Here is a 65,000-nt window from a genome sequence, read left to right on the forward strand (position 1 = left end):
CACATTTTATTTTTCAAAATAAGTGTAAATGTTACAGTTCATCATCTAGGAAACATATTTACAGGGTTTGCAACAGTGAAATAAATAAGCTTGTATAGAATAAAGCAGATAGAAATGGTAAAAGGTTTACAATATCTAAAATGTACAGCAGCTTTGGCTACCAAAGTTCATTTTTCAAAAAAACCCATCTCAAACTATAGTTTAGTATTAATAAATAAAGCTATGTGAAAAAATAAATAAGATACTCTTCTGTCCTACTAATTTGAACTACTTTTTTTTTTTTTTTTTTACACATAGAAGAACAAAGAACTGCGTAAGCTTTTACAGTTGCCTCTTCATTTTAAAGCACATGGTCATGATTCAAACAGACACAAATCTACTGAGTTACTAAAAAAAAAACTTCAATATAAATTGGTCTCCAACCAATTTTGGCATCAGAATGGTCTTTGTATTGAGAAACTGGCAGTGGAATTGAGAAATCTGAGAAATCTTTCCTATGAAACCCCAGTTTGTTTCGTAATGCGTTTCAGATCCTATCTTTCCCTAGGTTGATCAGATTGGTATAAAGCCTAGACTTTGCCGCAACAGCATGTTCACTTGAGTGGTTTAACATCTCCATGTGCTTAATATGCCTATCAAATCCCCGATTAGGGCCTTTATCCCTCCAAGAATCCTGCAGTGGGCTTTCTAAAAAACACTGGCTCCAAAGAAAAGTGCTACGTCTCTTTAACATGCTCTGATGTTGTAATGTGTACCATTATTTACACTTCCTAGCAAGCTCCCCTTGAACTTCATGCCCCCATATCACATAATTTACCAGTATATGAAAAGCTGATGAGAACCATCAATGATAACTGTATGCTGTACAATACATACAATCTGTTCATCTGAATAATGGGTGAATATATTATTATTTTTCTTAGATTTCTTGATATGGGCAAGCATACAAGGCATTAAATGAAAAACAAGATCTCGACAAAGAAAATACATTAAGGCTATGGAATTACGGCTTAAAAAAAGGATGATTACTAACCATTGCTAACATTCTGTGGGAACAATGGCTCCGCACACAGCTGTAAATAAAGTTATGAAGTGAGGCTTGGTATCAAAGACATTCCTCATAGGTCCAGATGAACTGTCTGGCACCATTTTGTCTTTTGTCTCCGCAGGCTATAAAATAACATTCTCACTGGATGAAAATCACTCCACTTCAACTTCAAGTCTGCCATTCTGAGATGATGAAGTATGACCAACAGGCTGATTCCATCAGGAAGAGCCAAGGTCGGATGAGGTGGAGTGGAAGGATGAAGGCGTTTGGCTACTGTATTACAGACAAGTTTACAGAGGCAGAGTACAATTCACATATTTCATCACTTAGAACTGTGGTTTGTTGTTGGAGTTTTGTGAATGGAATGACTCGGGTCATGTGAAGGTAGAAACCAGTCTAGTATTTGGGAAGCGTGTTCTTCCTGGACTTGATGGGGGGAATGTTTAGACTGGCATTTTCAAAATGTTTCAATCTGGCCACCATGGAGACACCCATAATAAAAACGAGAGGTGGCCAAGAATAACACTACAACTAGTACAAATACTGTAGAAATATACAAAAAAAAGCTAAGATGGAAACCACACGTTCTAAAGCAGGGGTTTGGGCCTGTGGGTCTGTAAAGCATGCTGACTTCTTATGATAACTGCTAATTTGGCTGTAATGCCTCCCGTCCAATCCAATATGATCCAACTGGAATATCGGTTCCTTTGGCCTCCCTCCTTAATGATTATATCCATGAAGTACTGCTGCGCTCGGAGGACCAGCAGCTTCTATGCCCCTTTAAGCTACAACCCAAACCCCTGTCCTAAAGCTTTTTATATTCCTCTTAATCAGCTCAAAGTTCCAATTTCTGAGGAGGCAATAATAAGCGATGATATAACAATGTTCACAGTCAAAGGCTGACAGAGTAGCTGCTCTGGCTGCTTCTTTCTCTGTGGTAAAGCAGAGCCCAGAGTGGCTGCGTCCTTTCTCCATCCATCCATCCGCCGCCACCTTCCTCATCTCCCAGCTTCTCGCTCCACCCAGTGGCCGCGGTAAAGGTCCAAACAATAGAATAATATGGACACATGGTAAAAGGAATAGAGGTCACTTGTTTTGTCTCTCGTAGAGGCTCCTCAGTTTTACTGTCACACAGAGAGAAGGATGGGAAAGAGGCGGGGCCCCAAGGTGTGTGTAGCTAGCTACAGTGCATTGTTAAATAAATCACCTCGGATACAGCAGTAAGAGGGAGTGGGAGGTGCTGGGCGGCTCTGGTCCACAGAGTTCGGGGGTCTTTAGCGCGGCGTCCTGTCATTGCCCATGCTCAGCTTGGCCCTGGGGATGGTCATCCGCTCCCCGCAGGGAGAGCTCATTTCCGGAGAGAAGTTGATGATGCCGCAGTCGTTCTTCACGTTCTGAAACTTGTTCTCCTTGGACGGCTCCATGTAGACCACTGAGTTCTTGTTAACGTGCTTCTTCAGAATCACCGTCTAAGGAAGAAAAGGAAAGACAAAATCCCTTGGTTTTAGAATGAAATCCGTTCTTAGCACAGGTCTTGACAGCTAGTGCTGGATGAAAGCTTACTGTTTCATGTTAGCTTGCACTGAGCCTTGTTAGGGCTAATGGAGATGACTGTTGATAATATGTGACGAATTACAATTTTCTGTGCCACTCCAGTCTCATTTCATGGGGGAGTTGTAAAACTATGTGATTTTACGATGGACCTGACAGGTCGGTTTCCAGTTGAAAGTGCTCGGCAAGAATTAAGCGTGGGGAAACCACATTAATCCTAACTTTATGACAGTTTGAGCACGGATTGTAGCAAGAGCTGGAAGATCAAGGAAAACTCCTCCTGACCCATCGGCAGATTAGCAGTGTCCACACGGCAAAGTGATGTGTGTGTGTGTGTGTGTGTGTGAGCCGGTATGATTTAGCTCTGTGGGTCACCAGAGAGGCAAGTCATCTAATCATGGGCTGATTCAGATTATGTACAAATAACTTCTCACCTTCTTGGGGGCACTGTAGCAGGACATCTGCACCCACTTCTTCTTCTTGTTGACGAGTAGCGCAACGATGAGGAAGATGATGATGGCCAGGAGGAGACCTGCCAGTATCCAGGCTGCTGATTGGTAGATGACGGCCATCTCCGTTTGGCTGGGGTAGTTCTCGCCCAAGCCTGGCGCATCTGTAGCAGACAGAAAGCATCAATATCAGGTGTCCCTCCCTAAACACAGACTCCACAAAAAGCTGTTCCCCCATCCAGCATTTCCATTACTGTATCCCCCATCTACCCAGTCTAAATGAAAAGCAGCTTATGTCCTTGCGTTAGTCTTTGGCAGATATCCCAGCCCCAGTACGTAACACACAGAAAAATTAACGCGGGGAGTCCCAAGGCTGGTCTTGTTTAGGCCACGTCCATTTATCATCATCATTTTGGTTCAGCATGTGTCAGTATACATTTCACTCATTTATGGAGCTGTCCCTGCAGCCCCCCACCAGTATAAACATTCAGAGGGGCTGGCGGGGATAGTGGGGACAGTGATGCCAAATAACGCGGTCGGGGCTATTACGACACAATGTAATGAAGGGAGTGAGGAGGGAAGGGATGAAAAATGTGAGTGTTTGGGGTCATGTGCGTGTGTGGGTAGATGAGGATTGAATAAGCAAGTAGGGAGGGATGGTGGTCACCTGTAGCAGGGACGACGGGCGGCACAGTGACAGTAGTGATCCACACTACACTCTCCACTGTGGTAGTGGCGCTGGTCTTGGGAGCTTTGGTGGATACCATCATTGGCACTGACGTCGTCGTCATTTCTGCTCAACACACACAAATATCACACTCATTACTCATATGAATTATGTAATGCAAACCACCACAGACGTAAACAATTACAACAGTGAGTTACTGTATAGACTCTCCAGGGCCTCCGTTGATAAGGTTGTGTTTATAGGAACTGTCCTCTTAACTTCCACTGTACCCCTTTGTATAGGCATTACGTAAAAGCTCTGTTTTCCACTGGGCAAATAACCAAAACAAAGGCCTGGTGAAACGGCTACAAATCAGGGTGAACAATGGCGGCCTATGCTGAGGTTTTCCTCTATAGGAAAAGCTGACATGGAGCTTTGCCTTCCTGTGCCGCCACAGAGAGAGAGTGTCGCGGGGCGATTCAGCCGGAGACAGGAAACACGTGTGAATGTGCGGATGCTCGAGGAATGTTTTCACTCTGAGCGGACTGTGTGTATGTCACATGGAATGTTGCTGCGAATGATCGTGTTTGCCCATGTAGCGCCAGAGTGGCTAGGTCTAATGAATACACAAACACACACACACATACGCACGCACACACATTCAGTCTGGAAACCAACATATCCTCAGTTGCTCCCCCTTTTTGACATGTAGCATTTTGAATTATAATTTTCCCATCAACAAGCTGTGCCTTGTTCCAGTGGTACCACTAGTTTTATGTAATAATAAAAGGGAATGGCAGCTTTGGACAACTTTCACAGTTTTTCTCATTAGCATACGCAGGTGTTATATAAAACCGCACAGCTAGAATAAAATAACTTAATGCATATTTTAGTATGAATAGATTGCTAAAATATCACGAATAAATAGACAGAGCTAACTCGCGTGGCAAATGGCATTTTGGCAAAGATGCTTGTGAAGGCAGCGTTCCTCTTATCAAGACACACCAAACCGGACTGAATTAATTTACCTAGACACACAGACACACGTACTCACCGAGACAGTGTGGGCAGCACTGGCCCTTGCGTAGGACGGGCACCCGACAGTTGGCAGCCGGGCAGCGCTGGGAGAAACACTGAATGGTGCCGTTGTTGCAGGTGCAGCTGGTGCAGGCGTTGGCCTTCCAGGAGTCTCCAGCCAGCAGCACGTCTCCATCGCTGGTTATACAGTACTCCTGCTGGCTGTTGTTCACTGGCAGCAAGGGGCTCAGCTTGTCCTCTGTGGTTGTAGACAGGTACACATGGGGTTAATGATATTAAAACTACTTTAAGGTCAGGTTAGAGGGCTGTGTGGTAGGTCATATTCCAGGCTTTTTCCTCACTTAATGGGACTTGGCAATGGAAGGCTAGATCCAAAGCTCAAAGCTCTCACAACTCGTAGAGCTTCCCCATTTCTAAAGGCAAAACCCTGATTGTGTCTGAGTTGCATCGAAGGTTAACAGCAAAGAGAGGCCCCTTCCTCATGGCTCCTTTGCTTCTTCTCACAGTATAACATCTTAATCCATATAAGTTATTGGGCCTTTAGGGTTGCATTCAAGACAAGATGCGTTACTGTATGTTAAACACAAACAGAAGTCCCAATGACTGAGGAACATATGGCGGATGTCGGTTCAGTCTCAGGCCTTATCTCTCTCTCTCATCAGACCCCTGGAGGCCTAAAGATCAATGGCCTTCCCATGACCACAGCCTTAGTTAGAGTGTACACACTGCACTACACTACTGTACACATACATCATAGGGCCTGTCACTGAGATGTGTGTTATTCCCACATTCCTGGTGACCAGGCCCATACATATATCAAAGGCTGGCCTCTGACAATCTGCTTTTGTGGGGGGAGATGCAGTGATAAGGCGGGCAGACATTCTCAAGGAGCAGCTCTCAGGCGCAGTCATGCATTTCTGATTTGTGGGCCTCATGCTTGGGAGTGCTTGGGATATGTTGTTTGCAAGTGTGTGTGCAAGAGTGAGTGAGTGTTTGGGTGCAATTGTAAATAAAATATGTGTGTGGTGTTGCGTTGGTCTATACATCAGTGTCAGAATATATTCCTATGGCCAGAAGAACAGCGTGGATTCAGTGAGACTCCATTAGAGTTAGACTCTTGCCCTCCCAGCAGTAAGAGAGTTAGCAGGGACTCTGGTGTGGACCGCTGGGTGAGAGCAGTCCACATGTGCTGTTGCCTGGAGGATCCCCATGTAAACCAACCGGTCTCGGCTGGTTTCTTTATGAGCCTGTGCGCCCGACATAAAACTGTCCAACACAGTGCAACATGCAAAGACCATCCGCACCACATGCTGATAACACATCCAAAACAGCTTTATACCCCTCTACCCCGGCTACTGCCAGCCCAGCCTCTGGCCGCCCCTCCTGGACTTATTTTGGGACGAAAATGTTTTGATATTACTCCAGTCAAAGCTAATAGGAAAAAGAGAAATGCCTTTCCTGTATCTTTTTCAATACTGAAAGGGGGGGTTTACCTGGGCAGACGTGGCAACAGGTGTCCTTGTTCCTGGTTGGTGTCTGGCAGAGGGCTGGGGGACACACTTCAGTGTCGCACAGGACACGTCCCTTCCTGCAGGTGCAGCGCGTGCACTCGTCCAGGTTCCAGGTCTCCCCCTCCACGTAGAGTTCCCCCCCAGGTGCTCGGCACACCACCATGTCCATCCCCTCTGGCTGGCCACTACCCGACTCATCTACAGTAGAATAAAACGAAATAGAAGAGAATAGAAGGGTCATCCGTCTATTCTGCTATTAAATTCACATTGTGGTCTGCTTTCAACCACAATAAATACTCATTCAATCCATAATAACCATAATAGTTACAAGGTGCAGTGGGATAGTGGTGAAAAGCAGCCCAGGGAACAATGATCTCGTGAGAGAAAACAGGGACCTAGGTTACTGGTGTAAGGATGCATGAGAGACCTCTATCCATTAAAAAGAAGCCTTGGGCAGTCTAGGGTGGTGTCCAAGCTGTGTTTTGACACTAACTCAGTTGAAAACATTGTTCTGTCCAACAGAGTAGCAGACATCTGCAAAGAGTTAGCCTGTTGTCCCCTGACTGCAAACTCTGTGTAGCTTCTGAAAGTTGTAGACATTCTTTCACTCCTAAATATTTGAACAGCCAACTGAGTCACTCCTCCATAAATATCCCGCATGAGTCGGAGGGGTGTGGATGAAAAGGTGTGGGTGTGGATCAGTTTGCGTTCCATTTTTAGAGAAACAGACAGAGAGTGTGTGTTTTGAGTTTAAGTGGCCAGCGGGTCTAAGGCCTCAAGACTAGCTAATGGACCAAAGCCCTTGTGTGAATGAGCTGTTATGGGACTGTGTACTGTGTATTGCCAGATGTGTGTGTGTGTGTGTGTGTGTGTGTGTGTGTGTGTGTGTGTGTGTGTGTGTGTGTGTGTGTGTGTGCGTGCGTGCGTGCAAGTATATGACGAACAGCTACACTGTAACAAACCTCCATGTTAACAAGTCATTTAATCTTGGAGTGTGTCTTAAAACCTTATTTGTGAGGTGAGATAATTTCACTTGTTTCCAATACAAATCAGCTTGTATTAAGAATCGACTTCAATTAAGTGACATTTATCAGATGACATATCTTGATACTTGTGGAGTTTCATTCAGTGTATTGTCAAAAAATTCTCGATAGGTGAAACTGCATTGGAAACAAATGAAATTGTCCCACACTGATTTTTTCATTTATTTGAATAAAAACAAGATTTTAAGACTGAATATGAGATAAAATAAGTTGAAGTGGACGTACCCTCACACGTAGGGCAGCACTGGTCAACCCTGACAACTGGGTGAGAACAGCTGGGCACGGGGCAGGATATGAGCACACACATCTCCCGTCCCGAGTGGCAGTAGCAGTCCCGACAGCCGTCATGCCAGCTCTCGCCCTCCTCGTAACGGAAGCCGTTGGAGGTGAGGCAGTAGCTGGGCATTGGAGCCAAGGCAGTGGTGCTGGGGACATGGTCGCTCTCTAGAAACACAAACATGACGGGCGCACACGTTACTAGGGCGGTTACGGACTTGTGAGATTACCTGTGTGAAAACGCAAAAAGCAACGTTTTGTGGCGAGGCAACTCAGGAACCCTGTAAATTCAACATGGAAATTTCATTAAGAGCATTTATGATTTACAGTAAAATGGGTCTGTGTTATTGTCTTGGGTCCAATTTCATGCTAAGTAGTTATGGTTCCATACAGTGGAACGTTCACCAGATCTTCCCTTTACAGCACCTTTATTCCCCAATAATCAATTTATAGCCCAGCCACAAACAAATAAACCTAAATAATTTCCCTCTGATTTTCGTCACCTGACCCAAAAACCCATAGGTCCTGTGTTTTTTTGCTGAGGGACACGTAGAGCTTATAAAGGGCCCAAGCTGCCTGTTAAATTCAGCATGGCTCTTAAAGCTTGGAGGGATGCACAATGATTTGGAACAAAGCGGAGCATGCCAATGAATTGCTCCATGTTCCACGGTCCAGGCAGATGTTTATATGTCTCTTCTCTTTCATTTCAATTTTAAAATACACACGAAAAAAGGCATGCTTCCAGAAAAAAAAAAGAAGTTTCCTACCCATAAATACTTTAACAGTCCACAGGGAAACCGATCCAAGAGTTTCAAAATCAGGTAAACACAGGCTCTTTGGAGTAGGTATTAGTCTGTGTGTGTGTGTGTGTGTGTGTGTGGGTGTGTGTGTGTCTGTCCCCATCTGCTTGTGGAGGTGAGGAGCCAGTTGCACCGAGCACCTCACCATGCAAGAAAACCAAAAGTATATTTCAGGCTGAAATATTTATAATACAGCCAAAACAGCAAAATAAACACATCGTATAAAATGTGGCAGAGCGTAAATATGCCGTCTGCATGCTTGCTTTAAACTTCGGGGGTTAGGGAATCTAATTAGAGTTGTGCACACAGACCCGGGATGGAGCTAAATAAAAAAACAAGAATCAAAACAAGCACACATAAAAGTCTCCACAGCAGAGCAGCAAAAGGTCACAGGAAATCAAATCTGCAGCTAAGTGGCAGAAAGTCAGCACCACTAACACATTACAGGCATTTATCTCCTATCCTCTACCCTTTACACTGCTCACACTGAAGCACCACAGGTCTGTAACAGGAGGATTAATAATGCTGAGTGGGTCGACTTCTCACCTTTACACATGCAGATGGAGCAGCCCTTCCTGTTCTGGCGGTAGCCGTCGCTGCAGTGCTTGTCACAGGTGAAGGGGGGACACTTGACGCAGCGGCACATCTCACAGCCGTGCTTGTTCCTCCTGTGGGCCACAAAATATACACATGGTGAAGCACACGTATATAAACGTATCACCTGGAATTACCTGACTAGTCCTTCGCAGCTCAAACAGCGCATGAAGCATTTTAGATTTGTACACTGGGGATATCTCCGAGAGGCAGAGAGCAACATGGCGTTGTGGTACAGTGAAAGCCAGATGGTCAAGCCTGGTATAATCAACATCTGGACCTGCTTTCCCCTCACTATATTAGCTGCCTTTGAAGAGGGCCAGATAAAAGGCCAACACGTGAGATCCCTGTGGTGTGCACATCATACCAGCCCGAAGACTCTGGAGGGAGCAATCTAAAGCCAATTCAGATGCTTTCAATTCACCCTATTCCCCATCCTTATTGCTCTGAAAGCCTTTGGCTGACATGAGAGCAGGGGCCAGATAAGCCTGAATGTAGGCAAGTTGATTGGGGAGTACAGAGACAGAGAGAGAGAGAGAGAGACAGAGACAGGGAGAGAGCGAGAGAGACAGAGAGAGAGAGACAGAGACAAGCCCTTCTGCTGATTAAGAATGAGCTCATGGTTGATTTGTAAATAAAGTGACATTTGACCACAACATCTGCTACAAGGGTGAGGAGGGTTTGTTCAAATAGGGAGCAGACAAAGGGTTGAGGGCATCAATTGCCTAAGCAGTGACTAGAAACGAAACTTGAGTCCATGTGTGAGGGCAACTCAAAGTTAAAGGGATACACACACACACACACACGCACAGGAAAAAAAGCAGGATGAATTGATTGCAGGAGCTAGAAATAGACCCTGGCACCCAGTTGGATGTGCCTAATAAAACATGGATGAGCAGCAGGTTGATAAATTGTGCTAATCCAGATGAAGGAATGTCCTGTATCTATACTGCATAACCTTCTCTCTCTTCTCTCTCTCTCCCTGTGACATTCAGCCTCTCTCTCCCTGCAGGTAAATGATGATACCTATTTTATTAAACAGTGGTCTAGTTAGGCTGGAGTAATTACCTTATTAATCTCTGTCTGCCGAAGCTGCATAAAAAAGAGGCCCTCAAGCCCATGCATGGTGCTATGTCCCACAAAGAGGAGAGAGCATGTCAGGCCCGGTAAACAGTCCAGGACCTTATCTTTGCTGAAACAGCAATAACAGCTATTGAGAGAGCATTGCGAGGGTGCAGGGGTTGGCCAGCACCTCACTGTACAAATACAGAGACAGAGAGGGCTGCGACCTTAGAGCATGGCTTTGTTTAAAGGTGCCGTGTGGAATGCCAAGAAGCGCTCTGGGCTCCGGGGGGATAAGGGGGCCCGGCTCAGCACTGGGGGCCCGGCCCTGGGACCGCTGGCTCGGCACTAATTCAAGTGTGCTGAGATGGGATGGCTGGGAGAATGCCGTGCGGGTCCTGCTTTGTGTCCCACTTCAGGTGCTCAATTGTGCTAAATATCAGTATAATCACACCCTCAGGCACGTGAACTATTCTGACAGATCCCTGCTCACATGTTTGTGGCCCACCTCTCTTCATTTACACTGTTAACACAAGAGAGGAGTGTTCAACACAAGGTCAAGGGTAGTTTACGAGGTTTACATTCATTCTGCTTTGGAGGCCTGCGCCATCAGTTTTGGATATGCACATTACAGTACTCAGCGGATGTCATAAATACATCCAGTGTAAACAGAGAGATCCTTTGTGTGTCCTTTGTTTCTTTGTGGTGCCTGCATGCAGCGGTCCTGTGCAAGAAGATAGATCTGCATTGTATGGCTGGCTGGCTCTCTGAGGATTTCAGACTTCTGAGGCCAGCCCTAAACAGCTGCTTATGAAGGATGAAGCCGGGACTTCCTGCGCCTCTTTTCCCCGCAGGGTGCCTCTCCTCCTCTCTCCCCTCCTCTGCTCTCCTCTGGCATCCTGTGCAGACATATCAGGCCCATCTTGAGCCGTGGCTCCGGAGAGCATGGTTGAGATACCAGAAGAATCCCGACTGTATACGTTTCATAAAGGATGCTTTTGTCCCGATGTGTTTTTGATCGTTGTTTTGAGACGGAAAGATGATTTATGAAATGAGAGAGTGGTGCCGGGGGAGCGAGCGTCCCGGTGCAGAGCACTTCCAGATGTTTGATTGAGTTACAAGGGATTAGGATGAGAGGAGGTGCAGGGGGCCGAGAGGCTGGACCGCACAGCGAATTGCTCACACACACACACACACACACACACACACGCACATACACAGATTAGGGGCCTTGATTGGCCACCAAGGCAGGCCCTTTGATCTACACTGCCAAGCCACTGTTGCAATGGCCTGGTCTATTTCCTCTTGATCAGGACCTAACAGGCACCTCCCTCTGTGCATCACCTGATAACATTAGTATTTAGCTCCTCTACCTCATATAGTTAATCTGTTCGCCATAATCATCTATATACATACATAGTCAATTTGTTTTTCCCTTCTTATGAGTAAGAGCAAAGTGTTTGGTTTCCCCATACATCAGTAAGATACGTCATTGACAGCCACACAGGCCTTTGATCAGGCTGAAAACACGGATGACTGATGAGTGGTGCTGGACTGGGGGGGGTGAGAAACCCATTAGGTCACTGGGTGCACTTACACGTATCCATAGGGGCAGGTCTTAGTACAGGTCAGAGGTCGGCACTTGGGCATGGGGATGCTGCACTCGCACACCTCGCAGCCAAAATCGTCCTTCTCATATCCCATCGGGCATTGCAGGGAGCAGTATTTTCCCAGGTCGGGGCAGGAGTCGTCTGAAAGAGTTGAGCGAGAGGTCATATGAACATGGGCACAGCCATCCATCAAAGGCATGAGTCGCCAAGGGGCTGCTCATAGGAACATTCCTATGACAAGAAAAGCTTGCAAAGACTGTAGCCATGGACACAAATGAGCTGTGATGTATATGAATGATGTATATGACGCTGATGTCAGAAGCAAGTAGCCACAATCTCCCAATTCCTTCCTCATCAGTAAGCAAATAGGCAAATACAATATCGTGTGACCACCACCGTAATGCAAAACTGCAAGAAACAGCATGCCAAAAGAAATCCATCATGTCAAGAATGTTACAACACGTGCTTCTGCAAATTAGTCCCTGAAATGTTAACCCTTGGGGTCCTACATAAGGTGAGGGAAGTCTACTCACTGTTGAGACAGTGGCAGAGCAGACATCCGTTCTTGTCTTGTTGGAAGCCGTAGGGACAGTCGCTCCCTGACAGGGAGCAGTTCTCCAGGCGAGGACACAGCATGGGACTCACCGTCTCATAAGAAGGTTCTGGAGGGCGACAGGGAAGACGAAGAAGAAGAGGGTCAGGACTTTGCAAGACAGCAACAGCATTCAAAGTGTATTTAGGTCAAATAGTGATTATTCTCTAACACAGACATTTGATGGTATCATGAAAATGATTATGAAGAATGATTTTTGTGTGTCCTGAGATCTCCTAAGATGTAATACCTCATCTATGCTGGCCGTGCCAACTGTAATGGTTACCTTTTCACACTGCTCTTATTTGGGAGTAAACGGTGATTACAGATAAATGTAGGGCAATTACACCAGGGTGGGTCTCACTGTTAGAGGGATTATACCTCACTGTCTTATTGTCTCGCATTGTCTCCCGTTAATGAGTTGGATCTGTGTAAAGAGCATGCTTTGGCTCTGGGACTAACAGTGAAGATAACAGGGTGTCCCCTTGACTGATGTCAGACTTTGGCACTGGCCAGACACTCTTGAAACTGGGCCAACTGTAATGTGGAGCAACATGGTTTGGGATAGTTTGGAACAACACACATATGTGCCTCTCCTTCCTACACACACACACACACACACACATACGCACAGACCCACACGGACCGCAGCAATTCCCGTCAAACTCCTGCCACGTTCGGTGGGAGGAGCAGCCCAACGAGCTGTAACTAATTAAGCTCACAAAAAAGGGATCCACTCCAATTAAGCAGCCTCCTGCGCTAAAAGCGCGCCGCAGCCTCACACACACAGGTGGGTCTCATTTTGGCGGGCGAGGGTAATAAAGGAACACAAAGAACCCTGCAGCTTGAAGAATGCTCTGTGGCCTCCCCTTTAATGAGCCCATGCCGACACAGCCTCTGTAGCAAAGCTGCAGGGCCACAGGAGCCTCCTACATGTGGCATGTTGGTTGATGTACAGCTCAATAGAAAAGGACAAGTGCATACTGTGGTTTTGTATAAAATATTAAGTGAAGTCTTGGTGTTTAGACCGATACAATTCCTGGAAGAGATGGAGAATGAGAGACAGGCAATGTACATGGTCTGTCTTTCTCTCTCGCTCTTTCTCTCCATACCTTCACAGAAGGGACAGCACTCTCCGGGGATCTTGACAGGGTTCTGGCAGCTCTGCTTGCAGGCCATGGCCGTGCAGTGGGGCTCTCCATCCACACACTGGCAGAAGGTACAGTCGTCCTCCTTCCACTGCTCCTCGTGGCCTCGCAGCTTGTTGTTCACCCAGCAACTGGCCTTAGTGCTGTCCATCGACAATAACTCCACATCTGACAGGAGGGAGACAGACATACAACTGGGTGGGTTAAGGAGAGGAGAGGAGAGGAGAGGAGAGGAGAGGCATCGTGGGAAATGATCTTAATAATCCTTGATCAATTAAATCATGCAGTGATATTACAATGTTCAGACAAAGGCCAACTGTTCCCTCCAAATGCTGCGATTTACCAAGGAAAACTTAATCCAAACTGAATCTTTGCACAGTCAGGTGTATAGTTTGGTTCGGCTACCACGAATGGAATGTTAGCACGGAGCTACAGTCCAATGTATCTTATCCTACACGCTCGCTGTAATTTAGTTAAGAGGAGACAGAGCGAGAGCAGAGCTGGAGGAAGCACGATACGCCAGGAGGGAGCTAGCAAGATAGGGAAACTGGCCTGTCACCAAGAGCTATGGAGAGAACACTGCTGAATTTAGATGGCTAATCTACATTTACAAGCAGGGAGAGGCCTCTGGTTCTGCAACAACGTACGCAGGGATTTTAGGTGCAAGGAGACGGACAAGTTTTGGGATATCACTGTGTCATTTTGGAGAGAGATTTGATCATTGGAACCACAGCAAGGGCAATGACATTTCTAATTTCCAGTCGCTACAGTGTCCAGTCATCTCCGGGAAGAGAGTTTGAACTCATTCAAGTTCATGTCACGCAGATACCATTTCAGCTGTGACCCCTAACGTCGAAGGCCGGGTCAGAGTTTGATACTATAAATCTCACTCCAAAGCAAAGAAACCCCATTGAAGAACATTACATGCATATCCCGAGGTTTGTAGCCATTTGTTTGAAGTCTTGAGTAGGAAACATAATGGTTGGGACAGTTTAAGAGCCATTCTGCTCGGTTTGAGGTGATGTATGATGACTGCGCCCCATTCTGGGAACCTGTTTTCATGTCTTTAACATTTACAATAAACAATTTTAAGTGTTTTTGTTACACCGTTTATTGGTACCAGAGGCCGGGGTCTGCAGATGAGGCAATACAATGAGGGGGAGCTAGAAGGTGGTCTGAGTGCGTGTGTGTGAAACAAAGATGTGTACATATTGCAATGTGTTTATGTGTTTGTTGAAGCTGTTTGAATATGTGTCAGACAGTAAAAGGGGGATGTGTATTAATTTCCCCAAGCACATAGGAGTCCTATTTAGCCTATCTGATCCCAGTCAAGTTTTGGCTGCTGAAATTCTGTCCATCTGGCTGTGATTACCCGTACAGGATCTGCGTTTCTCTCTCCCATTCTCTCTCACTCTGTACACCTCTCGCACTAACAGCAAGCCTAACTAATAACCCATCGTGACCCATTTCAGTGTAACAAAAAAAAAAATGAATTCACTTGAACCTAGCCCCGGCCTGACATGATACACAGATGACTATCAGGTTGCTCTAGCTGAGTTTCTTCTTAATTAAGTACAATCACAACCAGGTAGACATTTATAAATCTCCCCCCAGATTAAGAGTATTACCACTGATGTTCTCCTCTGTGAGCCATGCAGTGAAAGCAGCTTTCCATAAGAAAAAGATGAAAGCATTCCGTACCATCTAAATGCCTGCACATTCCAGGTGTACCTCCAACACTGACCTACCGTAATCTCCTTCAGCCTTGCTCTTTCCCTCTCTCCCTCTCTCCTGTTTTCTCATGTGCCCGATCAATTATAGCCACGCAGGCAAGCCAAAGCTGGCTACCACCTCCGCTAGGTTCTGGCAGACTGTAATGTGCTTGCCACATGCGCAGCAAACCCATTTTCTTTAACAATCCCAAGTGCACGTATCAGAGTTCCCCTACCTGCCTTTGAGGGCACGTGTTTTTGTGAGGGGGTCATGCACAAGCGGGTTCCCCCCTGTTAAGCCACAGCCAGATATTACAAAGCCAGGCAGTGCGCTCTGAAAGAGGGTTTTTATGTTCTCAGTTTCCCCAGTGGAAATGAATCCCTGGCTGGCTCTTTAGTGCGTCTCTTGTATGCCAGGTATGTTAACAACTGTGGAAGCTGGATATATGAGGAAGCCATTAAGGTAGGGCCATTGGAGATAAGTGTCAGGGGGAGTGGGGTTTAGTATCACCTCTACCTTTCCTGCATCCACCTTCCATTCTGCCAGCTGGCCACATGAGCCTCCTGATCTATGCCACATCATCAACTGCTTGCACCTCTAAAACACTTCCTTGTAAGTCAATATCTCCAAAATCTGATGTGCTATTACCTTGATTTGACAACTACTCTAAAACAGACTGAGACACTGTAAAACCATATGACCCAGTCAATCAATACAAGGTGTATTCTTTTGCAAAGTGAATAAATAGCATAACATGATGCAATGTGCAAGCATTATAGTAGCGTATGTATCGCTGAGAGATGGTGGTAAATGAGTGTACCTATGCAGACGGGGCAGCACTCGCCCTCGGGGATGTAGAAGTTCTCGCAGTCCAGCTCGGCGCACTCAGCCTTGGAGCAGAAGGAGATCCCTCCGCGGCACTGACACAGCCAGCAGGGGTCCATGCGGTACACCTCCCCCTCGGAAAACTCCTTCCCATTGTGGACGCACTTGGGAGAGACTGGGGGAGAAGGAGAGAGGTGAGTGAGGCGGGAGGAGAGGAAGCGGACAGATGCTGTCAAGCTGAAGCTGAACAGCGCGTGGGGATGATAATGCTTAACACACTCTGCGGCTGATGAATGAGGGCACCGCGCTCTGTCAAGTGTCCATCACATTTGGTAGGGATTAACGCCACAGCGCCAGAGTCTTTCTCATGACCACATGACATGAGCAGGGAAGAAAATGCAGTTTTCATCCAAAATCTTCAACCTGGGTCAGCGTGAGACTGGCGTTACTGTATACAATCCATTACGAATTCCTAAACAGCCATTCGTTATCTGTTATCGATTGAATCATTGTTTATCTGAATCAAATGGTGCTGAGCTAGACACTTAGCGATGAGGTTAAGCCTTTGGGGGAATGGCATTCATCAGACAATGAAGCCAAGTCCCTGCGGAGGAATTTCACAGGGATCTATCAAGTCTTGAAAAGGCAGTGGGCTCTTGCAGCGCTGAGTAAAGGAAAACAGCAGTGGGTCCCCGGCTGTGGCAGAATCTGGGCTCAGCGTGCTGGTGACAGGGTGGAGTGGATCACTGCTCTGGGCTGGGTTTCCCAAAAGCCTCTCAGCACTGACACCCTCTTAGTTCCATTCACCTACTATGAAACAAAGATCAGCTTGGTGCCAGTGCCTTTGGAAAACCCAGCCGTGCTCTGGTAGGGTGTGCAGACAGTAGACAGGCCCAGAAAAGCCAGAGTAAGTACAGGAAAACCCTGGGCTGTCTGTCTGCAAGTACCGGCCCTCTTCACAATGGCTACTGTATGGATCATTACAGAGCGATAACAGCCGCTCTGCTCACTGCACGCCATGCCCCTGTAATGTCTATGCGGGAGTGTGAATGTGTGTGTGTCTGCGTATATCTGTGTGAGTCTGTGCACATCCATGTGTGTGAGAGAGAAAAAAAAACTTCTTTCTAATCAGTTTATCCTCTTTTTCCAGGAAATTCTATAATTCCAGTAAAACGGAAATGACTGTTATCACCCGTGCAAGATTAATGACAAGAGTTTTCTGGCCAACGTAACTAGATTACTCATTCAAATGTACCACAATGGTTTGTGTGACTCAACATTATGAGATCTTAACCAACCGCACAGTAACTTTTCATCAAACACACTCCACTCCAGCGTGAGGGAGCTGAAGCGGTGCGGTTATGTAAGAAAATCAGCATCTTTGGCCCTATAGAGGAGTGGCTAGACTGGTTCTGCTAGTAAAGGTAATGCACAGATGCAAGCAGATGTAAGGCCAGCGGTTTCTATAAAGGAGAGCGGGGGTGACGGCAGCATCTGTACGCCATACCTTGGAGGGCAGACTCAAAGTGCCTGTGCCGATGACCCCATGCCTCCCTGCAACCAGCACTCCACTCTAATACAAAGCAGGTGGGCCAACTGAGTTGAAAGTAAAGCAGGGATTTGTTTTTTGCTTTTTTATTTTCTCCCTTGCTTTCTTTCCGTTTCATTCCTTCTCTCTCGCTCTCTCTTGCTGTTCCTTGCGTGCAGCATAACCAAGCAGAGAAAATGCAATAAGCACTTTAGCTGGCCAAAATCAAAAGGCACAGTAGCATTGTTACCGCTCGCAGAAACAATAGGAAGTCACATGAGGGGATGCTCACATGTGATTTCCGCAGTGTTTGTTAATGGTAATCCCTAAAACAAACTTGCAGCACAGAGTCTAAATTCCAGTCATGCTTTGTGATGTTCAGTCTTCTCTAAATTGAGGTGAGGCATGGATGTGGGGATGGATGGGCCATAAAACATTGACCCTAAGCCTCTCTAAATCATCCATTATGGACCGTCATGATGGTGCTCTTTGGGGTCGACAGGCGAAAAAACTCAAAACCACAGTGGTAAACAAAAATTCCATGTGGAATTGCTATTCCCATAGGAGCATAATGGTGGGATTTATCAAAATCAACTTTACATCCATATGAATGGTATTATTGACTGCACATGTGAAGTCAAAACACTTAATGATAATGCAGAACTTATGTCAGTGACACACAACCTACTCATCAACTTGCAATTATATGGTTATTACATGGTTATATTAAGACTTGACATGAGCCTGCTGAGCGGCATGGGCTTGGTGATCTCAGCCGCACTGCTCAACACTGAGTAAATCTCCAAGGAGCATGTGCAGTCCGAACCTAGTCCTGTGTCCCAGGCTGGCCCACATGTGACACAGTTTGTGACACAGACTGTTTGCCCAGCTACAGCGTTGATAAACAGTAGACCACAGTTAACAGGGTCAAACAGGATCATCTGTAATATCAGATGACATCAAGTCAGGACAGCGCTGCCAGCTTCGCCCTGCCACCCAGACCCACTCGCTCTCCGGCCAACACTGGAAACAGTCTATCGTCGATGATGGCCAAAACACACAGGTCAGGCCTATTGTCACTGTGCAAAGCACACTGACCCTGACTAAATATCAGCCCACAGCCAAGTGGTCAGTGGAAACAAGTTAATCAGTCCAGGCCAGACACACACAGACAATAGGGTGCCATGTCAGAATGTGTTCCACTACGACACTACGGCATCTGATAGTAGCTTACTATGTTTTGCGTGTGTAAGGTGCAATATATGTAGGCGGTGTTGGAGGGGGTCTTCTGCGGGACCGGAGAGGTGACTAGGGGGGTCGCTGCCGTGTCTTCATCCATCTCCCTGTCTGTGGAGCTTTCTGATGTGGCGCGCAGTCATGCAGGCCTAACGGACAGTAGGGGCAGCACAAAAGGCATCAAGCCCCAGGCCCGAAGAGCAGCAGACACTTGTTATCAAAACACTGATCCCCTGGCCCCCACGGCTGCCATTCAGCCCCCGCCGGCCTGCCGGACTCGATTACCCTCCCCACTGGCAGAATGGAGCACATAAAAAGCATTCCCATCAATGAACTGTTGAACCTTTTCCCTTTGGACGTGTGACCAGACAGGAACCCTTTGACACTGCACTTCTGTTGAGCAAATTCGTAGCCTAAGCACTTTTCTGGTCACTGGGCTCGTTAAGTCCATTAATTCCGGGACACGGCACTCATTTATGGATGTGGAGGGGCCAGAATGGGAATTTGTTCTGTTGGTAAAACAGCGAATATTTGCTGGGAGCACAGAGTAAACAGACCAACACCACAGGTCCCCTCCCTGCCTGCCTGACTCTCCTGGCTGCCTCCGTGCCTGGATAGAGAGTGTTGAAGTCTCTCTCGATATGAGACCTGACTGCCTGATCAACATCTGCTCTCTCTCTCTCTCTCTCTCTCTCACACTCCCCTGTCTTTCCTCTCTCTCTTTCTCACGAGGTGAGAACACGGTGAAAGAGCATACTTCAGACCAACAATCTGCTTGGCAAAACCCATTACGGTTAATATCCCTTGAGGCAATCTAATTATTTGCGGATACACCCCTGAAAAAAATGTCTTTGAAGCGTGGTCCTAACACAGGGAGGCAGCGGCCCAGACTGATAAACAGCCCAACAGTAATTACCATCCAATCAGCAACTTTCCTTTTCATCTCCGGACATTTGGTCAACAGGGAGGAAAGCGCTACTCTGATGAAAATAATTGCCTCCTCAAAGGCGATGAATCTCACACCAACTGCGCCATTGCTTCCCTCAGCGGGAAACCAACCATAGACAGCTCATGTAGCGTGCGGTACAGTGCAATTACCTTTCTGGCACTCGAAGATGTCGCAGCAGTCTCCTGGCTGCCCGGTGGCCTGGCTGAGTGGCACGGCGCGCTGTCCGCTGGGGCACTGGGGCTTGTGGCAGGCACGGAGGTCGCAAGTGCACTGGGGTGGTACGGTGGGGCAGCAGCCAGCAGGGGGCGTGTAACTCTTGGTCAGGACCGAGCCCTTGGGGCAGGAGGGCACTGGCAGAATGGGGCACGTCACCCCGGCACACCTCAGCTCCTCTGAAACACACACACGGACACATGTTAAAGTTAAAACTCACACATTCTCATATGCGAAGAAAAACAGTATAGGCACCGCCATACACATACTGACAGGCAGGTATACGCACAAGCACACACACACACACACACACAGCTGTGGCGTCTTATACAATAACAAGCTTCTGTAAAGCTTACTGTAACACCACCTTCTAGGCTCCAACAGTGCCCACACTGTTCCTTGGGACGGCCAGAAGAGAGAGAGAGAGAGAGAGAGAGAGAGAGAGAGAGAGAGAGAGAGAGAGAGAGAGAGAGAGAGAGAGACACAGACAGACAGACAGAAAGAGAGAGAGAGAGAGAGAGAGAGAGAGAGAGAGAGAGAGAGAGAGAGAGAGAGAGAGAGAGAGAGACACACAGACAGACAGACAGAAAGAGAGAGAGAGAGAGAGAGAGAGAGAGAGAGAGAGAGACAGAGAGAGAGAGGGGGGGGGGGGGGGTTGTGTGTGTGTCGGTGTGTCGGTGTGTGTGTGTGTGTGTGTGTGTGTGTGTGAGCGCTCCCTCCTCCTCGTGTTAGTTGAGCAGCTTTGGAACAGTGCTACTCGTGTTGCAGTCTAAGAGCTGAGTTCACACAGTCACCCAACACAAACTCTGTCCACAGTCATCAGATCCCCGCTTCAGTCCGTGACAGCTTTACAGCATCCTGTCAGAGAAGTGAGAGCGGCGCTCTAGACACGACAAGGCTCTCTGCACATCCTGTCTATAGGCCTCTGATCCCACCCAGCCTGGCTCGACTGGTTCACAATCCAAACAGCCCCTCACTCTCTAAAACCAGTCATTAATACTAGCCAACCTTCAACAGAGCTTTTCTTCTCCCCGGTTTAGAATCTCCCCTTCACTTAGCATACCAGGAAGTGTTTGTCTATTCATTTGCCAGAGCCAACATAATAGCTCTGATACCCCTTGTTAGGGGGGAAAGGGGCGCTGGGGTGCCGGGGATCTGGGCAAGGGGCTCGGGGGTGTATTTTGGAGCCTGTTCAGGAAAAGAAAAGTGGAGCGCCCCTCTGTACCGACATTGTACGAGAACAGTAGCTACCTTACAAAGCTTGGATTACCCAAACCTTAGGGACGTGTTTATTTTGGTTCTCTGTGTCACTGTAATATATACAGTGCAGGGAGAAGAGAGGGATTGAGGAGTGCAGACTCACGTCCTGTCCTATAATTGTCAATCTCTAAGTCATTTCGCAGATCCCCTGCTGAAAGCACGGTAGATACACACACACACACACACACACATACACACTCAAGAGTACCGCTTTGAAAGATGAGAGGAAGAGAGTTGTTGAAGGGCGGCATTAACCAGCATAGAGATGATGGATGAGAATGGGGAAAATCTGGTAATTACACATCTAGTTTAGATCGTCACTGGAGCATTTACAAGAGGAAACGCCATGAAGCTCATAAATAACTAATTGCCTTATAAGTGATTAAAATGAAATGGCTTGTGATTTAGTTGAGAGGAATACTTGAGAATCTTTGCATGCATATGGTTTTGGAGGAGAGGGAATTAAATAGGCTGGGGTTGCATAACAGTGCTTGGTGGTTTTGGTGGCCCTTCCAGAAGCTGAGTTCTGTTGATGGCCTTCCCAGACTGGCGCGCTCTCAGTCGGTTGGCTCCGCCACGCAACACGATTCTCTCAGAGGATGTGCCTCATCCCTGACATTTGAAGACCTGTAAGTGGATCCCTCTGGGTTTTGCCACCAGATGGGGAAACTGAAATGGTGAGCAGTTCAGAGCCCAGACTCCTGATCCTCCTGACGGTTCTGCTGTGGCAGTCCGCAGCTCCGCGGCCGATGGCCTCCAAGTCGTATATTCTCACCCATCACACCTCTATAAGCTGAACACACTGGTCTGACCTGATGCTCTCCTGGCATTTTAATCTCGCGGGTAAGTAGCCGTTTGATGTCTACCTGACCCAGAAAAAACGTGGAGGAGTTGTGTGACTGAGGGCTAGAGCTGTATTTAAGATGGAGGGGGTGGGGTGGGGGGGTTGAAATGTCTGACAGATGAAATTGAGGATGAAGGAAACAGATTTTTTCCGGCCCTGGATAAATAGAGCCGGAGTGTGAGGTATCTGTACTGTACTGTTTGCTCAGGCAACCTGGGAACAGTGAAGGCCGCCACAAAGCTCTCATTGATAAACTTTGTCGCTGAATAGTGTCATAGAAAATGGGGGAAAATCCCTGAATTAAGGGAGGCTACAACCCTTTTAACGGTTTTTGGCCTAATTCCTATGTGGGAGTTAAATAAACTTCAGTTGGAAGCGCTGATTGGAGAATGTTTTACTTCCAATAAAGTCTAACAGTCTGCTGCTGCTCAGTCGAAGACGGGTTTTGCATATGAAAACCTTGAGCTGTTTAAAGCCATAGAAAATGCCCTGGGACGATCTTGCACAATGTTCTACACTGAATAACACTTTCTGTGTATTGTATGTGTCCCAGAGAAGGCTGATTACTCTTTCAGTTATGATAATGGCTAGGGTTAGAGTGCGCTGGGAAAAGCAGCTGGCAGACATACCATTGTCATTCAAATGAATTGAATTGTATCCATCCGTGGAAATGGTCCAACCCTTGGAGGTCTAATTAATATCATTTTCTAGCGGGCACATTTATGAGCATAATAGGCAGACAGAGAGGTTGGAAAAAGTCAGCGGCGGATGGATTTTCTCCTGTTCTGTTTGTGTTCTATCTCTGAGCATAAATGGCTGTAATTAGTGAGTCAGCAGCCACAGGAGCAATCTTGGTATCACAATGGTGGCCATTCTCCAGCTCGCGCAAACACAAACACAAAGGCCTGATTTGGCATGCTTGATAAATTCACTCTGCAGATTAGCCAACATGTGCTCTTGTAGGACTGGTGAGATAGCATAGAATGCAAAACCTTGCAACCCTTGACCTGAATGTACAACTTGCAACTATACACAAGTGACACACACACACACACACACACCTGAGGCTGGTCTGGAAGAGGTGGGATACGGAAATTGCTTCATTACCACAGAATGGGCTCTTTTGTAAACAATGCATATTTCTGGCATCTCAGCAGCTCATTGAAGAAAGAAAAACACCTCTTTGTAAATGGCTTTTTTCTTCCCTTCGAGCCAGGGCACAAGGAGCGCAGTCTTTCCCCGAACCAGAGCGGCTCGGCCAGGCAGAGGAGGCTGTGTTGACAGCCTGAGTTTACTCATGGAAAAAGTGCACAATATGAGTTCTGTTCACCGACTGACTTTGGAAGCAAGTCAGCGGAGAACAAAGCTGTCTCAGTCCAGCTGCCCTCCGTGGGTTTCTGGTCCGTCCTCAGGTTTTATAAAGTTGCTCCGCAAAGGGACACATCAGGGCCGTCTCTCACGTAAAGCTGTGGGGGCCTGGCCCCGTGCCCACCAGCAGTTACAGCTGAGAAAGTCAGTATTGTTCACTGTGCGTATCAGCGTGTGTGAGTATATGTGTGAGGACCGCAGAGCAGGTCTGGGAGGGGGTCCAGGCCAAAAGGCACAGACGGGGTCACCGGGAAGAAACACTCAGTGGGAACTTCACACTACGGTTAGAACAGTGAGGTAGCCAGGCGTAGGCAGGCAGCAGCCGGCAGCCCTGCGTCCACTGCCTGCACGCCTCGCTCTCTCGCGCTTTGGCTAAATATTTGCAGATGAAAAACGTGATCGTGGTGTCCTAGGCAGCACCACTGCAGCTGTGAATGTGTGTGTTTGGGTGAGGTAATGAAAGTGTATAAATATGCATGTGCATGTGCTTTTTTAAGTGTGTATGCAGGTCTGATCGTGTGTGTATGCCCATGTTTTTGTGCACGTTTGCTAGCATATTCTGTGTATGTGCGCATTTGTGCATGTATGTATCTGTGTGTAAATGTGTGTGTGTGTGTGTGTGTGTGTGTGTGTGTGTGTACACAGGGGTCCATATGTGCTCTCCATGGAAACACACCCATTTCCTTGCTGTCAGATGTCCAGTAAGATTAGGCCAATGAAACTGAGTGAGAGGGCTTGATCTTGTATCAGGCTGTAAGCCTCTCCAACAATGTCAGCCAGACAGAGAGCAACACTATTGTGTAGGCCATTGTCTATGGGTAGATCTGGCACAAAATGCATGGGGTGAACACAGTCTGCTCCAAGACGCATGAAGCAGGTCTATGGAAAGAAACCATGAGAGGGACATAAAGTCAAATGAAGAGTTCTCAGGTGTACTGTCCTTCAGAGGGCAGTATACCGAAAAAAAACAACTAAGCCCTCACTCTCACCGGTAGCAAATGTAGAAAACAGTCTATGGGAGACCTGGGCCGCAGACAGCTGTTGAATAGATTGTGGAAGAGGCAGTGAAGTTATGTAAGTATTTTCTTCCCTTTCAAGCAAAAAGGAAAAGAAATGGCTGATGAGCTGGCTTAGGCTGTGGCTGTGGTGACTTCGGTTTGCTAATGGCTATGACTGAGTCTAGGAGCTGAGACTGTGGTTGACGCTACTTTCAACTGAGGCTGGGGTTTTAGGCCTAGGGTTAGTGAATGGGGTGAGGGCTGGGGCTGAACTTGCAGGAAGGGTCTGAGACTTTGTTATCATGTGTGTGTCTTGGCTTCTCCCTCCCCAATGCTTGCCTTATGCTGGCTGGCCTGGTTAGTGGCTGACCAAGAGTAGTGAGTGGGCTGACAGTGATCCTACCATGCCTTGCAGGGAAGTTCTTTATCTCAATTGCCACACAAACCGTGTTTTGTTTCCTCTTTGAAATCACTACCCACACACCACACACACACTGGGAAATGAGCAGCTTGCAGGGTACAACAGGGGCCACGGCTTCTGCAGACAACACACAAACACCCAGCGCTGAGACGTCTCGCACCCCTGCCAGCCAGCGGCGGTCTGGCTCAACCAGTAATAGCCCTGCCACAAAGAGGCTGCAGCCAAGCAGAACTAACGATCCTTTCACAAGGGGAGAGAGAGGCGGGCCGGGATGAGGTGCTATAGGTGGGCCAACAGCTCCGAGGCAGCGAGCTCTGTTTGTGCCATGGCATCATGGTGGGCACCGTTCCCCTGTCTGGCCAACATCTCGTGAACTTCCTCATTCCTCTAATGGACTTTTAATGCTATACTTACACCTTTAAAGCTCCACTTTAATGCTCCCCCATTAGCCCCATTACCTCTCCACATGAACGTGATACACTGTAGTCATCAGAAACAGCTCGAGAGCCTCAACACTTACAGGACACTGTACACGTACAAGAACGTGTACAAAATACAGAGACTTAGAAGTTCCTGTCAGAGAGCGACGGCGGGGGAATTCCACCAAAATAGCAGCTAGGGGCCTTATCATGAATGAAATATGTAAACCATCCTAGAGTATAAAATTACCAAACACCACCCCAGTAAGACCCTGGGTCTCGACACAAATACCTCTTCAAAACGGTTGGCCTCAGTTATGTTTTTCCTTTTCCTATTTCCTATCTTCCTGTGTCTCCCTTACCCCTCCCTCTCCTGTACTTATCACATCCCCTTTCCCCCCTGACATCTGGATAATACGTCCAGCTCACCATGTTACTTCTGGCCGAACGTTTGAAGCCAAATTACATCAGCTTCGTGTAAACCAACGGCGAACAAGATCCCGCAGAAACTTACGAGAGACATCTTTAGGTGATCAAACACGGACGACGGTGATGCACAAAAGCCTGGAGTCTGTCACAAACAAATCAACAGAGAGCCACAGCAGAGGGATGAACTGAGGAGACCAATGTGTGAGTCAGAGTGAAAGTGAGAGAGGGCTTGGAGAGAAAGCCGGGCCAAACCACTACCATGTGTGAGTTTACAAGCCTCAAGCAGAGGCAGGGGATGTTATGTTCCAATTGATTGGCTGAAGGAGGCTTCTCGGAGTGGCGGAGAAGGGGGTTGGGGGGAGGGAGGGGGGGGGTAGTTTACAGTATGCGTTTGCTGTCACACACTAAAAGGACATGCAAACACAGAGCTTAATAACTGTTTGCGTCCATGACGGGTGGATGGGTACAGTCGCTATAGAGTCCAGAATAACACTGAGCTAATAAGATCCTACCCACAGAGTCCCAGTCTGGTCGTAGAGGAAGCTCCAACTGATAATACACAAAGGAAAATCTCTGCCCAGACATCTAGACAAACAAGATAATTATCACATGCAGACGCATGCACAAACACAGATGTAGACACACGGGCTCAGATGCTCGCATACGCACACACAAGCACGTTAACACGTGTGAGCACATATGCAAATGTATAAACATATGCAACCATAAACACACGTGTGCGTCTTTCCACATGCACACACATGCACACACACGCAGACACACGCACACACACACACACACCGTGGCTTCTTACTTAATGAGGGGCCATCGGAAGGGTGTGTGTGTGTGTGTGGAACTCATAAGCTGCAGAAAAATGTTGTTTACTGTTTTCACTGGTGTGAGTTCAGGCTGTCATCCTCTGGGTTCCGGCTTTGAGATGAGGAAGTTACACACAGTATATTTTTCATTGTGACACCCAACTTCAGTGATAGTATGTCAAAACAATATAATATACTATAACACACTTCCTGTGGGATTTACCCAGTAAATAGCTGAACACAAACATCCACACAGCCAAGTTACTGTAAATGCTCTGTAATAACCTCTGTGGTTTTTGCAGACTTAATAATCTCAAATATTTTTCCATGGCACATTGCCAGCCACAGTAAGCTGCAGCATAAGCAGTACTGCCTATCCAAAGCGCTGTGCTTCATCTGAAACATCAGCAAACTGCCAGGAGAGAGGGAGAACCTTGAGTATCAAAGGACAGCAACACATGAATCAAAAACACAATCAGTCTCAGCAAATCTAAAGCCAACCTTTCGGTTCTGGAGTCACATGCCTTGGACTGGAGCATCATCACGTTAAGCTGAACAAATTTCCTCCAGCCTTCAGTCAAGTGGTCCGGTTTTCTGGCACGGAACGGCTTGTTGAGTAATAAAGCAGATGAGATTTGCCCAGCACACACAGAGAGGTTCGGTGAGTTCACTCAGTGGCACTCTTCTCAAGCACCGTCCTATTCTGCAGATGCCATTCAGGGAGCAGCCACCACTTCAGGGCCCGTCTCTCTCTCTGACACTTAAAATGGGGAAACCAACCACTGCAACACAAGCCTTTTTCACTTAGAAGTGTCAATCAGGGAGACAGCTAAGAGTGGGGGTAAACACACATTCTTGTATTCCGTCTTTTATAGGGCTCGTAATTAAATAAACGCCTCAAGCGGGTTAATAGGGTGGCAGACAAGTTCATAAGCAGGATCATCTCTCACCTCATTCATGGGTGTCTCGCTATTAACCCCTGGCAGAGGGTAAGCATTCATCCTGCACACTATACAGTTACACCTTAGAGACCACCTTGTGTCCAGGGCATTTGGATCTCTAACACTCCATGTTTCCATCAACAGTCCAGGCAACTTGTTCTCTGTTCTGCTTCTCTATCTGTCTCTTCACACTTTCTCTCTTTCACTCTTAATATATTTCCTTTTTGCTCTCTTCATCAATCTCTTCATCAATCATCAATCTTGCTCTCTCTCTCACTGTTTCTCAATCTTCCCTCTGTCTTTCTTTCTCTACACAAATATTACGGTACATCAGCGCAAAAGCTTAATTATACATTTGACAAATCACTTTGACATCCAATGGACCTGTGATGTTTTTAGCATTTTGCAACACTTTTAGTTGCTCCACAAACCATTAAACTTTCACAGGATTAAAAAGGGGACATACACTTAAAATTGAAAGTGACCAAATTTGGAGTCACAAAGTTTTCATTCGACAGCGACAATATGCTTGCCTTCACACATAATGAGCCAACAGACTTATGGAATGCTGTGTTCCACTCAGAGGTGATTTGCACTGCAGAAGGGCAAAACCTTTAGCTGTCTGCTGTAGCGCACTTTATATCAACGTTTATATTAAGCATGGAATCTGAACAGGAAGATAAAATGCCATTATGTAAATGTAACTTTGTCGTGGTGAATCTATTTCAGACTCTGATATCAATCCCCGTATCTCAACAAGGCTGAACAACGCTGAGCAAAGTTACTGGTCGGTTGCTTGTCCGGTTGTCGGTTACGGTTGCAGGTCGTTTGAAGGTTACCTGCGGCTTCCTGGCACTGGCTGCGGTTGATGTAGGAGAAGTGGTGGTGGCAGCTCTGAGACTCGCACGCGCACCCCTCGGCGGTCAGGTTACACCCAGAGAACATGCAGGCCGGGTTGGACGGTCCCACAAACTTCTCCCTGTGCCTTTCCCGGTGCTCGTGTCTCCGACCCTCTGCAAGCCAGCCGCGGACACACACACACACACAAAAACACACACACCACAGTCATCAATGAGTCACAGACAATGGCACCACACAAGAGTGAGTGGGGCACCACCAGACAAAGCCTGAGCGTGTGTGTCATCACTATGATATGTAACTAGCATTAGTCACCTAAGAGCCGCATCTGTTATGGATTAGCTACTCTCAATGGACAGCATTATTCCCTCTGTCTAACTTGGAGGCTGCTTGTGTGTGCGTGCATCTGTGACTTTAATGTGTGTGGAGGGAGGGGACTCACCTGTCTTGCTGGGCTTCATGCAGGTCTCTTGGTCTGGGTAGACAAAGGAGCCCAAGCAGGAGTGACGGGCATCACACACGCACTGACCCCCTGCTCTGTCGCAGCCCGTCATCAGCGGGCAGCGCTCGTCCTCCAGGCCCGCCTCTGGATGCTCAGGAAGCTCTGTGGTGGACAACGGGGGAGCACAGAAGATATTAGGGAGTTGAAGTTGAAGAAGTTGAATTTCAGATTCGCTTGGACTGGCTTGTCCGCTCCACCTATTTTCGATTTTAGGTGAAGAGACAGACACTGGATGGGGTTACAGGTAATCACAAGTGAAAGAGTTCTGGCGCTCTCTCACAAGCACCATTTATGTGTTCAAGGGTCAGCAAGCTTCCAGCCTCTGTCGCAACACATCCCGCTGGCAGAACCATTATTGAAGTGACCAGTGTATTTCTGGGCTGCATCAGCCGTCCCTCCTCCCTCCTCGCTGTGCCACGCTACTTCAGCCGTTGAGCCCATTTGTTTGCTTTTGTTCCACAGCATGGGGCCCTCCCAGGGTCTCCATCTCTGCTGGCTGCTGGAACGCCTCTTCTCTATCAAGGCCGCTTGCACCATACCCATTACCCACGCATTGTTCCCTTGTCCCTTGCCTAGCGAGCCGGACCCCCCTGACATGGCACCTCAAGGCTTAGGCCCACTTGGAGAAAAATGTATAATGATAGAAAGGAGAGTATGGGGAGGTGGGTAGGGAGCAATGTGGCCCGTATTGCCGTGAGAACTGAATAACCATCAAACCCTGGGATCAAAGGGCCCCCACACGCACATCAGCCATGATGTTCTTCTCTTATGAATGCATAAACACACACACCTCCAAACTGCTCTCCTTCGTGGTTCTCAGGGACCACAGTCTATGGCTGCAGACAGCAGAATAAGCAGAGTGAGACACCCTAACCCTAACACCAAATAACCCCTTCCCAAGGACTTGGCTCCTGGGCCTCAATCAACAGCGCTGAGGCGTGATCGCAGCTTATCAAAATACTCTGGCTTTTCTCTCCGAACAGCTATGCACCAGAACAATGCACCAGAGGAGAGGCATAGACTAACCACTAATATATATTCATCAGTGATTCATAAAAAGAGTAGCTGACTACTCTACCTACCTACCTGAGGGGAAGCATTATAAAATGAGAATCATTTTCATTCTCTGTTAGGGGTTGGAAAAACAATAATGGGATGACTCAAAATGATAGGATAGGAATGGAATTCCATGGCTTCCCTTTTAAGCACTGTAAATAATAATAAAAAACATATGTTGATTCATATTAATCCAAAACAGATATTGCATTGTGGTAAAAAAAAAATCACTTTTGTTTCTGGCAAATATATTTTTTCCAAGTTGTTCAGTTCAGGTTGCATGGATGTGACTCCTGAGAATACTTTCTCAGCAGACGTTAGAATAACAGTAACTCCTGGGTGATGGAAGATGTGCACAAGCCCAGCCAATGGTAGGGAAGGGAAGAGAAGGGGGAGGGGGATGAAGAGGTAATGGCATTATTACCTTTAACCTGGGCCAGCCTGGAGTGTTAGTGGCTCTCCCAGCCAGCTAGACCGGCAAGACACAAGCAGCCTTTTCAATACACCCCAGCTCTCCTGCCTCACTAAAACTTTCCCTGGGACTTCCTTTCACCTTAAAATGATCCTCACCTCCACAGTTTTTCCATCCACAGGCCTTCCTGTGCCTGGGAGGGTATTTTCATTGAGATGGTGGTGGTGCTTGTCTGTGTGGGGAGCTAAATCCGGCATGCAGAAGGAGGTAGGAGTCAGGGGGAGGGAGATATAATTAATGAAAGTTTGGGCATGGGGGACAGGGTCTGTCATTCATTAATTATTAGCTTGACCCCAGTCAAGTGGTTTGTTCTAATCTGGTCTGCCTCAGCCTTGTCCACTGTGGCTTGACCCTATGTGGTCTGGCCTGGCCTGGTTTGGCTTAGTCTAGTCTGGTCTGGCCTGGTTAGCTTTTGTCTGGGCTTGCTCCAGGCAGGTCTGGCCTGGCACGGCTCTAGCCGGGGTCTGCGGCTTTGTCCCAGGAGGTTCCTCTCTCAGACACGGAGACTGCTTGTCTTGGCATCCAGGGCTGGGATGGGGAAGCTGACCTCTGGAGGCCCTCTGGCTGATAGCGAGCTAAAAAGGAAGTCTTTGAAACATTAGATAATACCGGAGGAAGAGGGAAGTGGACGGCATGTGAAGGAGTGTAGCGGACACAGCGTCCCTTTAAGACAGACACTCTGTTAGGTGGTATGTTAAGTGGCTCTGCAGCATGGGTAAACTTGGCGTGGGAGGACAGGGACAAGAACACAGTGAGAACGTCAAAACAAAACATTTAGCTGGCAGGATTGAAGGATATCACCTGACTGACAGACTGATCGTTGCAGCAGATATGATATGGTGAAAGGCCCAGGGTGCAACACCCAAATGGGTGATACTCATCACACAGAGATTAACAACAAAACCTTCCCCAAGATCAGGTACTTGTAGTCATAACAATACACTGGAGAAAGGCAGCAGGATCAGTCTGCAACCTGAAGCTTACTTCAAATGTCAGCATTCCTACAAATCTTTGGATTGATTACATTGCATTTCATTTCATGCCTATTGCATGAAATGCAATTTCCACTAAATTTGTCGCTTCTATGTTTACATGTCAATTTCTTTTGTGTGAATAACTGATTTGAATATCCCAGGTATTGTTTTTGGCCAGCTAGAACCAGTTCTTTGGACTCATGTAATTAGGTATGTATTATTTTGGGTTATTATCCCTTCAAAAGTAGTTAGCTCTTCTGGCAACAAACCTTGGCATTAAACACCAAAAAAGATTAAGAAAAGATTACTATGACATCTCCAAAACCGTTTGGATATCAGTATCTGCTACAGCTTTTCCAGGCCTGAAAAAACATTCAATGACTATTCCAGCTTTTCCGTGACCGTAGGAGCTCTGAACTGTGTTTACACTTGATAGACATTCCAATATGCTGTTTACTGCATCTGGGGGGTGAATGTATCACCATAGCTGGCAAACAATAACAGATTAAGACCTGACTGAAAAAGCATTACTGAGGTATCCCTCTCACAGAAAACACTAAATGTCACCTGTGCCACACGCTTTTACGTTTCCACACCGACAGATATTGACCACCCAGAAAACTAAAGGCTGTGAGCAGAAAAGCAGGGATCAGAGAGCGGAAACATTTACCCCCTACTCCTGATTGCAAGCCTAATCACTTTAAGACCCTAGCCCCGGCTTGAGGAGGGAAATCTGGGATCAGCCTCCAGCTAGCCTGCAGCCTGCCGACCATGGCCCCTGAAAACACACTGAGAGGTGTTGATTTACCCCCACCTAGACCCTCTGGGAAAGTGTGTAAGAGTGTGTGTATGCCTGTCTGTCTTTCTGTCTGTCAGTCTGTGTGTGTGTGTGTGTGTGTGTGTGTGTGTGTGTGTGTGTGTGGTGTGTCTGAATTAGGGGTCAGCAGCATGCTCCAGGGCCCTGGAGCCACAGGACCAGAGGCACGACTCAATCAGAGGAGCCATTAACTCTCCCACCCGTTACAAAGCTGGTAATTTGCAGTAGGGATGTTGGGGCATAGAGGTAGAGGATTAGGTCCTCCAGACCCCAGCCTAACCTGTAAATGAAGCACAGTCAGCAGCAGCGTCTCCTGGGATGGCCTGGGGCCGGAGACCCCTGGAACCCCCCCATGGAGCCCTGACTTGGACCACCCCAAGGAGGGTTGAGGGGAGGGCAGGGTCATGGAGATCCGGGCACCCTGCAAGAGCTGCTTACTCTCTCCTCCGGTCCTGTCAGTCCTCTTCAATCATCCTGAAACAGGCTGGAGACAGTGCAGGTGGAGGGGCTGGGGGGTCTTCCAAATGCCTATTTGTCCCACAGGGGGAGACCATTGCTACTTCATTCAATGTGTGAGGAACTTGACACCCTGCACATGTCTTACCTCAGTCTAACAGAAGCAAACTCTTGAGGCACATTTCTTTGAAGTTCAGAGAGTTACGCAAATCACGCGTAAAATGAGCACATCAGACAGTATTATCACCAGCCTAGCTCTGGTTGGAGTAAGCATGAATAGAACAGTATAGCACTTCGTAGGATTTGTAGGATTTCCAATGAAAACCTGCTGGGGAGACTTTTGCAATCGTCCAGGCAAAGCCTCGCAGCTCAGAGGCACACACTAAAGCCCAGTGATTGTGTAATCAACTCCTGCAGACAAAGGACAGCTTATTTATTTCAAAATTAAATTAAGACTGTGTAATCCAAACATAATGAACAAACATAACTACAATCATCAGTGTTGGATACTCCATGGGCAGTCCATGCTTTTTCACTCACACAAATTAAAACGGTCATTTTTGTCTTATCTCAATTCACTGCCTTTTTATAAATGTCTGGTTGAGTTGTAGCAAAGGGAACTGAACTTTACTAGAGCTGACACGTAACCTGCTGCCAAATTCCTGCTGCCAAACTTATTGTTATGCTTGTGAGCGGAGAGTGAATGAAGCTTCAAGGAGAAGAAAGAGCAGTTGAACATGACTCCTCTCCTGGCAGTCAAGAGCCCCTCAGACCTGGGGAGCTACTCCAGGCAGCCAGAGACAAGGTAAACACTGACACAGTCAGTGCAGTCATGACTTAACTGACATTTGAATAGTGATGCCCTCAAGCTATTAAGAGGAATGGAACAGTTGTCTACCAAAAGAATAGACCGCCTATGGTCCTTACAATAAATGTGAGCAGATTTCATTGCACTATTAAGACAATAAATAACTCATTTCATCTCCCATTCCAGTTATTGCGCAGCAGACATTTTTCCAATTTCATTCCATAAAAACGACAGAGTTTAATCCAGTTAACGGGTGGTGAACTGAACATAATAGACTACCCACCTTTACATACTCCAATTTCAGGGATTGTGGCAGCTCCGGTTTTGTTGACAGAGGCGCAGGTCAGCCCCAGGGCGCAGTAGCCGTGCGCCCAGTCCTGGCCGCCGCATGGCTCCCACTCCAGCCGCGTACACTGGTCACAGCATCCGCATGGGTCCCTGGCCAAGGTCCGGCCACCCTCGCAGCCGTGCGGGGCTTTTCCGGGACACGTCCGGAGATCACACGGTGTACACTCATGAGCCGTAAGCGCCCGCACCAGAATCAAGAAATTCAATAACGCAACCGAGCACTTGCTGAACATATTTCAAAAGTGGATACCCTCTGTAAGTTTTCCAAAGAAATGTTTCCCTTATGTCAAATGGTAAGCCACATGAAATCGCCGCAATGTCTATTGGATGTAGTATCTCCAAAGTTGAAAAAGTTCTTCTTAAAAAAAAAAAGGAATGGGGAAAAGTTTTGTGGTGCGCCTTTCCCCAAGCGTACTGTTGATTATACAGTCGGCACAAGCCACTTCAAGAGAATACCACGAGATTAAAGTGTGCGGATGCGTTATGGGTGGCAGAAATATCCAAAGGCAAAGGTTCAATGTAAGCAGGTAGACGCGCTTCCAAAGTGGTTCTTCTGATCAAGTAAACGTATGCATCCCAGACGGAGGCTATGGGCGTCCAGTGAAGCTTGCTGTTGCTGACAGCGACACACGGGAAAGCAATCTGAGACCTAAATTGACATACAGGCATATAGAAATTAGCGGTGCCCCCCTTTCCTTGACTGACACAGGCAGCGACCAGTCACAAGGAGCGAACGGAGGGAGGATTTGAACTGATTTATCCCCACTCGGCAACTCGTTTCTGTGTTGCGCAATGATGCAACTTTTACTATCCTGAATGCAAGTTCCCTTTCTCTTTAACATTATGTAAATCTAGGGTAATGGCTTTTAAAAGCCATTACCCTAGATTTTATTAGTTGCGTGGTGTAGTGGTAAATAAAAATGTGGGCAGGGCAAACAACCACTGATATAAGGACAAATCAATTATGCTTTCAGAAAAGCATTAATGTCTTTTCCCCGAAAATAACCTTATCCTCGTGTTATTTACGTCAGGTTGATACTTCTTACTATGATATGTGAATTACATCCAAAAGATTTATGTCAGCCTAAATGGTGGCTTAAGTCTATTCTGAAATTAAAAACGGGGTAGATTAAGTTTGTGGGTGTTTCCTTCGATACATCACTGGTTCCATTATAAAAAAAAAAAGCATAATCCAATACACAGTACAGTACATCAGCATGAAGACTCACTCACTCCCTGACATCATTTCTTTTGTCCACATTAATTTATCCCTTTGCATTTACCGTAAGGCTCTTGTCACCAGCCTCCAAATTGTTCAGGCTCTTTCCTCTTTCAACAATAGACCTACAATCCTAATGTCTATCAAAGCCTTGTAATCAAACATATCAAGCGTTATCAGTGCCATACATCATTCTACAGCTTTACTGCGCGCGTGTGTGTGTATGTATATTTGTTTCTATAGATGTCAGATCGTGTATGCAGGTGGCTTCGGGAAGGTAAAAGGTCAGCTTGTGTTTGTTGAAGCAGTGTTTGTGTGCTTGCACTGGCAGATGGATGGGGTGTGTGCGTGTGTGCTGTGAGCACAGCTGGAGGCTGAATGTGACAGAGATGTAGATGTCACTGACACTGAAGACCACTGAAGTAGCCAACAGTGTCAACAGCAATTGACAAAGAACCCATATGTGATCCTGGGAACGTGACATTAGACCACCAGACTGTTCATCTTCTTCTCAAGCTGCACATTAACATCAGTGCAAGTGAGCAAAGGGAAAGCAAGACAGTTTTCCCAGGGGGGGAGAATAGTTAGTCTTGTCTTACTAACCATTCATGTGTGATGGTAAAACTTATAATGCAGGCTACTTTATAATACATGAAGCAGTCTGTCAACTCAAAATAACTCAATTATTAGGAAGTAGTTGATAGAAAGAGAAGGTCTTAAGATGTTGAAATATTGGGTATTTTTTACTCTGTCAAGGGAAATATTTCCTTTTTAAAACACCAATCAGATGTCATCCGGGATGATTTTATCCACAAAGTCAACACACAACAGCACCTCCTTCATTTGCAACATCTGCCTGGAGCCACCGGCTCCAACACAAACACAACATCCAGGAAACCAGCCCCGCAGCACGCATAATCAGGCCTTGCAACACAACTCGGCTCTTGTCCTCCATCTCTCCCTCCACCCTCCCTCACTCCGTCCCTCCTTAAAGCTCTTGTCAAATGGGCCGACCCACTGACCGCTGGCCGGACACCCACTGCTCGTTGACGACAGATCAGACCAGGACCTTGGAGAGCTTTGGTTTCCATTCACTTGTAGAGATTCTGGCCCAGCGGCTCTGACCTATTTGCCTGGGCGATGGGCTTTCAAATGGGGCCAGCTGGCTACTCTCAGAAGCCTCTCATCCTCCTATCGTGGACCAGAGGTTTGCTTTGGCCAACTGAAGGGGCACCAGAGCTAAAGGAACCCCAAGCTACTTCTGGTTCCCTTTCTATCCATGTGTATGGAGCCGGAGCCACTTGTAATCAGACGTGTGATTGTCCAGAACAACAGCCACCCTAAAAACCCACATCTTGCAAATGAGGATGTCTAGGGGATTATTAAGGACGTTAGGGTTAGGGTTGTTTCTCTCTCAGAAGGGCAGTAGACTCCAGTTGAAAAAGCGGGACCAAGTTCACCCTCATTAGAGCCATTTCGACAGAGCCATATGCCCTGTGTCAAATGTTGCATGAATGTGGCTTTTGGAAACCTTCCCAGCTGATAAGTCAGACGTCAAACACCACAGTGAAACCATCCATCACTTTGGGTTTGTTCAGTTGTGTCAGTTTAAAATAAGTGCCAAATTAGTTCCAAACAAAGCCAATTAGACGGTTGTCTGCTTTGTTCTCGAAAACAAGAGCACAATCTGTGACGCCGTGTGTCTGGTGTTTGCGAACAGGGGAAAAAGGGTGGGGCAGCGAAAGACATTTGCAGGCCTTGAATAGCTGTATGCTGATGATGTTCTGAGTCACGGGTCTCTGGAAAAAAAATTTGCAGTAGGGGCGCTGGCTCCTCTACTATGTCCTCTATGTCCTGAAGTCCCCAAATGTGACTCCGTGCGACCTGGTTGTGTGGACACAGCTCCAGGTGGCCCCATACGGCCTGCAGATGGAGGGGGGTCCCGGTGTGGGGTCCGTCCCAGAGAGTGGGGGATCGCTCTCTCTCTCACACACACTCCTGTTGCTGCTCTTCTCTCCACTGCATTAGCTTGTGGATTTACACCCTGCTGCTGTGGAGGTGTCGGGCTGGTCTGAGGACGTGTCACTGGGATGTGGATGGGTGTGAGTGATGGCTTGGAGGTGAACTGCCTGGCAGCGGCTGTACAAGGCTGATGGTGACACAGGGGCTGAGCACCCTCGGTCGGCTACATAGCTTTGCGGTGAGTGTGTGTATAGAGGATGTGTGGAGTGGGATATGGAGTGGTCCATGTGTTGAGTGCATGTCGAGTGGACAGCGTGCGGCACACCTGATTACAAGTCCTCAGGATGTGCTCCCGGCTTTTTCCCCAAGGATCACTGTACAGGCTGGTTATCGCCCTTGCTTAGCTTATCTCTTAGCACAGGGTGCTGGTCTGAGCCATGCTTTGCAGATCCAGGCCAAGGGGTAGTGGGGAATGGGAGTGGGGACTTTTGAAAGAGTTTTCCAGCTATTCACATGTACCAAACAGCGGAAATATGGAGCTTTTGGTGCTGAGGCGCACATAGGCTGATGAATGGCCCGTAGATCCAGGCCATATGAGGTCATGTGCTTTTTATACAAGCCGCCAAAATGATTGAAAAAAACATTAGAGATACGTGACAAACAGGTGTGAAGAAACCAAAACAACATCTTTTCAGAAAATGAGCCAGAAACATAATGGATGCAACGCAATGATTTTCTCTTGAAACAGACAGCTGTACAGCATATTGAGGTAATAATGGATACAGATTATTACTTTTCTTTTCCATAATTGCCATCCAGAGGGACTCATGAGTGCTTTCATTTCTCACTTTGCACCCTTCATTTGTTTGGACCTCGGCTGAGCGTTTGGAAACATTTAGAGGAGTCCAACAGAAAGAATCACTCAGCTTGGAACAGATCAGAGCTGGTTCCCAGTTCCACACTGCACAAGATTTCTCTGTCCATGCCACTGTTTGTCTGTCTTCTATTCTTTCCTCTCTAGGGCTCTTTTTCTCAGTGCTTGCCTCTGTCTCTTTTGCCTCGCTGCTCACTCGCAGTCTTTGTTTTCTGTTTCTCTTTCTCTCTGTGAGGTCTGGTCCAGTTGCTGTTTTCCTTGCAGGGACTATAATAATGTGTTTTGACACTGTCGGGTCCCCTGCAGTCTTCTTCCCTCTGTCTCGCTGAACCCCCAGAGACATCACAGCAACAGAATAGCAACACAGTGGTAGAGAACTGAGAGCAATGGAGCCCCCCCCCCCCCCCCCCCCGCTAAGTGGTCCTGCTTGAAAGTTAACGGGTTCAGTGGGTTCAACCAGCCCTGAGGGTTGGGTACGCCACTTTGGCTTTGTAGTAGCTGCAAATTGACTGTTTGCTGTGAAGTAATGGTGAGGGGACATAAATCTGTGCAGACCCCTGGTCATCTAGTGAGTGGTACATTGTAAATATTGACACGTAAATCACTGTTGTATGAGGTAATGTGGATGTTTTCTTCCTTGTTTTCATGGGGAAGGTAAGGCAGAAGGAACTTGATTGGTAGAAAGTGAAGTCTTCGTGCAGGCTTATATTTTCAGCAGGTGAATGAAGGGCAAAGTAATCTTGCTTTCTGATATATGCCCTATGGTCTCCTATATTGCCTGGATAAAGTTACACAGAGTCTAAGCCAGGAGTGGAGTGGTAATAGCATACCCCTGAGCTTTACACCCCACACACTGCAGACCTAGAACATTCTCTGTTACCAACTACATCAACACGCTCTAATAGAGCTGTAATGACACATAGGGTTTCTGGGTTCGATTGGCATCCTGAGTCTTTATGACTCAGACCCAGACCCTGCTTACGGTTATGGCTCAAATCCGCTGGCTGTAGACCATGCCCAACTCTGGGCCTCTCGCTCTCCCTCCATCCCTTCCACTGGGAGATCCTGTGACCTTGAGGAGGGAACGGCCACCAACTTGTTTGACATTTATAAGTGGCATACTTGCTCACCCCTGTCAAGCTCCAACGGAACGTTAAGTGGACTTCTCAGAAGCTTTAATCTGCAAATCTATGTGTTGATGGTGAATTCCTCAGTGGATTGGAACTTAAAAGAACCTTTGTGTCCCATTCCGACAACACCTGCCTGGTGTAATCTTCCCCTTCATACATGGGATCGTGGACACCATTGAATTACTGTGCTTTGGAGGGTGTACGTTTACAGTAGAAGAGTAGAGGGCTAGGCTGTAACCTAGATTTTCTGCTTGGTCATAAACTGGTTGGAGTAGGTGTGGCTGGAGACATTTATCATGCAGATGATCTGTAAACCTTGTGTTTGTGTGTGTGTGTGTGTGTGTGTGTGTGTGTGTGTGTGTGTGTGTGTGTGTGTGTGTGTGTGTGTTCTAATCTAGCCGTTTCTATGGGCTTGGAGCGGAATCCCCCCAGGTGAAGGTTCAGATTTACAGGCAGACCTCCATTTGGTGGTGGAATGTGGTTTATGGTGTCAGACAGGAATATAGCTTTGTCTCCTTGCTAGTTAGGTCATCGTGCTAAAAAAACATTCAGTATCTTAGAACCACAGTAGGGTTGAACAGTATTACTGTATTTCTAGAATTTAGAATTAGGAAGCTGTGAATAGACCATAATGATAATCCAATCATATATTATTGTATCCTTTTGCGTTGTATGTATTCTGTATGGTATTTTATAGCATTGTAGTTTATTGTATAGTAAAGCATATCATTGTAACAGAGCTTTAACATTTTAATGAACACTTCCAGATAGAAGGGACTAGTAATTTTCATTCAGAATGACTTTACAACTCATTAAAAATGGGAAATTTCCATTCTGATACGTAGGTTCACTTGGTATCACTATCAGTGTCACCAATTCAACCTTTTGCTGTCCTCCTTCTCCACCCTGAATCTTCTCTTGACCTCCTTACCATCACTGTCTGAGTTAGTCTCCCTGTATCTCTTTCCAGATGTTGTCTTTCTCTGACAGAAAGCTGTCAGAGCTGCACTGCTCTTCTCTGGCCCTCATCCTGGTTTGCTGATGCTTTGGAGCCACCTGAGAGAGGAAGAGGTGGAGGTGAAGCTGTGGGTTAAAGTTCTGTGGGATCGATTCTTTTGGCATGTTCTCTTTGGACTATGTTTCATGTTGTCGTGTCTCAAAACAATCTCAGAAAGACAACATTACTCTTGAGCAATATACAACAGCATTGGTTCAATCTAAACATCCATGGTCATTCCTCAGACTTTATGTGCAGTCAATCATATCACCAGCTATATTCACATGGATGACTATCATACGTCTCATCTGCCAAAAGCCTCAAAATTGCCAAACTTTATGATTGCAGAAGACTGGTTTCTCTCAAATGATTGTTTGCCAGACCATATCTTTCATTTCCTGACAGCTGAACAAAAGTACATTTCCAAACAATTCCCTGGAGGAAAAGCAACAGTGCCACAGCAGTGCACTGGGGCATGGCCTGCACACTGTAAAAAATGGAGTCTCCTACTGTGACTACTTCTGTATGTTTCAATAAACAAAGAAAGAAGTAATATCTGATCTCATCAACCAAATATAATCTGGAATAATGACTTCCATGTCTACAACATTCATCAAGTGAAGATTCAACATAATTTAAACAGCGATCAACTGGATGAGGGAATTCATGAAGGGCTTTTTGAGCAAGCCAAACATAATCCTAAACATAATAAAACATAACAATCAAATCAGTCTATTTCCAGTCTCTCTTCTCAATTAAATCATATAAAACCCTGCTCTCACTCTGTGTGTGCATGGGTGTATACCACTAAATATGTACAAACATACACCTGTGATTGTACATGGATGTTTCTAGTGGTTTCTATGGGCTTGGGGGGAGGATCCCCCAGGTAAAGGTGCCAGATTTACAGGCAGACCTCCAGCTGGCAGAGGAATGTCACAGCCTGTGTTTCAGCTGTAAATTCTGACATAATTATAGTGCCACTAACTCCAACATTGAGGTGAAACAACCACCTTGCCAGGGGAAAATGATCACTGCTTAATGTTATGTCTGGGACACAGATTTACTCCTGCCTTTGTGGGAGAAGGATGGGCGGCAGGAGCAAGAATGTGAGAAATGTGCGAGTTCTCTGACCTTTATGAAGGTGAAGCAACAGGTTGACATCATTACCACAGACAGCATGTGTGTGCATGCAGTCACATGGATTTGACAAGAGTAGATACAGGTCAAACCGGGGGGAGAGAGTAAGTTAGGCGCCATATAAATAGTTCTGCGAATCCATAAACTTTATGTATCTACACATAAAACACAAGTCAGAGATGCACACTGGTTGAGGGTTACTGTCATACGGTTACCTGGAACTGGACTGGAGAGAGTGGGAGGGCGAGATAAATAGATAGAGAGAGAGATTGTATGAAAGAGAGAGAGAGAGAGAGAGAGAGAGAGAGAGAGAGAGAGAGAGAGAGAAACTGCTCTATGGAATATCCTCTCTACTTATTTCTTTATACAGTGCTGCCACCATGTGGTACAACATGGGCAGTTCATGGTGCCCCACTGCTGAGATCAGCCAGTCAGCAGGTGCGACAGAGCCAGCCAGAGATATGTAGCGCATCGGCTCATTTTATCAAATCTAACATGCACCTGATGATAAGTGTGCCTGTGTGTCTGCCTGCCAGTCAAACTCATGCAAAAGAGGGAACATCTAAAGGCAGGAAGCCAGTGGTGCTCGATACCTCCTGGGCCCACGTTTTTACTGGCTGAGTCACATATCTCTTCCTGTTTTTCTCCCACTGCTAACCACCAACAAACAATACTAGGAAGGGCTCTGCTCTCCGTCTAGACGGTGGTCTGTCGGCCGTGTCTGCTCAGATACAGCGCGTCCCTTATTCAGATCACCATGCAGTCCAACAACAGCTATGACGAACGAGCTTGCTGGTTGAGGTCACTGGGTTTACTGAAGTAAGGCTTGGATGATTATGATTTGAAGATATGACGCATTTGGGTTTGGGTGAATAAAGGTCAAACTGTTGCCCATTGTATGCACACTGTACACTGTGCATTCTCTAGCCTGTGGTTGATCATGGTGTCATCCAATCTTTATGCTTTCCTTATGTGAGACTGATAAGTGAAAGTCATGTCAAGTCAAGTTGACCAAGGCCTCTGATAAAACACACATCACTGAAATGCTCAAAGGTATTTTAAGTGTGTTCAGCCTATTGGAAAGTATTGGAAACACTTGAGACAAACGTCATCTCGCTGCCTGCAGTGGCATCTCTCTACCAATAGAGGGCAGAATGACACAACTATCCAATCTGCAGGGTTTCTTTCAGGCCACTATCAACCGCAAACAAGTGACAAATAAAATTTCATGATACAATGAGGTGATTATCAGTCAGCTATGCCAAGAAGGCAAATATAATCACTTTACAGCAGAACTTTTATAACATATGACATTGCTGGATAACAGAGCAGTAGTTCTCTACTGGTGTGACAAGGCACACATGGAGTGAGCAGAGGTGTGCCGTGAGATTTTGCTTAAGGCATCAATGTTAAACTAAAATTCCACCATAATTAAACTTTCCTCCAAACCTGCCTCCCTCAGTGTAGTCTGGGCCAGATGCAGGACCAATTTGTGTCTGCTGGCCCTCTTGTAGAGCGATAGAAGACCTACAACACTGTGTGACATTTGCAAGCAGTCAATTTGGTGCAATCTTGAAACTGTATTATATCTCTTGTATGCATCAGCAAAAAAAAGAAAAAGAAAACCACTGCCCTAGAGTGTGAACTTATCTGATTCACAACACTCGGCTTTAAATGTCAATAGTGAAGCCTTGAGGGATCTTGCTCATTCAAAACAATGACTAACGCAGATATTAGCAACACCTATCTCTCTTTGAACTTTCAAGACTCCTTTGACTCACTTCTTAGTTGACATTTGACAGGACCATACCCCATGCAGGCTGCAAATGATTGTGTCTGAGCGTGAGTATATGCATGTGTAAGAGAGAGAGTGACAGAGAGGGAGGGAGAGAGAGAGAGAGAGAGAGAGAGAGAGAGAGAGAGAGAGAGAGAGAGAGACAGACGAGGACAGTGCCGGGGTAGGTATAGGGGCAGACTTTCTGGAGCCAGCTCCCACATACCCTCTGACTACCTGTCACTGGTCAGACCAACCACATCACCCTGAGGAGACGAAGAGGGATAGAGTACAGGGATGTGATAAGTGTGGCAGAGAGAGACAGAGAGAGAGAGAGAGAGAGAGAGAGAGGTGAAAAGGAAGAGGAGGAGGAGGGAGGAGACAGAGGGGAGAGAAGAAGATTAGAAGGTGAGAAAAGGACGAGAAGAGAATGTAAAGGTGTGAGAGTAAGGGGAGGAGGGTGAAGAACAAAAAAAGAGAAAGATCAGAAAAAGGGAGAGACAGACAGAGAGAGAAAAAGAAAGAGGCAGAGAGAGACAGAGAGAGAGAGCAGAAAGTCTTGCCCTGAGGCGTCGTTTCTCTGTCTGCGCTTGGTGCAGGGAGGCCAACAACAGTGTCATACACAGCTGAAGACATTCACTGGCAGCCAACAAGCACATCTGGATTTCTCATAATGAGATGCAGTAAGGCTGCACAGTCCCTGCAGTTTGCCTCTGCGCAGCTACACACAGCAGATACAGTAGAGAGAGCAAGATACACTCCGAATGTCAATTGTTAAGTTTGTTTTTAAAAAAGCTGGCACTGCTACTTCTGTAACTATACACACATGTGCACACTTGATCACACACACGTGAACCTGCACAAACACAAAGACAACCTTTATTTACATCTTTGTCTTTATAGGTTGGTAGACTCCAACAGATGGGTGAATTACCATTTATCTCTGTCAGCAAGTGGATGCAGTGTGTCTAATCCTGCGACTGACCGCACCAGTGCCAGTCATAGGGTTGGGAATCTATCATTTCACGGTCCTTTTACTTATTTAGTGCCCCCAAAATACACTATAAACACACACACACACACACATATAAGCACGCGCACACACAGACACACACACAAACGTCGTCCAACCCATTTCGTGTGCAACATATCCTCCACTTTTTCTCTCCTCTTTTCAACCTCCTTGCACAATACAGAAGAGTTGCACTCGGGTTACACGTTCAGGTCGGACCTCTCGATTGCTCCCCGGGGCTGTTGGGAAGAGAAGAGGTGGAAAAAAAAGTGAAAAGAGGAGATGATGGAAGGAAGGCCCACAATAACAATCTGTTTCCTCGCGTGTTGGGGCCTGCAGCCTAACCTACTGCACCTGTTGTGGAGGCTCACACTAGTTGGCTGAGGCTGCGATATGGAGGGCTATAGGGAGGAGGGGTGGGGTGGGGGGGGGGTGGGGGGGGGGGGGGTTGGGTCAGATCTAGGGTGAGGAGGGGTGGGGGCTGGGTGGTGTTCTAGTGTGGCACCTGTACCATGGCTCGAACCCAGCTGGGACCAGGCCAGAACGGGACACAACTCAACACACACTTTCTCAGTATCAACTCACACACAATGTGCACTCGGTGACCCTTGTAGCCGGACACTAACCCCAACTGTGTGTGTGTGCATGCATGTGTGCGTGCGTGCGTGTGTGTGTGTGTGTGTTTGTCCCTCTCCCCCACCTGCCCAGTCAGATGAGAGCCTCACTAGGTAATTGGGTAAGTGTGTAATGAGGTTGGTCATGGGTATCTGCAGCCCGGCCGGGGTAAATGTGACCCAGGCAGCAGCGGAATAACTCTGGATCTGTTTATGATTTGGGGGGGGTGGGGGGGTGGGGGGGGTGGGTGGCAGTGCAGTGGTAGCTCTCGCATTTAGGTTTGGTTCGAGCTGCAGGATTGACGATGAATGGGTGATGAATGAATCACTCACATCTCCCATTTAACTGGTGTATATCACACTTCATTGGAGTGAGTCATTTTTTTTTGTTTTACACAATGGTCTCTGTAGTACATTAAATGTGTTATAGTTAAAACAGTTGTACTTGTTTTTATGCAGTAATCGCTACAACCTGATGACATAGCCCTAAGACAGTAGGACCTTGTGAGACATGAGGTTTGGTGTGTACTCTTCTTTCTCTGTAGCCCATCACAACTGTCTTACAGCATTATAGAACCCCTGGGCCAGAAATATGATCTTTTAAGTTTCCGTCGAGAACAGCCTGTCTTGCCAGTACTCCCCGGGGGACTGCCGCTTTTACATCTGACTGGCTTTCTACGCCACATCTACGCCACACCAGAGGAGTGATGCACTCTAGCTGTCACTTCAGACAGGAGAGATGAGTGATCTCTTTTTGGTTGCCTCGCATTTTGTGGTCTTGATGACATGTTTTCACCGCACTGTCTTTCTAGTTCTCTCTGGAGGAACACTACGTATCCATCACATCCATGTTATGAGATTGGATTTGGTGAGACACTTCTCTGTCTTTCCCTTTCTGTCTAATTCTCCTTCTGATTGCCATATTAGAGGAATTGTGTGACCACATCATCAAGAGCAGTAAGCGTAGCGTATAGCTTATTATCCCTCATTGCCTTCGCCAGGAACAGGAAATGAACTAAGCAGAGCCAGGGGCTGTTCCAGGATACCAATTCTCCAAGGGTTCGCACTAGAGTGATTACGTGACTTTTTATACCAACTAACCAAAACACAATTACCCAATTCCCTAAACTACATATTACATTTGTATAATAGGTTGCAGTTGGTTTTGATATGCTGAGGTGAGTTAGCTGGGTACAATTCAAGGGGTTTCCATGTTGGATTTTCTTGAGATGCAGCTTAAGTCTGGACTGGTCCAAAGTTAAAAAAGTAAATTTAACCTGTGTTTCTGATATTACAGAGGTGGTGCTGCATGCGCTGCTATGCACCTGACAACATCACCTGACAACATCACCTGACAACATCACCTGGGATGTCAGCAGACAGGTGCCTGACAGGATCAGAGCTGTTGAAAGCGTCTGAGTGAAGCAGTGGCAGGGCAGAAACGCAGCACAAGTTGCCTGGCATGCCTGACACAACTTCACATATAAACATGTCTTCATGCTGTGTCCTCAATCTGACAGGGCTGTCATGGGGCATTACCACTTACTACAGCCCCCTCCCTCCCTTTTTTTTCCCTCTCTCTCTCTTTCATTCTGTGTTCACTCACGAGCACCAAAGTAACCTCCCCTCGCTTTTAACTCCCTCTATCCACCATGTCCCCTTCTATTAAATGCTTTCTCTTTCAGACCTTCCACTTACTTTATAGTATATCACTCTTTAACTCTCTCAGTCTCTCTTTCAACTCTCTCTCTCTCTTTCTCTCCTCCCTCCCCCTCCTTCTATTTGACCAAGTCTGTAGCTGTTGTCAGACAAGGCGGTCTCTGTCTGAGGGCTGTGTTTGTGTGAATTTGTGCATCTGTGTGCATATGTATGTGTGTGTTTGAGAGTGTGGATATGTGTGTGCGTGCGTGTGTGTGTGTGTGTGTGTGTGTGTGCACGTGCACGCCTGGGCTGAGCCTGGGCTGAGCCTTGGGGGCAGTCCTCCTTTGTCCTCCCAACCATCTCCCAGAGATGGATGTGTCTCCAGGGAATTGGCCCCAGAAGAAAAGCACCTCCAACTCACTCATATTAAATTCTGCTGAGCAAATACAATCCACCAATGTTTTTTTCCCTCTCTCTCTTTCTGAAAAGGGCTAATTTAATGTGTGTGTGTGTGTGTGTATATTAGAGGGGGAGAAAAAAGGGAGAGAGCGAGAGGGAAAGGCATAGCGCTCAAGGAAGTCAACAGTTGAAATAAAAAAGAATCTTCACACTTCATATTTCGAAATATACACGTTTCCATATTGAAGGGCTTAGGAATAATTCTTGTTTCTCTCGCACACACATTTTGGAAAAGCTCATGGAAAGCATTCATCATGCAGCGGGCAAGCATATGTCATGGCTCGGATGTCTTTAGAAAACGCTTCAGTTCCTTTTGTTGACACATTCGGATGTCACGCTATCCCCCTCCAGCTCTGTCTGTCACGGGCCTTGGCGTGCCTTTGGCCTCCTTGTCCTGTTTGGGGCCATGCTCTGTTATGGAGTCATTAAAATGTGTGCTGGCCTGGCCCTCATTTGCCCATCCTCACAGGAGAATAACAGGCTGGGCTGCTGGCTCCCTCCCTCGCCTCTCCTCTTTCCTAATGCATCCACTCTCCTCTCCCTGATTTTTCTTCTCTCCGCTCCTCCCCCAGGCTTAAGGCTCGGCACCTGTGGACCCCTCCCCCACCCAAACTCTTTCACTCCCCCTCCTTTTGGCAGGACGCCCAATGCGCTGACACAATCATGCCTCTTTGCGTGAGAGGGAGTGCCTTTCTCTCGGTGCCTGGCTGGTTTCTGTGTGTGTGTGTGTGTGCATGTGTGAGGGCATGCACACACACTTGTGCGTTACTTGTGTATGAGACTGGGTGAGCATGTTTAAATACACGCATACCCACGCCATAGAAGAGTTTGATAAAGAGTCAAACTTCTAAACACGAGCTGAACAACAGATAAATGTTTGTGAACTCTGGGCGATTCACCTCTCGCAGCGCTAACCCTTAACCCTCACAGATTACTCCTCCACTCCTCCACACTTCTCCTCCCATCCTCCCTGCTTCTCATCTTCGCCTGCTACTGCCCTGGTTGGGGCTGCTTATTTGTCGTCACACACACACACCGGCTGTGCTATTCATTCTGATGTGATTTTACTAGTAAAGGGAGATTTTAATAGCCTTGCACCTGCTCTCTAGTAAATGGCACTATGAAACAGCTGGGGATGTAAAAGTTTATTTCCACATCCCCATGACCAAGGCTTGCCAGGCCATCCTCCTCCCTCCCCCTCCATCCTCCTTTGCTCCCCGAGCCTTCATTTTTTGTCACTTCTCTCCCTGATTGAAACCGGCCATCTCTGCAGAGGCCAGTGCCAACGCCGGCTGACAAACTCTCTCTTGCCATCTCTCCTTCCTGGCACCGGCTGCTGCATGGCACTGCCCCAAGCACATGGTTTTAATAGCAGCTCCTCACACACTATTCACTTCTTCTTTTCTCATTTCTGTTTCGGCACACACACATCCGCGCTCACACGTAGGAGCCCCGTATCAAGACGTTTCTTCACAGAAACATAACTTTACGACTGTCTTGTCATGAAGATGTGATGGATTCGCACTCTGCATGCATTCGCTCCTTGCGGCATGTGGCATTGATTGCAGTATTCTGATTCCACTGTCAGCCCAGCAGTCCCCCAAGGTTAGGCAGTAATGTATCACTCATGGCCTCGGGCTCATCTACTGTTTCCACTGCACATCTTCCCTCCGGCCAGAGGAATTCTGTATGGTTTTCATTAGCAGAAATACTGCCAAGGAGCAATCACTCTCTTAGGTCTCCTTTGTATTGACCAGTGTACTATGGACTAACTGCATCTGTTTCCTTGGAGGATATGGTGTTGCATACAGAGGAGCAGAGTTACAACAGAAGTAAGGGAGGTGTGCACACTTGGATCCAGGGAAGCAGTCCAGGGTTCAGCAGAGTCAGGAACAGAATTATTCTATATGCGTAATATCAATTCCCTCCTCCACACAAGTGTCTTTTGTTGAGGATTTGCACATTTCTTTCTATTCTCTCTACACTGACTTATAAGCCTGGGATTCATAACTATGCAGTTTGATAAATTGCACAAAGAGAAGATTAAAAATTAAGATCTTTGATGGCCTTTATTTTGTGAAAAATATTTAGTGTTGCATCAGTGCTGATGAGATGAGGTTAATAAGGGAAAGTGGCTGGTTGGTGTGTGTGTGATCAGTGATTCAGTGTGATCTTCAGAGCTCCAACCATGACCATGAGTAGCTAATCCCCATCATGTGACCATGGAGAAATTTGAGTGAAACATGAATGAATGAAGACTAGTAATTAAAGTAGCGGATCCCCTCCATCAAAAGGAGCCGGGATGAGATGGCTTCTCTTGAGTCATGCTGGCCACTTTAATCTCACTCTCTAATTAGGCACCACAAGGACAAACGGAGACAAAATACTTCAAGACGGTTTGTTTTCCAAAATGACTCAAATGAAGATCCATCTTCATCTGGCTGCAATAATTGTACATTGTAGTAGATTGTGTCTGACACGAACAACAATTACACAGTGTGTTTGGTTCTCTGGCAGAGGAAAGTTTTCACACAAAAACTCAACAGGCGCTGCCAAGTGCTGTCAGCTGGCTAGGTTCCAGTGAGAAACTTTGTGAGCCAGACACACACACACACACACACACCAAATAACATCCACTGCCCTCCTATATTGTATCACCTGGGTCCTGGGCCGTGGCCAGTACAAGCCCCCCACTGGGACAAGGGATTAGGGGTTTTAAAACAACCCCCTATGGCCACAAGCCTCCTAATGGGCCTGTGATTACTGGCTGGCACAATGAGCCCTCAACTGTCCGTATGTTTGTGTGTATGTGAGTGTGTGCATGCACATGTGAGTATGTGTGCATACTTGTGTGCGTGTGTGTGTGTATGTGTGCATATTTAAATGTGTATGCATTCCAAGAACTCTGGTTTCACACTGTGGCGTTCCTGTATTTATCCCTCAAACAAAAATCCCTTTACCTTAGATTTGACAGTTTCTATACATTCCTTATGGCATTTTTCTGTCCTATGCACTGTCTCAAGACAAATAACCTAACACACTGAATGACAATACCAGATGAAATATACAGTGCTGTAATCAAGTGCCCCCTATCCCACTAATGTGGAGATATACCCGTTGCAGAAAAGTCATTATAAATAAATATCTGTTCTACTACTCTATCGGCATTTGATATAACACAAGTGATTCAACCTATAGCCAGTTTATGAAAGCTTTTACATTTGCTGCAGGTAGGTCTTTCCAGGGAACAATCCTCTTGTGCACACAAAGTGATGCAATTTACATTACAGGGAGCAGCAACAGCGGTTTGTTTGGAATAAATAGAGGAAGAACTGGGTAATTAGTATGAGCAGTTATAGCCACCATGGCTGAACAGGCAAAGAAAGAAACGCCACCTACAGAAACTCAAACTTCATCGACAGAAAATTCAAGGAAAGACGTCACAGTACTGGACACACTGGACACACTGTCTGATTACCAAGTGATCTCTGGGAAGTGCAGTGCAAAACACCACAGCAATGACCGCTTAGCATCAAACATGACGCCAAACAAAAATAAAAAAGAATCTTGCAGATTACCACTTTGAATCAACAAGCATCTCTTCTACCATCAACAGTTGGGTTTGAGACTCACAAGTCCAGATTCCCCTCACTCCTCACCCCCCCCTTTTCCTTTCTTGAGCCCACAAGGCTTGTGACCTGTCTCACATGATGAGAGAATACGTGAACCTTCTCAACAAGGCCTGGTGAAAATCTTGCCTGCTGTCCTTATTCCCTGCCAGGCTTTCTTCTCTTTGACAGCGCCTGTGCAACAGAGGTCTGACGACTGGTGTCTATTGTGAACAGTGGTCCCTCATTAGTACCATTTTCATGTGACCAAGTGGCACCGCAAGGGACACACACACTTTCAAACACTCACATATGCAATCACACGTGCGCATGTACACACACACAGTCACCACATGACTAGATGAAGAGGAACCATTGTTGGGCATCACAGGACCTCTTCACACACACACACACACACACACTCACAATTCTCCTTTTGCACTGGCATTCAAGTAACAATCACCACAGAGGTCCTTGTTTTAATATTCTGTGGGTTACATGCTTCCACATGTTCACTGACTATAACCACACAATCCCTCTGTGTTCATGTGTGTAACTAAAGCTCTGTGTTCATGTGTGGTTCCAGCATAATAGAAATCACTGTTGTTGTGCCATGCTACTGAATCTAAGGATCTGAAGCCGACTGCATGCAGAGCTGTAGAGTACACAGACATGCATAATACATGTCATGTATACACACACACACACACACACACACACACACACACACACACACACACACACACACACACACACACACACACACACACACACACACACACACACACACACACACACACACACACACACACACACACACACACAAAACGCCCTTTGTCTGCCCCTTGGCCCAGCCCTCCAGTTTGCCCAGTGTGATAAGAGCTCATGGAGCTGTCAGACTGTGGCAGGCAGTGACAGTGGCAGGCCATTAGCCTGCTGAGCTAAAGCGGATGGGGTCAAACCCCTGACCCCCAGCTCTGAGGTCTGAGGGGACCCAGAGATCGGAGGTCAGGAGGTCATGGGGGTGGAGACGTTTGACCAGCCCTAACCCCTGTTCTCCATTCTATGGGGACCAGTCACAAGACAAACATGTTCAACTATGATTTATGAGCTAATGGAGTTTTGCACATGACATGAGACCCTTGTTCTTGGACAGCTTTTTTAGGGGGCTCTGGACATTTAGGACTATAACCTCTTCCACTTATTGCTTAATATAGACACGATTCCAAGTAACAGAAACTCATGGCCATGTAACAGTTTACAGTAGCACCTCTATGCACACATCTACTTGAGTCAGGTGTGCATTTCCCCACAATCAATTTGGTCACTGTCATGGCAAAACAGCAATCACACTTTTCAATAAAGCTCGAGCAGCTGTCTTCTCTTTGTTGCAGAGTGAGTGCGAACACACACAGCTGTGTGATTTGTGTGTAAAACCACAGACACTCGAGGGAAATGCACCTGTGACGGAGGGAGATTATCTTCCCCCTGCTTAAGCCTGACCTGAGAACCACATCCCTTCACCAGAAACATACACCCAAAACCGATACACGACGCTACGTCTGCCCCATTCAACCTCTCTTCGTCTCTCTAAAGGTTCCTCCTCTGCTGCATGATTTGTACAGATGTACAATGAGTCCTGAAACTGAGGTGAAGAAAAAGACAGAATGCCATGTGCAACATCAGACAAAAAAAAAAAAAGCTGTCTACAGACAACTTGGCATTATCACCAAGTTTATTAAATATACAGCAGAAAATAATACAAATTCATGCGGTTAACAATCTGGACGTCATTGCTGTTCCTGTTTTCGTGAGGTGCATGGCCATGTGTCACAACACCGCCTCATTCCCTATAAAAACAAGCAAGTGCCACACTGTTACTTCCCCTCTTGCACCATGAACCCCTGCTGGCATCCTGTGTCAGAGTGATAAGCAATCCCCTGATACCTCCGAGCCCTCCGAACAAAAGAACCAGAGGAAGAGGTCAGGCGCTCGCTACATAAGCCTGCCAAGAAATGATAGTCCTCCATATGTTTCAGGTTGTAGCTAACTGAAAACAAATCCCCCGACTGTGCAGTCCAATCATATGCAATTAGGAGAAATACAACTCAATGATGGATGGACTGGCGTTATTTGGCTTAGGGAATGAGGACATACCTGGACACTGTCAAATATAGTCGATCCAATCATCATTCATCAGTACTCTCTACTGACCTCCAAAACCTGTTAATTACATAGTTTGTTGTGACTACGGTACTGAGTAGGTTGCCTATGCTTTTTACATCGTTGGAGTGCATTTTAAGTCAAAGGCAGCTGTCTCACCTCAGAGAAGCTTTGTGAAAGCACTGTCCATCACTGTTATTAGGCTGATATATTCTACTTTATGGGTTGTAGAGTTACAAAGAGGCTATTTAACCTTCTCTGTGGAAAGAGTCAGAAGGGACAAGGCTAATGCACGCCAGGGTCAACCAGAGCCAGGCTGTCATTCACTTAACCCGCCCCCAAGGCAAGTCTTGGGAGTCCAAGCTGAAGACCAGTGGTAAAGGAAAAACCTGGGTCTCAGAGTACAACATTGTCAACAGTTACAGGGACATTGCGGTTATGCTATGAAAAGTCCCCTTTCGCCACAGCAATCAAATGATCTAATTTGGTCAGATTTACTAATTTTGCTTCAGTGGTAAATGTATTTCACAGTGGCTATAAAGAAATAAACCAAATCAGAGAACAAGTTCAAACAGAGAGCGCTAGATCTGGTTTTACCACCTGCTCCTCCCACTCAACTCCATGAATGTAGCGAACATAAGTTATAGAGAAGGGGGCAGAGGGATGTGGTGATAGTGGGGGTGGGGGGGGGGGGGGGGGGGGGGGGCACACTTGAAAAGCAATCTTCCCTTTAGCCAAACAACAGCCTGTTGAACATTAATCTGACTTCGTGCAAAAGCAAACACCCCAGCCTGTTGTGTTGTCTCTATGTGTTCTCTCCCGCTCCGTCCCATGCAGGACTGTGACTGTATCAGGCCATAAATCACCAGGGTGAACCGAGGGCTGATTAATAAAACACAGAGCAAATGGAGGGCAACACAAAACAGCTGTTTGTGCCTGGCCCCATCGGCAATTGCTTATGAATCCTGAGAAGCCAGTTTTTTTTTTTTTTTGGGTTGGGTATAAAAACAGAAACTGTATGTTCTCCAATGTAAACCAGTGCCAAGCTCTCTCCACAATAGAAATAAGACAGATGTTGGATCTTGAGAAGTTTGTACATTGGCAGAGAAGTACAGTTATGAAAGAGCAGCACTTGTTGAAAGGGTGTAAGGGAAAGGGAGAATTGCATTTTTAACTTTTTGCTACCTCAAGGTCAACATGGTCAGTTTTTAGTATTGAAAGCAGCACAGATATTGCATCAGAGTTACAGCCATAAGACAGAATCCTAAAATCTCTGTTCTGCAATAAACCTTTTTGAAGGATTTCAATCCCTCTTCCAAAAACAATAACGGAATTATTTATAGTTGATGAAATTGTTATACAAATGACCATAAATCACTAATGATAGATAAAATGATTACAGGGATTGAGACTAAACACATGCCCTATCCTTCTGTCTATTGTTTGCGGCATTTCTCCCTTTCTGTCTAAGGAGCTGTTTATTTTAAAAAGCAGTATAATATTACTTTTGACTTGTGAAAAGGTTGGTAACTTTGCCAAAGTCTGGATGAATCACAGACAAAAGAGAAGGGAAGAGATGAAAGGCTAAATTACATTGGAGATCCCTCTTTAGAACATCAAAAAGACAGCGTTTCTCCCAGCAGTCAGTTGGGCTCCGGGGGGACGGAGTTGTAATTTCCTGGCAGAGAGGGGCTGGACATGTGGGCACTACTCGGCCGACATCAAAGACACCAGACCTCGGGAGCACTACTGTACACACATTCTCTCTGTCTCCGTCTCTGTCTGCAGCATCGCTCTCTTCTTATCTGTCCCTCTGTGCCCCCCTCTGTTGCTCTCTCTCCCTCTCTTGATGTCTCTCTCTCCTCTCTCTAGCTCACATACGCAGACATTTTTTTTTTTTACTGTGTCTGTCTATGACACAGACACATACAGTATGTGCTTACAGTTTAATTATTGCTGCATCCAACCCTAATAGCATCTAGTATTTCAGCTCAGGCACCTACAGTAGTATCTTGAAAGTGAAAAAAATAAAGTTTTGAAAGTGAAAAAAGGGTTTGAAAGGTAAGAATTTGCAAGTGAAAATAATAGTTTTTAAAGTGAAAAAAGGGTTTGAAAGGTAAGAATTTGCAAGTGAAAAAATAGCTTTTCCTTTCACTTAAGGTGCTTTTTTCATTCATTCCAATGTTTTTTTAATTAATAATTCAGATCTTTCATTCATGTAAATATTTTTTTTATTCATTCATATCTCATTAATTCGGAAGATGAACGGAAGATTCACCACACCATCACACAGAATGGCCAGAGAGGGCACTCAAGGGCACTCACAAATCACAAACCAGAAATCATTGCAATTTGAAGCCATTATCAGTCTATATTCTCTCCTTTCTATAAGGAGGGTGTCCGTAGAAGATATAAATTTGTCAAATTCATTTGATATATACCATAATATAACACGGTTAGCGGTTAACACGGTTATCGGTTAAATAATTACACTAACTTTACCTGACGTTAAAGTTTATAGGGCAATGGAAGACGTGGATGTATGTAAATAAATGGCAGAGAGTGGAGGTCAGTGTGGGAGCAGTGCTCGGCTAGCCCGACAGGTTTATCGGTTATGTTACCTATTCCACCAACGTCACACACCACAGGTAATAATGTTACCTACCATTAAGGTTTGCAGGACAGCAGAAGATGTGGATGTCTGTAAATTGATGGTGAAGAGTGTGGGTCAAAGTGGGATTCAATATGGCATTATCAGTGTATGTGACTCAATGTGGCATTTAGCCAATAGGCGAGAGGCCATCTCGGAGTCAAAGACGCCCTCTAGAGGCCATCTCACGAATCGACATCTCACTAAGCGTTACCTGACTGACCGACTGACTGAATGCCTGACCTGAATTTGTCTAGTGATGCCCTTGGCTGCACTGTGGGAAAAATTTGATATTAAATTAATAAACTGTGGTCATGTGAATAATGGAATTTGGGAATATTTGCAGTCGGCTCATCCCAGAACCTTGAAAAAATTAGAACGGCGTATGCTGTAGAGTCACATAGAGTATGATTTTAGTCATGTAGCTCTATTGTTTCTCGCCCAGTCATTTTAGGGTTTGTTTGCGGTTCCTGTAATCACAGCCCCTATAAGATCTAGAGTGGAGAAGAATCAAGATGTCTGCACAGCGAGTACACTGTGCTGGTGTTGTTGCCCAGGTGATCAGACTGGGTTGCACCGCTCGCAAAACATATTCTGTTTCTGTTTCTTTGTCCATGGTTCATGTAAACAAACACAAATCATAAGTTTATTAGGTTTTTTTCCCCCCATTATTAGTTTACTTGAACATAAATTGGTGAATGTGGTGTACCCCTGTAAACATTGATTTGAGCTAACAATCGTTATAACACAATTCTGCAAATATGTGTACACAGTTAAATTAATCTCCTTAATTGTTACAAATTCTGTTTGCACTTCTAATTTGCACTTAGTAGTAGTAGGAATGGGTCAAAGCCAATTTTTCCAGCATGCCAAAACAAACACCAAACCACATCAGCGCAAGCTGGCATTCTTTCCACATATTACTATGTCTATGCTCACAGGTCTGTGCATATCCTCCTTTGGATATATTACCATGTATTGTTTTCTTCTAGGCAGGAACTGTCAGTGATTTTGCATGGCAGCTTGACCATTCTAACAATTCCACTGCTTTGCAAATAACAGTAATTATTTTAAAGACCTGTACACTTGTAAACAATGTTTAAGCTGTGTTATAAATAATACACTTTAATTTTCTCTCTCAAGATTCAACATGGTGATTTGGGGGAATAGACGGATTTTCTAGGAAAGTAAGTATCCTATATGAGCTTCTCTTCCTGCATCACATTTTCTCGACAGCCGATACAACAAAATGTGTTAACAGAAGAGCACTTGTTTTACAGATTTTTTATCTCGACACAGCCTCTGATAACAGAGCAGAAAACAGATGCTGTCCACTGAAATGGATGGCCATCAAGGTAAACATGACCATTGCACATGGAGAACTATATTTTTAGGCTTTATCTATGTCTGCTTGTTCTCTTGGCTTGTGGTGCATGCATTAACATTTCATTAGGCTATTATTAGTACGACTGCTTCAGAGACGCACTGCTGTTCTCTGGTATACTTCATTTATTATTACATCACTTAATACCCCACTGACAACTGCCCCACATTAACTAATCACCACACTACAACTCGATCACTACCTGAACATTCGAATACCATAACTGAATGCAATTTTATTGCCTGCTGGATATTCTAAAGTCATAACTTTAAATGTTAAGGAGTTGTAGATGGTTCTGCTTTTTAACTCATTAATGTGGATACAGCTACTTACACTAAAAACTACACTGCTAAAGCACCACACCAAAGTTAATTCATAAGGTTTGCATTATAGGTTTTACAGTATGTAGATTTAACATTTTTATTGGTTCATAACACAGTTATTCTAAATTTGGGTCATTTTCGGGTGTCATTTTGTTCTGAAACTTAATTGGTCCTTCAGAGTCCAAGCCAACTAAGGGGTGGAGAATGTAGACATAACCAGGTGCATGTTTGCAATTACAATTACTGGTGTCCACAATCAAAGGTATAAGATGGAGTCCCAAATAATTTTATTTATTTATTTATTTTATTTTTAACTTTTAATAAATATTACTGTATGATCTGTCATCCAAATTAGGATTGAACAATTGTGGAAAGATGTCTGGGCAGCTGTTACCAGCAAATATTCATGATCTGCTTTACTGCTTGAAGGAGGAAGGGTTGTTTACCTCTCCAGTGAGCTGCACCTCTTATTTGCACATTTTGTCTTCATCTACAGTCTGATCTTAAGTCCTTCATGGAGAGCTGGAACAACTATCCCATCAGAACGGAGGGCAACCTGACCCCACACCAGCTATAGGGATGTTTCAGATGTCAGTGTCAGAGCCAGACAATGATGAGGCAGGTGAGTGAGTGAGTGAGTGAGTGAGTGAGTGAGTGAGTAACATAAGAACTCAACTGCAAGTGCACCAAGAATAACTGAATTGATTTTACATATCTTTATGTAACTAAGGCTATGTTCACACCTAGCATGTTTGGAGCAGTTTATGCTCCAAAAATCCAAACTAAACTTTTCCACAATGGCTTGGACCAAAGAAAACAAACTGTAGGTGTGATCGCATCCTAACAAACTACCTGGTGAATACCTGTACAGCACACCTACAGTGATGGTGGCAAGGGAAACTTTTGCAGAGAAGAAATAATGGATACTTTTCACTGTATTGGTATCCACACCTAAATCAACAACATTATTACATGGAACTTGCTACAAGGGCCTGCACAACACCTATTTGCTGCCATCTTGTATAAAATCTGTGGAACAGCATGTGAAATTGTCTACTGCTTGACAAAGAGTAAAACAACCAAATCTCTTGTAACTCAACTGTAGGCAGTCGATCTGACTGAGATTGCTAGAATGAAGAAGCCTGTACCTAAGCCCACTAAAAACTGGGGAAGCTGTGCTAATTGTGCTTTCCCCACATGAAACCTCTGGATTAAATGTCTGTAGCATGTACAGTATAATCCACAGATAACACATGACACCATACTTGTTTTTACTCACTTTAGTGACTCCAGGAACACGGGGCTTGCAGACGCCAGGTTATTCCTCGGCCAGGAGGAACAGGACGCCGTACAGCTGAAGACCATCCCTCAGTTGTATAAAAAGATTTGGCTGTAATCTCATCACAGCATGCAGAATGACTGCACTAAAGAAGGAGAGAGTAAGGAAGAAAGTTGTGAAATCAGGGATGTGATCAGTTTAACAAGCAGCCACAGTGCAATTATTTGTGCAAATAGAGTGAGGCCCACTGCTGCTATCAGTAACTAAGAAATTAGTCACAAGACACTGAGAAGTGTATATAAAGAAGATAATCACTTTTTCAACAACAAAAGCAATACATTTTCTTACATACCGAATAATTGATTCCTTGTTTGCAGCATTAATGACCCCTGACCCCCCTGTACAGCCTCAGCTCAGAATGTCATCTGAAAGTTCTGCAATGATTTTCTCTGTCTCTGACTCGGCCTGAAGGTCACAAGAATGCAAGCATTATTCTGCTTCACCTTGCCTAATTGAACAGGACTAAGCCCTTATACAGCTGGAGCCTCATCTACTCTTCAGCTTGTCGCCCTGTGCCCTCTGTGACAACAACTAAGTAAGTGAGGGAGTAAATTAGAAGGTAAAGTAAAGGCTGGACTTTAGCCTAGTCGCCAGCCCATACATCTTTCGCACACTGACCCTGTTGCTGCCATCTTCCCTGAGGTTGCAGTTGCCTTTCTTGTTTTAGCCCCTGAAGTTGACTTGTCTTTATTAGACGCTGCACTGCTACAATCACACTGGTGTCACTGTCATCCATCCTTCTAGTGGAAAAGGTGTTTAAAAAAGCAAGCTAATTTCTTGAACACTTATGTAGACCACAGTCCAATTTATTCCAAACAGACTGCTCAGCTACACTACTCATTGAAATTCAAAGTTCATGTGAAGCACTAGCTATGTCACACACAAAAAAAAAAAAAAAACACTAACTGTTAGCTAACTACCAGTTTCCTCTAATTTTATGCAGCTGTAGTACTTGGGGAGCTAATTCTAGCTTTGCCCCATATCTGTCACTGTTTGGGTCTAAGTTGAGGTTGTAGTGCTACAACTGTTTTTTAATCATAATAAAATAATTCCTTCTAAAACATTTGGACTACACTTATTTTAGTTGTAGATGCTAAGACTGAATTACAATGCCAATTTTACATAGTCTCTGGCAGTGATGGCAATTTCCTTACTGTGGGGGCACACCACTGCTAGCTAAATGAATACAGAAGAAACACTGTATCATAACGTAACAGCTAATAAACTAGTGAAATAAATAGATTGATAGATAAATGTATACATAACTAATTAGCTACATGTCATTTTGTATAGCGTCATATTGAGATAATCAAGAGTGTGTTAAATACCTAGACAATATTAACCGTTTGCTGTCGTGACTCAAGACGTTCAGCCATCTTGATCGGTGACGTGATTTGATCCACCTGTCACGCCGCATCCTGACCACGCCCCTTTCTTCTACACCCCATCCACACCAAAATGAGGTCAACAAAAGTTTATTGAATAAAAGAGATTTCAATGAATTAACAAAAGAAAATGAATAAAGTTTGAATATTTAAAAATTAAAAAAAGATTTGAATGAATGAAAAAGATTGAATGAAGAAGACATCTGAATGAATGGAAAAAAAAATGTTGAATGGAAAAATGACATTATAGGTTAAAAGGAGAAGAATACAATACTGTAAACTTTTGTCACTTTCAATTTTTTTTTTTTTTTAGCTTTGAAACCTTTTTTTTCCCAATTTCAAAATAAAGATAAAAAGAAAAAACAAATGTAGGTCATAAGTCGTCAAACAGGTCTGGCATAGGATAAATTGACCTGTCAAGTCACATCTGAGTGAACTGATTACATTTCTAGTCAAGCTAGCTCTTACGCAATGAGTGAGATCTGATCTCTGTGCAACATTTGTGGCTAAAGAGTTCATTGTTTGTCACTATAGACAAAACATATCTTCGATCTGTACTCTTCTCATATGATCTGATTCAGTTTGAAACTCCATCAAATATCCTACTAACAGAAATTGCCAATGTGAAGCCATAACTGATCATCAGGAATTGAGCAGTGTTTAATTTCTGCAGGGAAAGAGCTTCATTGTTTTCTTCAGGCTTTAAATGGCAGTGTATCCCAGAAAGTGGCTAACATTTTAATCAAAGCTCATATCAGGGACAGTATAATTTGTGCTGGAACTGGAAGCTGTGAACACTACTTAATTAATCAGCATTTGCAGTTAGTACATGAGTTAGTACAATAAAATATATATATATACTGTAGCTCATGTGACCAACTTTTCTTTAAATACATCCTGCCCCATATTTAGAATAAAAGCAATGGGAGGTGACATACTGTATCATACAAAAATCAGAAACATTTCATGTGATACATTGCCCATATAGTATCTGTAAAATTTCCTGTGCTTTGTAACATTTAATGGTGTTGTTTTGGGAGATGGAAGCAGAAAGAAACCTTGCCAATTCTGAGCCTTTGCTGTTTGTGTTTTGAGGAATAAGAAGAAAAGGAACACAGCTTCTCAGCGATGTTTGATGTGGCTGGAGAACAATAAGGGACAGGGCTTGGGAAACAATCAGACCGTCAGACAGTTTGACTCTAATCAAAGGCAAATGTCTGCTGCACTTTGCTCTGCACTTTGTGTCACTGGCAGAAGGCAAGTACCACACACACATAACTGACCCACAACTGTTTCTCCATGTTTGATGCTCTATGAGCCATGCATTAGCTTATCTTTGCAACCACTCTTATAATAATAAAATAAATAGGTAACACTTAACTTTACAATTCCTTTATAAAGTGTAATGCCCTCTGTGTTATTCAATATTATAAACAGACAATACTGTGCTAGATGGCTACTCGAAAGTGCTATAACTTTACTTGATGAGAATCATATAATCCACTTAAAAGGGTGTAACAACATAATACTTTCCATAGGTTAATAATATACAGGTTAATACAGTCAAATATAGCCACTATAGAGTAAACAGTTACCAAATTGTTAGTTTCCAATAAGGATGGTTGCTTATTATGTTGGTTAGAATGGCATGGATAGGCCTATCAAATGGGAAGCGAAATGATAATTATTATTTTTATTATTATTATTATTATTATTATTATTATTATTATGCAATGAAATTATTTATTCATGCCATTCATATCCAGTTTATAAGTTTATCCATTTATAAGTTTTATTGAGTTTGGGTCTATATGGGTTTCTTGGAAACACTGGGAGGTGCACGTGCAAACCTGCTGCAGAAAACTGGGTGCCTATAAGAGAAGTTAAAACTAACCTACATTTCACCTTTTCTGTGATTTGTCATCGTTTTTCAACGGTGGTATAATGTAAGTGCATTCAGTTATGCTCCTGATACATACCATCTTGGTGTTATTGTTTTACTTTCACCTTACAGTTAGCAAGTTTTACAACTCTTTACGTTAGCACTGCAAGCTAACAGCAACAACAGTAAGGATAACAGCCAAAGCTTAAAATGCCAACACTGCCTTACCTTAACAATCTCTTATACAGCGGCGTGTCTAGGGAGGGTGCCACCCCAAAATCCTGAGTTATGATTGGCTGATGGGAGGTGGGACCATCAAGCCAGCACAGGTTTTTTTTTAATCTTGTTTTTTGTTCAAAACTACGCTCCTGTGTTCCAAGAAACTTGCCTTCGAGCAACGGGTTGTCTTTTAATGTGACAAAAAAAGTATGTCTGACCAAACTGAATGACAAACATAAATGCAGCACCTGAAGATAAAAACCAAGAGGTATGTTAGTAGCCTACATTTTTATATGCATACAGTAGATAGTGATTCTTGAAAACATTATGGATATTTTCAACCTGGGAAAATTTCATCACTAAATTTACTGTAGAGCTCCAGATAGCTGGGAGCGCTGCGGTCCAATAGGTACGCTACAAACACACAGGGCAAACACAATCTCTGACAGTTGAATCCAAAAAAGTGATTAAAACACGTCCTTTCAACACAGCAACACCCACACAGCAGTGGGACCTGCCTACATCCTTCCTAAATGCCACGCTCAGTGCCACCCTGACCCTGGCTTGAGTCTGTGCCCCACCTCGGCCACCCCAGCCTGGATACGCCGCTGCTTAAAAAAATAAAATTTGTATCCCCAAACTCAAAGTGTGTGATGCGTGTACATTTGCTTTGGCGCCATTGTGCGGCAGTAGGCCTAATGATCAACAACGGCACAAACGCAAATCTTTTCCTCTCTCCACAGCAGTATTGTGAGATTTTTTATAGAAAACATTACAGTTTTCTCATTGCTTTAATGAACAGAAATGAGAATATCAATAGGCTATTAATCCACAGTTCAGTGCACAAGTAGCCTATTGGGCAACTTCATAGCAAAGTTGTACTGGGTCACTGTTTTTAAATCAAGATAGTGACATAGAAAGAGGAGGGAGTCATAAAGTGTCTAAAAGCATTGTTGATACATGCAGTACTTACTGCTGTGTATGTTTACTTACTTACTTACTAGACCGTGCCTGTAAATACCGGTGCTGCTGAAAGCTCATTTTTGCACGATATCTTCAGAATACTGGTCTGCATCACTAGTAGCTGTATGCATAACTTCCATTGCCTTAGCGCCCTTTCAAACTAAAATATATAGTCGGTGCCATCTTTCACAGCTGACCAGTATAGACAAACACTTCTGCAATTTCTTGAGTTGCTTAGCGACAAAAGCAGTAGTGATTGTGTGTGACAGCGTACAAGTTGGCAAATTGATGGCTTGCTAAAGACAGCGTGAATGGGTTTGGAACTAGCAATGCACATTTCCATTTATCCTTTTTGCCGGCTTCTCTGTTTGATAGCAGCAGCAAAACCATAGCAACCAGTGTACTTCCATATGTTTTATTTAGTGCTGTTGTCCGCACTTCTTTTAGACTCTTATTTTACACCTCTCATTCATTTTAGACTGACAGTATGTCTTGCTGTATACTGCTGTATTGTCACAGACCCAATAGATTGGCCTTTTTGTACCTCAGTCTGCATATTTTTGGAGAAAAAAAGACATTACTATCTAGCGTATAGAAACCCATTTTCAGAATGGGTGACCCCAGTGAGAATTTTAGTACTGAAATATTGTTTTCCTACACCCTTGGATAATTTGCATTATTGAATATGCACTATTATCCCCACCTGCAACAAATTAAAGGAAAGTTCTGTCTGCTGACTCTGAGTCTGATATCACACAGATGCATAACAAATATCCCAAATGAGCATTGATCAGAAAACAAGGAGAAATGACAACTGCAGAGTGAGGTACTTTTCTAGGCATATGGGCATATTATATGATGCGATGCCACTACAAGAAAATAAACATCAAATGGATGAGAGCTTGGGTATATTTGTGTGTCCTGTAGGTTTATTGATATTCCATTCTTTACATAAAGGCACTGCCCAATAGATTGTCTGTGAGCAGCAGATCCATACCAAACAACTTGATCATATCACAGGTTAGAGTCAAATTATCCATTTCAAACCAGGGAGTTGATCATATTGTGCAACACTGATGTAATTTGAAATTAATGGTCAGTGACAACTTACTTTTGTTTTCTTTGCAAAGAAATTTCAAAATTCCTCCTTTTTATTATTACTCATTGTGCAATCTCGGAACCCATCGTCGATCGGTCTGACGACGATTAGACTCTGGGGGCGACGGCCAATATTTCGGGGTTTCCGGTGTAGCCAGCGGACATCCAGGCCAAGACTTCCTCTTCCGTGCGCTGGCCATTGTTTACAGTCCGAATAGCAACTTGAGACGCGAGAATGGAGTTGGAGTTGAGAGACGACGTGCAGATATCTGTTTATAGAGATTAGCCGAAATGTCGTCTGGACCTAAAACACCTACAAAAAGTATCGATGTTTGTGTATTGTGTGAAGAAACGTTCGACTCGTCGCGTCTCAAGCCCCCAGAGTCTAATCGTCGTCAGACCGATAGACAATGGGTTCCGAGATTGCTCATCGCATTGAGTGAGTCTTGATGGAGGATAGTATGAGTATTATAAAGCATTAGATTTTTGAAATGTTTAATGGTTCCTATGCCCATGGGCTCCCATGTACAATTATGAATCACCACCTATTCTCCCATCCACTCATGTAGGGCTGAGTGGATGGGAGCACAATATTTTAGACCGAATACCTCAATATTAATAATGTGATATTTTGGGGGTGAGTATTCATGCTTTCATTGAAAATCAGTAATGATGATTAGTAATAAGTAATGTGGATATGATGAGCAGGTAAAGCCAATCATTATTCATTTTACTCAGCCAGAACAGGCTAATAAGTTCAGAAAATTGTATCACTTTACTGTAACGCAGCCTTTAAGACCAGGAAGAAGTAACATCCAAGTTATTTCACAATATTACGTATGACGATATCTAGTGTCATATTATGATATCGATATCATACGATATATCGCCCAGCCCTACACTCACTCATGCATCACACACATTGTGCTTCCTCAGAGTCCGGACAACAGTTGTGGCTGTGCTGTAAGTGGGAGTGTGTGGAGTGTGCAGGGTGTGGGAATGCCCACAGGCCTCTCCCCCTAGGAATATACAACAGTAGTGTACGGAGCATTTACTGCTAGCAGCCATCACAGGATAATTACAGCATACAGCTTTGTCTCGGGGGGAGGACGTCCAAGGCCGCTGGAACGGCTAATCTAGAACACTCTGTTCAAAGATAAGTGGACGAGAAAGGGCCCCTCTCTATTTCTTTCTCTCTCTCTGTTTTTCTGTGTGTGTGTGTGTGTGTATCTGTGTGTGTGTGTATTTGTACACACATGGCCTCGGGCGCTATGAGCCGAGCAAGGCTATAATTTAGGAGAGCGGGCTAGGAGGGAGGCAGCCTCTTGGCCTGACTCGCCTCAGGTAACAGCTAAGCCCATAGATCTGAGTCAGGCAGCTCTGACTGGAGAGGACGGCCAATTTGCTCCGAGCTGGGGCTCTCTGGGAAGGCTTGAGCCGGGGGAGCAGCTGGACTTGTCAACAGATTAATGCATCAACCTGAGTGACAGGTCGGGACCCGCCTCCTTTCAGCGCCCTCCAC

At 45.4% G+C, this 65,000-nt stretch overlaps 1 protein-coding gene across 1 annotated transcript; it reads right to left on the bottom strand.

The window, feature by feature from the left end:
* Positions 1-66: 66 nt before the first annotated feature.
* Positions 67-34,248, bottom strand: crim1 (cysteine rich transmembrane BMP regulator 1 (chordin-like)). The gene is made up of 15 exons (XM_071521698.1): positions 33,578-34,248; positions 28,652-28,813; positions 28,191-28,364; positions 19,790-20,032; positions 15,923-16,102; positions 13,354-13,557; positions 12,183-12,311; positions 11,637-11,790; positions 8,930-9,051; positions 7,533-7,751; positions 6,247-6,462; positions 4,770-4,991; positions 3,716-3,841; positions 3,034-3,212; positions 67-2,517 (listed from the first exon to the last, which is right to left on the bottom strand). Exons 1-15 carry the CDS (start codon positions 33,873-33,875, stop codon positions 2,323-2,325), a joined length of 2,823 nt encoding a protein of 940 aa, XP_071377799.1. The 5' UTR covers positions 33,876-34,248; the 3' UTR covers positions 67-2,322.
* Between the last annotated feature and the right edge of the window lie 30,752 nt (positions 34,249-65,000).

Source organism: Centroberyx affinis, unplaced genomic scaffold (genome assembly GCF_046629955.1).
Source record: "Centroberyx affinis isolate AG114_WGS23_722 - 3 ecotype Tasmania unplaced genomic scaffold, CSIRO-AGI_Caff_v1 ptg000915l_1, whole genome shotgun sequence".
Taxonomy (NCBI): domain Eukaryota; kingdom Metazoa; phylum Chordata; class Actinopteri; order Beryciformes; family Berycidae; genus Centroberyx; species Centroberyx affinis.

Bases quoted from the DNA above. Each gene is read 5' to 3' on its own strand.
- crim1 (XM_071521698.1), bottom strand. From the start codon at position 33,875: ATGTTCAGCAAGTGCTCGGTTGCGTTATTGAATTTCTTGATTCTGGTG. The intron at 6,463-7,532 runs GTACGTCCACTT...ATTCTACTGTAG, and splicing joins GTGCTGCCCTACGTGTGAGG to ATGAGTCGGGTAGTGGCCAG. The intron at 2,518-3,033 runs GTGAGAAGTTAT...TTTCTTCCTTAG, and splicing joins GCTACAGTGCCCCCAAGAAG to ACGGTGATTCTGAAGAAGCA.